The following is a 72,089-nucleotide window of genomic DNA, read 5'->3' on the forward strand; positions in this document are numbered from 1 at the left end:
CTGCACCGCTTCTATCTTTTTCAGATCTACCTTGATACCCTTACTCGATAAAACATGCCCCAAAAATGCTACCGAATCAAGCCAGAATTCACATTTTGAAAATTTTGCATACAACTTCTTTTCTCTCAAGGTCTGGAGCATAATCCTCAAATACTGCTCATGATCCTCCCAGCTCCGGGAGTACACTAAGATTTCGTCAATAAACAAAGTGATGAATGAGTCAAAATAGGGCTTGAATACACCATTCATCAAGTTCATGATTGCTTCTAGGGTGTTGGTCAGTCCAAATGACATCATAAGGAACTCGTAATGACCATACTGAGTCCTGAAGGTAGTCTTCGGAATATTCAGATCCCGAATCTTCAATTAATGATAGACTGACCACAAATCAATCTTTGAAAATACTTTAGCCCCCTGTAGCTGATTAAATAGGTCATCAATGTGTGATAAAGGATACATGTTATTCACTGTAACCTTGTTCAACCATCGATAATCAACACATATGTGCATAGAGTCATCCGTCTTCTTTACAAACATGACCGGGGCACCCCAAGGTGATACACTAGGCCGAATGAAGCCCTAATCCAGCAACTCTTGCACCTACTCCTTTAACTCCTTCAGCTACACAAGGGCCATACGATATGGTGGAATAGAAATGGCATGAGTTCTCGGCAACAAATCAATACCAAAATCGATATCTCTATCGGGCGGTATATTTGGAAGATCCGCTGGAAATACATATGGATAGTCCCTCACTACGGAACTGACTCAATGGGTAGGAGTATCCGCACTGAATTCTCTCACAAAGGCTAGGTATGCCTCACACCCCTTCCCAACCATTTGCTATGCCTTAATGAAATACATTACCCTGCTTAGAACATAATCCAAAGTATCCCTCCACTCTAACCGCGACAAACCTGGCATAACCAATATCACCGTCTTGGCGTGACAATCAAGAATAGCATGATAGTGTGACAACCAGTCCATGCCCAAGATAACATTAAAATCTACCATACCGAGTAACAATAGATCAACTCTGGTCCCAAATCCACCAAGAACAAATCAGCACGACCAATACATACAGTCAACAACAATAGAGTCCCCCATTGGCATGGACCCATAGACAAGAGAACTCATGGAATCATAGAATATACCCAAATATAGAGCAAACTAAGATGATACATAGGAATAAGTGGAGACTGGATCAAATAAGACTGATGCATCTCTATGACAAATCGGAACAATACCTGTGATGATTGAGTCAGATGCAACCACCTTCGTCCCAGTCAAAAGAGCATAACATCTGGCCTGGCCTCCCCCCTAGGGAGACCTCTACCTGCCCGACCTCCACCTCTAGCTAGCTGTGCAGGTGGAGTGGCAATTGGTGAGGTAACTACAACCTGAGAAGTCTAGAGACCCTATGGAATACGTGGAGCCTGAGTGGTCTATGGAGGTGTACCCCTCTATAGTCTGGGGCAGTCCCTCACCATATGACGAGTGTTACCACACTCAAAATAAGCTCTAAGAGGACGTGGATACTGACACTGGCTTGGGCCTGGTCGGCTGGACTGACCGCTGAAAGCACCATATGCAGGAGGTGCACCCTAGACAGTGGTAGTGCATAATAGGCAACCTGAGGCCTGGGAGTAGCCAGAATACCGCTAGAAGCTGGGAGTGCTGAATGAATAGGACGACTCACATAGCCTCTACCATGATGGGATGCAACTAAGGCACAACAACCACTATATGTGCCAGAATCACGAGGCATCTTGGCCTCACTCTCCCCTCTATCCCAGCCTTACATACCCTTCAATATCCGAGTGATCTCCACCACCTGCTGGTATGGGGTATCAGTCTCCTACTCTCAAGCCATGCTGAATCTAATACCGTGGTTGACCCCCTCGATAAATCGACGAACTCGCTCTCTGACTGTGGAGACTAAAGTTGGTGCATGTCTAGACAACTCGCTAAACCTGACAAAATACTCTGATATAGTCATAGCACCCTGGCGCAACTGCTCAAACACTGCACTCCATGCATCCCGAAGGCTCTAGGGAACAAACTATCTCAGGAACATCTCTAAAAACTGAGCCCAGGTGAGTGAAGCTACCTCAGCCGGGCTACACAACTCGTACACTTGCCACCACTGATAAGCCGCTCCCTTAAACTGGAACACAGTGAAAGCAACCCCATTCGATTCAACAATACCCCTAGTACAGATGATATGGTGGCACTCCTCAAGAAAAACCTTTGCATCCTTTGAAGCTAAACTGCTGAAAGTAGGAGGGTGGTACTTAATGTACCTCTCGAGCTTGAGCTGCTCCCCCTCAGATGTTGCTTCCTTAACCTGGGGCTGATTTGTGACAACCAGCTTAACTAGTATGACCACTATGACTTGGTCAACCTGGACCTACTGCTCTGGGTACGGGCGACAGGAGTCTGTGCTCCTCCCCCGACCTGAGCTAGAGTGCAAAACATACTTAAAAACTAGGCGAGGGTCTTCTGAAGTGCAGGGGTAGTAACAGGCATCTTAGGTGCATGCCCTCAAACTGGAGATACTGGTGGCTCCTCTATAGCAGCTCGGGTAGGTGCTCTGGCTGCACCACCTTCCCGTCCTAGGCCTCTGCCCTGGCCTTGGCCTCTCGCGACTCTAGCAGGGGCGTAGGTGTTTGATCATCACATCTAGCTGTGCATGTCCTCACCATCCATGAGAGAATAGAAAGATAGATATTTAGAATTTCAATGTCAAAAAATTCGCATGATAAGGAAATCGAGAAGTGAAGATTTTCCTAACCGTTCCATAGCCCCCCAAAGATAAGTATAGACGTTTTCATATCGATCTGCGATACTTTACTAAAACTGCTTATGACTCATAACACCTATGAACCTAGAGCTCTGATACCAACTTGTCACGATCCCAATTTCCCTCCGTAGAATATCGTGATGGCACCTGGTCTATAAGACTAGGTAAGCCTAACATTCATGCAGAATATAACTGAAATAATGATTAAAGTCTCAATAACTCAACAACTAATATAAAGGAAACTCTACGACTCAACATAAACAACTCTCCAAAATCTGGTGAATACAAGTCACAAGCTCTATAAGATGGAACTGAACATCCCTATATATCAGTGTTCTATAAAAGGATAAGAAAAGAAAATAGCCTAGATAAAGGGTGACTCCAAGGCCTGCGAATGCCGACAGGTATACCTTGAAGTCTCCAAACTACGCTCATCTCACTGGTGCCTGGACTGGAAGGAGGTACCTAGATCTGTACAAAAGGATGTGCAGAAGTGTAGCATGAGTACACCATAATGGTACCCAGTAAGTTTCAAGCCTAACCTCGGTAGAGTAGTGACGAGGTCAGGTCAAGGCCCTACTGGAATAATAAGAAACTGAACAGGTATATAACAGTGAAATAATGATATCAATAGAAATGGGACAATAAAGAAATACACCAAGATTAGTTACACTGAACTAAGGCAAATAATGTATCACAGAAGGAAAACAAGGAATGCTATGACACAGAACAAAACAACAAAACACCAGTGAAGTAATAGGAATGTATCAACAAGAATCACTATCGAGGTACCGCCTCATAGTCTCAAATCACATAACAATTCATAATCTTTTGTTATACCACCAGGGGAGCCTTGCATTTAGTTTTGAAAATTATTTTTTCCGAAATAGCTTCCTGCATTTTAGCCCACCTTATCACATCGCGTGGCTTCAAGTAGTTCCCTTACTAGCATCACGTGTATCAATCCCACCTTATCTCACCGCATGCATTTTAACCCCCAAAACCTTATACCACCGCATGCGTATCAATATCCCAATGTATCACAAATCGCACCTCAAGTGTCCAATATCGTAACTTGCCAAGAAACCAACAACAATAGTATTTTCACAACAAATAGCCCATGGCTCAACCACAACATGCACAAGAATCTCTCACAATAACAACCGGAAGTGAATAACTCAACAAGAATAGTATTTCATAACTTTACAACTTTGCCTCAATGTAAACCACAACCTTTATAACTCAATACCAATTTCAACAACAAGATATTCCAAAAAATAACAACTTCAAGTAAAGAACTCAATGGTTAAATAATGAATAAGGAATAGAGGAAACAATACTTCAACTAAACATGTAAAGGCAATAAATAAGTAAGAGATAAGACAAGTAGAGCATGTGAAGATAGACTAGTAATGATGATTATAACATGTTAAGTTAACTCAATTAAAGCATAAAAGGAATCAACATAGCTAAAATTGAAAAATATTTCACATTTAGCCTGTGTACACACTTGTCACCTTGCATACACGGCTTTCACACATAACAATTTTCACAAACAACACCAATCCTAAGGGGTAGTTCCCCACACAAAGTTAGGCAAGACACTTATCTCAAAATACGCTAACTCAATCTACTAGTAAGCCTTTTCCTTAATTATTCAACTCTGAATGGCTCGAATCTAGCCAAAATAACTTCATGCCATAAATATGAACTATAAGAAACCATTTCAAAAAATAAAGTGACGATCTTTACAAAGAAACAAAAAGTCAACTCAAAAGGTCAACCCGGACCCGCATCTCGAAACCCCACCAAAATTATAAAATCCGAGCTCCCATTCGATAACGAGTCCAACCACACAAGAATTACTCAAATCCGACCTCAAATCGCCTTTCAAATCGCAAAAATTAAGAAGTTTCACAAAATGTTTCTCAAATTTCCAACTCAAAACACTAATTAAATGATGAAAACAATAATGGATTCGTGTAATATAACCAAAATCGAGTTAGAATCTCTTAATCCGATTAATTTTTTTATAATCTCTCAAAAAATTGCCACAAACCAAGCTCTCAAGGTCCAAAAAGGAATAATGAAATCAACCCTCGAACTTAGCCCTTTTTTGCCTAGCGATTTCGCTTTTGCGGGCAAAGGGTCGCATTTGTGATGCCGCACCTACAGAAAAACCATCGCAGGTGCGGTTCCAGCTTAAGTCAGGACTTTTCGCTTTTGCGCTTCCTCTTCTGCGGACAAAACGCATTTCTGCGCACACGCTTTTGCAGACGATGTCCGCTTCTGCGATCCCGGGTCTTTCTAGCCATATATGCTTTTGCGATGCATTCTATGCATCAGCTAGTCCGCTTCTGCAGAACATGGACGCTGCTGCAGTCCCAACTGATCATGACAATATTCGCTTCTGCGGCTCGAGGGCTGCTCCTGCGGCGCCGCACCTGCGACCCAAAATGCACAGGTGCGATTGCACCAGAAACAACAGTACTTTAGCAATACATAAGGTCAAAAATTGTTCCTGATTCAATTCGAATCACACTCGAGGCCCATGAGACCCCGTCTGAATGTTCCAACAAGTTTCAAAACACATAACAGATCTACTCGAGGCTAAAAATCACATCAAACAACATTGATTCTACAAATCGCAACTCAATTCAATCCTATTGAAAATATGAAATTCCGAATTCCAAAACTAATACCGATCCATACCAGAACAACTCCGATTGACTTCAGTTTTTGCACACAAGTCATAAATGACATGACGGACCTACTCAAACTTTTAGAATCAGAATCTGATCCCGATATCAATAAGGTCAACTACTGGAGCTATTGAAACCGTCAAAACTCCATTCCGGAGTCGTCTACGCAAAAGTCAAACTACGGTCAACTCTTTCAACTTAAAGCTCCAACTTAGGGACTATATGTCTCATTTCACTTCGAAACTCACCCGAAACCAAAATCAAACAGCTTCGGCAAGTCACGTAACCATAATACAGCATAGAGGAGACAATAAATAGGGGATTGAGGCTAAAATACTCAAAACAACGGGCCGGATCGTTACACAGTATCAAGCAATTAACTATTTCTCAACTCGGATTATCCATTTTTTGAGTTACTAATTGCTTACAAACCTAACTTTTATCACTTTCTTCCCATAAATGATATCTACAGAATTAAATCTTAATAGGCAATAATTTCCAATAAAAATGGAGGAATAACCCAAGTAATTGGTAATTTATATGTAAAAAAAAAAGCCTGCAAATCGATAATCATTCAGATTATTATATGTCAATGTACAACCTAAATAATTTAGGTTAATTTACCCTTGAATGTCGTTGTTACATCATCCCCCTCTTAAAATAAACGTTCGTCCTTGAACGAGTATAAAGACTTACCTGAAGTGGTGAAAAGATGAGGATAACGGCTACACATATCATGCTCGGTCTGCTAAGTCGCCTCCTCGACTGGTTGATCCCTCCACTGAACCTTCACTAAATTAATGTTCTTCGACCTCAACTTTTGTACCTGCCTATCCAAAATGGCCACCGGCTCCTCAACATAAGACAAATCCTTGTCCAACTAGATTGAGCTGAAATTTAACACATGAGACAGATCACCAAGATACTTCCGAAGCATAGAAATATGGAATACTAGATGACCTCCAGCTAGACTAGGTGGTAGTGCAAGCCTGTAAGCCACCTCTCCAATCCTCTCAAGAGTCTAAAAAGGTCTGATATACCTAGGGCTCGACTTTCCCTTCTTCCCTAACCTCATGACACCCTTCATGGGAGAAACCCGGAGCAAGACACGCTATTCAACCATGAATATAACATCGTGAACCTTCCGATTTGTATAACTCTTCTATCTAGATTGGGCTGTATGAAGTCAATCTTGAATCAATTTAGCATTTTCCAAAGCATCCTGAACCAAGTATGTACCCAATAGCCTAGCCTTACCCAGCTCGAACCATCCCACTGAAGACCGACACCGCCTTCCATACAAGGCCTCATACAGAGCCATCAGAATGCTCGACTAGTAGTTTTTGTTATAGAAAAACTCTGCAAGTGGCAAGAATTGATCCCAAAAACCCCCAAACTCCATCACACAGGCACGAAGCATATCCTCCAATATCTGAATAGAGCGCTCAGACTGTCCATCCATCTTAGGGTAGAATGTTGTACTCAACTCAACCCGTGTGCCTAACTCACATTGTACGGCCTTCCGGAATCGCGATGTAAATTGCGTACCCCGCTCAAAGATTATAGATACCGACACTCCATGAAGTCAGACAATCTCACAAATATAGACCCGATCCATCTGCTCTGAAGAATAAGTAGTCACCACTGGAATGAACTGATTCGACTTGGTCAACCTATCTACAATAACCTATACTGCATCAAACTTCTTCTGAGTCCGTGGGAGCCTAACAACAAAATCCATGTTAACTCGCTTCCATTTCCACTCAGGAATCTCTAGACTCTGAAGTAATCCACCTGGCCACTGCTGCTCATACTTCATCTGCTAGTAATTTAGGCACCAAGCAACATACTCCACTATGTCTTTCTTTATTCTACTTTACCAACAATGCTGCCTCAAGTGCCACGAAATATGGGCCTCCTATAAAATCAACTCATGCAAACCATATACATTGGGCACACATAGCCGGCCCTATATCTGTAACACACTGTCATCCCAATAGTAACCTCTTTGGCATCGCCGTTCTGAACTGTGTCCTTGAGGAAAAACAAATAGCATCATCATACAGACTCTCTCTAATACGATCATAAAAAGAATACTGAGAAAGGACACAAGCCTAAATTTGACTCGGCTTGGAAACATCCAATCTACCAAATTGGTTGGCCAAGGCCTGAATTCCAATGCTAATGGAATCTCTGCTGCCGGTAGATATGCTAAATTGCCCAAGCTCTCCGCCTTATGACTCAAGGCATCGACCACCACATTGGCCTTTCCGGGATGATATAGAATGGCGATATCATAGTCCTTAAGCAACTCTAACCATCTTCACTATTGCAATTTAAGATCCTTCTATTTGAACAGATGTTGTAGACTCTGGTGATCGGCATAGACTTTACAAAGGACACTGCACAAATAGTGCCATCAAATCTTCAAGGCATGAACAATAGCTGCTAACTCAAGGTCGTGGACATGATAAGTTTTCTCATGAACCTTCAGCTGTCTAGATTCATAGGCGATCACCGTACCGTCTTGCATCAACAATGCCCCGAGGACAATACGTGACGCATAGCAGTACACATTGTAAGACCCCGAAACCGTAGGCAATACCAACATTGGGGTTATAGTCAAAGAAGTCTTGAGCTTTTGAAATATCTCCTCACAATCCTCGGTCTACCTGAATTGAGCACCTTTCTGGGTCAATATGGTCATAGGTGCAGCAATAGATGAGAACCCCTCCACGAATTGACGGTAATACCTTGCCAAACCAAGAGAACTCCGGGTCTTACTAGCTGAAGACAATCCGGGCAACCTCTGCACCGCTTCTATCTTTTTGAGATCTACCTTGATCCCCTCACTCGACAGTACATGCCCCCAAAAATGCTACCGAATCAAGCCAGAATTCACATTTTGAAAAATTTGCATACAACTTCTTTTCTCTCAAGGTCTAGAGCACAATCCTCAAATGCTGCTCATGATCCTCCCGGCTCCGGAAGTACACTAAGATTTCGTCAATAAACAAAATGATGAATGAGTCAAAATAGGGCTTGAATACACCATTCATCATGTGCATGAATGCTTCTGGGGTGTTGGTCAGTCCAAATGACATCATAAGGAACTCGTAATGACCATACTGAGTCCTGAAGGTAGTCTTCGGAATACTCGGATCCCGAATCTTCAATTGATGATAGACTGACCATAAATCAATCTTTGAGAATACTCTAGCCCCATGTAGCTGATTAAATAGGTCATCAATGTGTGACAAAGGATACATGTTCTTCACTGTAACCTTGTTCAACCATCGATAATCAATACACATGTGCATAGAGTCATCTTTCTTCTTTACAAACAAGACCGGAGCACCCCAAGGTGACACACTAGGCCGAATGAAACCCTTATCAAGCAACTCTTGCAACTGCTCCTTTAACTCCTTCAGCTCTGCTGGGGCCATACAATATGGTGGAATAGAAATGGCATGAGTTCCCGGCAACAAATCAATACCAAAATCGATATCTCTATCGGGCGGTATGTTTGGAAGATCCGCTGGAAATACATATGGATAGTCCCTCACTACCGGAACTGACTCAATGGTAGGAGTATCAGCACTAAATTCTCTCACAAAGGCTAGATATGCCTCACACCCCTTCCCAACCATTCGCTATGCCTTAATGAAAGATATTACCCCTCTAAGAACATAATCCAAAGTATCCCTCCACTCGAACCGCGACAAACCTGGCATAACCAATATCACCGTCTTGGCATGACAATTAAGAATAGCATGATAGTGTGACAACCAGTCCATGCCCAAGATAACATCAAAATCTACCATACTGAGAAACAATAGATCAACTCTGGTCCCAAATCCACCAAGAACAAATCAACACGACCAATACACACAGTCAAAAACAATAGAATCCCCCACTGGCATGGACACATAGATAAGAGAACTCATGGAATCACAGAATATACCCAAATATGGAGCAAACTAAGATGATACATAGGAATAAGTGGAGAATGGATCAAATAAGACTGATGCATCGCTTTGACAAATCGAAACAATACCTGTGATGACTGAGTCGGATGCAACCACCTTCATCCCAGTCAAAAGAGCATAACATCTGGCCTGGCCTCCCCCTTAGGGAGACCTCTACCTGCCCGACCTCCACCTCTAGCTAGCTATGCAGGAGGAGTGGCAATTGGTGTGATAACTACGGCCTGAGAAGTTTAGAGACCCTGTGGAATACGTGGAGCCTGAGTGGTCTGTGGAGGTGGCCCCTCTTTAGTCTGGGGCAGTCCCTCACCATATGACGACTGTCACCACACTCAAAATAAGCTCTTAGATGACGTGGATACTGAGAGTGACTTGGGCCTGGTCAGCTGGACTGACCGCTGAAAGCACCCCATGCAGGAGGTGCACTAGATAGTGGCAGTGCATAATGGGCAACCTAAGGCCTAGGAGTAGCCGGAATACCGTTGGAAGCTGGGAGTGCTGAATGAACAAGATGACTCACATAGGATCTACCATGACGAGATGCAACTAGGGAACGACAACGACTATATGTGCCAGAATCACGAGGCCTCTTGGCCTCCCTTTCCTCTCTCTCTCCCAGCCCTACATACCCTTCAATCTCCGAGCGATCTCCACCACCTTCTGGTATGGGGTATCAGTATCCAACTCTCAAGCCATGCTGAATCTAATACCGTGCTTGAGCCCCTCGATAAATCAACGGACTCGCTCTCTAACTGTGGAGACTAAAGCTGTTGCATGTCTAGACAACTCGCTAAACCTGACAGAATACTCTGATAGGGTCATAGCACCCTGGTTCAACTACTCAAACCCTGCACTCCATGCTTCCCGAAGGCTCTAGGGAACAAACTCTCTCAATAACATCTCTGAAAACTGAGCCCAGGTGAGTGAAGCTACCTCAGCCGGGCTACACAACTCGTACACTTGCCACCACTGATAAGACGCTCCCTCAAACTGGAATACAGTGAAAACAACCCCATTCGACTCCACAATACCCATAGTACAGATGATATGGTGGCACTCCTCAAGAAAAACCTATGCATCCTTTGAAGCTAAGCCATTGAAAGTAGGAGTGTGGTACTTAATGTACCTATCGAGCTTGAGCTGCTCCCCCTCAGATGTTGCTTCCCTAACCTGGGGCTGATTTGTGACAACTGGCTTAACTGGTATGACCCCTAGGACTTGGTCAACCTGGACCTACTGCTCTGGGTACGGGCGGCGGGAGTCTGTGCTCCTCCCCAGACATGAGCTAGAGTGCAAAGCATGCTTAATAACTAGGCGAGGGTCTTCTGAAGTGCAGGGGTAGTAATAGGTGTCTTAGGTGCATGCCCTCAAACTAGAGCTACTTGTGGCTCCTCTGTAGCAGCTCGGGCAGGTGCTCTGGCTGCTCCACCTGCTCGACCTAGGCCTCTGCCCCGGCCTTGGCCTCTCGCGACTCTAGCAGGGGGAACGGGTGTTTGATCATCACATGTAGTTGTGCATGTCCTTACCATCCGTGATAGAATAGAAAGATAGAGATTTAGAATTTCAAAGTCAAAAAATTCGCATGATAAGGAAATCGAGAAGTGAAGATTTTCCTAACCGTTACATAGACGCCCAAAGATAAGTACAGACGTCTCCATACTGATCTGCGATACTCTACTAAAACTACTTATGACTCATAACACCTATGAACCTAGATCTCTGATACCAACTTGTCACGATCCCAATTTCCCTCCGTAGAATATCGTGATGGCACCTGGTCTATAAGACTAGGTAAGCCTAACATTCATGCAGAATCTAACTGAAATAATGATTAAAGTCTCAATAACTCAACAACTAATATAAAGGAAACTCCGCGACTCAACATAAACAACTCCCCAAAATCTGACGAATACAAGTCACAAGCTCTATAAGATGGAAATGAACATCCCTATATATCAGTGTTCTATAAAAGGATAAGAAAAGAAAATAGCCTAGATAGAGGGTGACTCCGAGGCCTGCGGACGCCGACAGGTATACCTTGAAGTCTCCAAACTGTGCTCATCTCACTGGTGCCTGGACTGGTAGGAGGTACCTAGATCTGTACAAAATGATGTGCAGAAGTGTAGCATGAGTACACCATAATGGTACCGAGTAAGTTTCAAGCCTAACCTCAGTAGAGTAGTGACGAGGTCAGGTCAAGGCCCTACTGGAATAATAAGAAGCTGGACAGGTATATAACAGTGAAATAATGATATCAATAGAAATGGGACAATAAAGAAATACACCAAGATTAGCTACACAGAACTAAGGCAAATAATGTATTACAGAAGGAAAACAAGGAATGCTATGACACAGAACAAAACAACAAAACACAGGTGAAGTAATATGAATGTATCAACAAGAATCACTACCGAGGTACCGCCTCATAGTCTCAAATCACACAACAATTCACAATCTTTTGTTATACCACTGGGGAGCCTTGCATTTAGTTTTGAAAATTATTTTTTCCGAAATAGCTTCCCGCATTTTAGCCCACCTTATCACACCGCGTGGCTTCAAGTAGTTCCCTTACTAACATTACGTGTATCAATCCCACCTTATCTCACCGCATGCATTTTAACCCCTAAAACCTTATACCACCGCATGCCATCAATATCACAATGTATCACAAATTGCACCTCAAGTGTACAATATCGTAACTTGCCAAGAAACCAACAACAATAGTATTTTCACAACAAGTAGCCCATGGATCAACCACAACATGCACACGAGTCTCTCACAGTAACAACCGGAAGTGAATAACTCAACAAGAATAGTATTTCATAACTTTACAACTTTGCCTCAATGTAAACCACAACCTTTATAACTCAATACCAATTTCAACAACAAGATATTCCAAAAAATAACAACTTCAAGTAAAGAACTCAATGGTTAAATAATGAATAAGGAATAGAGGAAATAATACTTCAACTAAACATGTAAAGGCAATTAATAAGTAAGAGATAAGACAAGTAGAGCATGTGAAGATAGACTAGTAATGATGATTATAACATGTTAAGTTAACTCAATTAGAGCATAAAAGGAATCTACATAGCTAAAATTAATAAATTTTCACATTTAGCCCATGTACACACTTGTCACCTTGTGTACACGGCTTTCACACATAACAATTTTCACAAACAACACCAATCCTAAGGGGTAGTTCCCCACACAAAGTTAGGCAAGACGCTTACCTCAAAATACGCTAACTCAATCTACTAGTAAGCCTTTTCCTTGATTATTCAACTCTGAATGGCTCGAATCTAGCCAAAATAACTTCATGCCATAAATATGAACTATAAGAAACCATTTCAAAAAATAAAGTGACGATCTTTACAAAGAAACAAAAAGTCAACTCAAAAGGTCAACCCGGACCCGCATTTCGAAACCCCACCAAAATTATAAAATCCGAGCTCCCATTCGATAACGAGTCCAACCATACAAGAATTACTCAAATCCGACCTCAAATCGCCTTTCAAATCGCAAAAATTAAGAAATTTCACAAAAAATTTCTCAAATTTCCAACTCAATACACTAATTAAATGATGAAAATAATAATGGATTCGTGTAATATAACCAAAATTGAGTTAGAATCTCTTACTCCGATGAATTTTTTGAAAATCTCTCGAAAAATTGCCACAAACCGAACTCTCAAGGTACAAAAATGAATAATGAAATCAACCCTCAAACTTAGCCCTTTTTTTCCTAGTGATTTCGCTTTTGCGGGCAAGGGGTCGCATTTGCGATGCCGCACCTGCGGAAAAACCATCGCAGGTGCGGTTCCAGCTTAAGTTAGGACTTTTCGCTTTTGCGCTTCCTCTTCTGCGGACAAAACGTGCTTCTGCGCACACGCTTTTGCAGACGATGTCCGCTTCTGCGATCCCGGGCCTTCCTAGCCATATATGCTTCTGCGATGCATTCTACGCATCGGCGAGTCCGCTTCTGCGGAACATGGACATTGCTGAGGTCCCAACTGATCATGACAATATTCGCTTTTGCGGCTCGAGGGCTGCTCCTGCGGCGCCGCACCTGCGACCCAAAATGCACAGGTGCGATTGCACCAGAAACAACAGTGCTTTAACAATGCATAAGGTCAAAAATTGTTCCTCATTCAATTCAAATCACACCCGAGGCCCACGAGACCCCGTCTGAATGTACCAACAAGTTTTAAAACACATAACAGATCTACTCAAGGCTAAAAATCACATGAAACAACATCGATTCTACGAATCGCAACCCAATTCAATCCTATTGAAAATATAAAATTCCGAATTCTAAAACTAATACCAATTCATACCAAAACAACTCCGGTTGACTTCAATTTTTGCACACAAGTCATAAATGACATGACGAACCTACTCGAACTTTTAGAATCGGAATCTGATCCTGATATCAATAAGGTCAACTGCCGGAGCTATTGAAACCGTCAAAACTCCATTCTGGAGTCGTCTACGCAAAAGTCAAACTATGGTCAACTCTTTCAACTTAAAGCTCCAACTTAGGGATTATATGTCTCATTTCACTCCAAAACTCACCCGAAACCAAAACCAAACAGCTCTGGCAAGTCACGTAACCATAATACAGCATAGAGGAGACAATAAATAGGGGCTTGAAGCTAAAATACTCAAAACGACCGGCCGGATCGTTACGCAGTATCAAGCAATTAACTATTTCTCAACTTGGATTATCCGTTTTTTGAGTTACTATTTGCTTACAAACCTAACATTTATCACTTTCTTCCCATAAACGATATCTGCGGAATTAAATCTTAATAGGCAATAATTTCTAATAAAAATGGAGGAATAATCCAAGTAATTGGATAATTTATATGTAAAAAAAAAAAAAAGGCCTGCAAATCGATAATCATTCAGATTGTTATATGTCAATGTACAAGCTAAATAATTTAGGTTAATTTACCCTTTTGACCGATCACTCTGTGATGTTTGGTAAAAACAGCTTCTACTGTAGAGAAACGATCGCAACACCATCCCATGAAAACTTTGAATAGATAACCGTCTTTTTGGTGGAGTACTAATTTTTAGTTTGTTTGAGTATGTTTTTCGAAAATCATTTTAAAGATCAAAACAAAATATTTAATCCCCCCTCCCCCCCCCCCCCCCCCCAAAAAAAAAAAAGAACCACAACCAGTGTTACTTTAAACCAATAATTTGAATGCAAGAATATGTTTAAATTGAATGTCATTGGACAAAATTCATAGGAAATTATAGATTTTATTACAAAGTGAAATATAATTTGGTAGTACTAAACTAGTAAACCATTCAAGTGATGAAATTATGTGCCTCACTTAAATACAATTGGGACTTTTGGAGTATTATCAATCAGCGGCCGCGCACGGGCTTCCGGAATAAAATAAGCCCAAGGCTAGTTTTGTATAAGCCCAGCTCGCCCAAAAGAGGGCATCTTGGTTTTTAGAAGAATTGGAAAGGCAAGAACAGGCGAGAAGCAAGACGGAAGATTCGGCAACGAGTTTTTATCTTTCTTCCTCTAATTTTTATCATTGATGATGAATTCTATTGTTGAGATTATGAAAAGAATTATGCATAGCTAAACTCCAAATTTAGGGTTTTGATGAAATCTATTGGAGGATGATTTTCTTGTTATGTTAATATAGATTTGCCATAGTATTTTCTCTATTTTTTCAACTATATTGTAATTGTTGTTGATTGAAAGACCCTCAATCGATTGTGCATATTTAATATGTATTATTCGGGAGAGAGTGCACATTTAGGTAGTTGTTGAACAACACCACTCCTAACGTATATAAGGGATTATTACGAAGGGTTTAAAGGTGGGATTAGGAATAACGAAAACTTAGGTGCGATCTAAGTGAGATGTACTTAAGGCTAGCTAGCGTAATTCGGGAGAATATGTCTAGTATATTGTTGTAATTACTCGGGAGAGCGTTACGACAGTCAGAATGCTCATGGTCGATAGAGAAGACTTAGACAAATTTATAGGAAACATAGCGGAAAGGATTCTGATAATAAGAGAAATCAGAACCTTAGATCATTCTAATTCTTGTCTACAACCCGTTCGTAGTTAGTTCTTAATTATTGCATATTCATTACATAATATTTAATTAGTAAACATCCAATCTATTACTTAAATATTTTCGAAGATTGAATACGTGAATTTGTGTGAGTCCAATAGCTGTGATTGATTGGTTAATTCCCTGTGGAATTCAACTCCGGACTTGTTAACTGGAATATATTTGGAGCGACCGCTTTGTCCTTTTTATAAGGAATAGTTGGACGTGATCAAATTCGGCTATAAAATGTCAGTTTTTCAAAAGTTATAAGCGCAACTCCGAAGATATCTCCAAATAGAGTATTACAAGTCACAAAGTCTTTGTTTTAATGAAAACATTATATTGCAAACTCTTTATCATCGTATTTCATTCTCCAACAACAAAAGAGGACATCCAATTTCAGTAGAAAGAGAGAAAGGATAGAGATCTCAAATCTAATGGTACATCTTTTACGTGGGTATTAACTACGGATACAGAGCGTATAATTTTTGTTGTGTACAAATCTGATGGTAATATAATTAATCATGCAATAACTCAACCATCAGTTATTAACAGTACTTGCCAACTTATTTTAATTCGTACCACCATGTGGAGCTAGTTGTATTAAGAAGAGCTACTAGCATATAATATCAACTAAATTAATCATGTTGTACAAAGGAGCGCTACTAGCATAATGTATCAACTAAAAATTGATTTCGACTATTAGAGGTGGATTCTAGTGAATTCCATAAAATTATATTGTTTTTGACTTAAAACTATATATACACGTTGTCGCTGCTGACAATATATTTTAGGTTATAGTTTCTTAAGAACGAGGAGGAAAGTTATAGGCCTAATTTCCTCCTTTGCCATCTCTTCATCTACCAATCTTCCATATTCTTCAAACAAGCTTTCTACAATTGCTTCTCCAAAATGGTGAGCTATCATAGATTCTTGGATTGCCCTAACTGTCATAGCCACCATTCTGCCATAGCTCATACCATTCCCAACAATATTCTTCTCTACCTCAAATATTTCAAGTCTGTCCACTTGAAAACACCCATCTCTCTTTACTATTTCTCCTATTTCTTCCTTACATGGTGCATAAAAATGTACTTCGTATGAGTCAAGCTTTTCCTTCTCCACTTCTCCCTATAAAGCAACGAAAAACATTAGGTTAAGAAAAGGAATAAAAATCATGTCGTCACTAATAATATGGCTTGAATTATTTTTTTTGTACCGTAATTATTGCAGAATAAAGTGAGTGGCGCATGAGTAGCTACTCTCGGGTTTACAATAAGTGACCAATTTGCTTTTGGCACACCCATTAAGAAAATACTAAATTCTAGACGAAAATAGTTAGTGTGACTAAACTACCCTTTATTAAATGTTGCAGCATAGTTAATGTGAGAAGTAAAAGACTTTTTAGGGATACGTACATGAGAGTAATTTTGGAAAAACAAATTGAATTATTTCTTGATTATATAAATAGACACTTATTTTTGGACCAAAATGAAAAAGTAAATTGATCACTTATTATGGACGGTTTAAAAAGTCAGTGCATTTTTCTAATGGAACATCCAATATGTGTCATCATTTCTCACTAAGTGGAACATTATATACTTTAGCGATACATATTAATTAATGATTAATTACCTTAGTAAATAAATTTGTTAATGACCTAGAGAGGATTTTCCAGAAAAAAGCATTTCCTCTATCAGCATGATGAAGACCTTCTCTTCCCAATAAAATCAGCACCATTTTTCCACCACTAACCAGCTCCTCCGATCTTGAACGGAGGAACAATGAGAAATCCTCCTGGAATTGTTCGAAATACGCTTCTGATACCTGAGGTGGACTGTTCTCTGATATGTATATGTTGGCTTTGTTCATGGACCTCCCATCTTCATCATAAATTCCTGAAGGAATCTAAAAGAAAAAAACAATAATTTATACAATTTTTAGAATTTAACTTCTATATTCACTAATAATGTAAAAAATTTGACACTGTCATTTAAAATTTAATTATAAGTAATTGACACATACCAAAAGTAATTTTAGAACTTGTAGTCTTAAACGTGACTTGACATGATATATTTCTGTGATTATGAGAGCATAAAATGAGAAGATTAAGTCTTTTTGAAACATATACTAAAAAGGAAAAATATCATATAAAATGGTTAAATTCTAACTTTAATCAACAAAAAATGAGAAGAGCACACATAGATTAGTTGAAGAAAATCAATTACAGAAACTAACGGTACCCTTGAAAGCCAGTGCAAGCTATAAGAGGAATAGATGAAATGCAAGCAATGATCTGGGAAAAGTCTTCCATAAAATGAGCCAGGATAAGCAGCTATGTATATATTTGAAGGACCATGTCCAATATGATTTCTTCCTAATTCCTTTAACTGATGACGAAATTCAGGTAAGGCCTGAAAAATGGCGTTGAAGTCATTGGTGGGAAGGTCATTTAGGAAAACTCGAAACTCTGTTGGTGCCGCCGGTTGCAAGAGCTTGTTGTTCCGGCTTGTCTCAATGATTTCTTTAATGTTTGATAAAGTGTTTGGTCCGGAGGAACAACCTAAGTCAGCTATGCCTATGCTCTTAGGCTTTGTTGTGAGACAAACTTCTTCTACAGTCTCTAGGATTACTTGCTTCACCATATCAGATGCCTTCTTCTGCAAATTAATAAATATACACGAAATGTTTTTAGTAATATAATAGTTAAAATATTCGTTAATGAAATACTACTATGCATATATGAGAGAGACCTGAAGTGAAGAATTTCTGGAATAGCTAGTTTCTCCAACTCCTCCTGTCATGTGGAAGACTTTCTCAACATCCATGCTGCGGTGCTACTTTTGTTTGGCTTTGAACTCTGTTTGTTTGACGTCCCCTTTTAAAGACAATTGCCAGGAGGAACAGTTTGTTCCTCTTCTTTTTTCACAGTGGTACATCCAATCGCATCTCAATTATTTTATCGAGTATTTGCTAGCTATGTATACCTCCAACCATCGTAGATTTAGATAATTTTACCTAGCAAAGTTTAGGTAGATGACCGGTAATAAATTAATCATCAAGCATTTTTAATATTCATTGTATATACATTTATAGTAGTAAGTGATGGCACCGGAAATTAATAAGACATTAATTTAATATTCATACTGTACATTCTAATTACATCATTCATTGTTAAGCTTTTGAAGATGAAATGAGGGAGGACGTTAATGTAATAATCTGAGGCAAAACGAAACACTAATTTTAGATATCGTTTATTTAATTGGGATACCAATGATTTTTTAGTAAAGTTGGGAGACTAGCACCATCAAGGCCATGATGGTACTTTCGCATGAAGTGACCAACAAAAGATCAGAACCAAACTGTCTACCACTTTCTCATACTTTATTTCTATCCTTCTCAGCTCTCCCCCTCCACGATTTTTGGGCTCGAATCAGATGTACTTGCTTGCCAGTTCATGGAATCGGTACTTTTGCCTTTTAGTTCACGGCTAAATAGCAGTACTCCCTCTGCTACAATTGGATTGATTATTTTTTTATAAGTTGTTTAAGAAAGATTGACTTATTTTTATATTATTTTAATGTAAAATTTTTGTAGTCTCACAAATATTACGACAACCATAAACTAGTTTCAAATGTCTTTCTCTCTTCGTCAAGTTAGACTAAAATACACCAATCGAAAGGAAAGTGTACTCTAAAATGTAAAAAGTAATTGATATTATTCAAAAGCACTTTATTTTATCCACAAGCTTTGTCAAGCATCATAACTCTCTGCTATAAGCAATTTTGTTCGAGAAAAGAAAAAAATATTTTCCGTTTCTCAAAAGTTTGGCCAAGGCGATTATTAATCACCTTCTACAAATGCCCGATGTTCGGATAGAGAAATAAATATTACACTATTATGTATGTGAGACTTGAATTTGAAACTTCATGGTTCTCTAGCTCATTTTATTTATCATTAGGTCATATCCTAGGATGTTATGCTATGTATTTTTTCAATTGGATGTAAACATAGAAGTGAGTAAAAGCTAGGTTATTCGGCTAAGCTTAATTATAAGTTGGTTAAACTAATTTATAAATACCTTTTAGCTTATCTACGTGTTTGTTACACTTTCAAAATGCTTATAAGCAATAATTAGTAAATACTTATAAGTTAAGTGCTTATAAGCCAAAATTAACAATACGCCATAAGTTAGTTATTCCCAACTTATGTCTTTTTAGCTTATAAGAACTTTCAGTTTGAGCAATACTATTACTATTTTATCCTTAATAATATTTTTTAATTCACAAATACCTTTCCCAAAACAAAATCAATATTATATCTTCATTCCATATTTTCCGTTTCTCATTTGTATACGAAGATATTTTTTATTTTTTATAAACATTTAATGGTATTTGATCATGCCCAACTCTAGTCTTAAATAGGATAAGCAGTCACACCAAATATAATCCGGTCTAAGAATTCGGAATCGAATCCTACATAGAATTAACGTTTAGCTACAACTGGTCACTATCACCAAGAAGACAAGCTCGAACAATTCCTAAGTTATAAATATAAAGATTCTTATGTCTAACTAATTCACTAACAAATTACAAGAATGAATTTAAAACTAAAGATACTAAGGTTTGGAGACAAGATTAAGGAGGCCTAGAGTTATGATTTTTTCAATTGTCGGAATCCTTCCCGCTTTGTCTCCTATAATACTACATAAGTATTCTCTACTGATCGTGAGCACTTCAGGTATCGTAATTCTCTTTCGAGCAACTACCACAATTTACTAGACATATTCTCTTGAACTACGCTAGCTGGCACTAGTTCACTGCTCACTAATATCACACAAAAGTTTCGTTATTTCTAATCCCACCTTTAAGCCCTCCATATTGATTTCTCACAAAAATTAGGAGTGACGTTGTTCAACAACTACCTAAATATGTATTATTTTTCAAGCAATACATAATAAATATGCACATGCAATTGAGAGCTATTCAATCAACACCGACAAACACGTAGTTAAACTAGTAGAGAAATTCCACGACTCAATTATATAAAAAAATATAACAAGAATTTATGCTATAAAATATTCTATCAAAACCATAGATAACAAATTTAGCTACTCGTAGTCATGCTAACAATTACGTTAATCATTGAAGGCATTAAACTACATATTAAGAAAGAACGGAAGAAAACTCTTGTGAGTCCTTACTTCCAAGTGTTCTCGTACCCTTCTTGTCTCTCCAATAATGCCTTTACTCTAAAAAAAAAATAGGTCCAGAACTCTTTTAATACATGTTGGGAGCATATAGGGTTGAAACTACCAAGTCATGGACGAAATAGGAAAAGTTTTCCGCTTCAGCATTTTTGAATCGCGCCTAGCGCAAAGCTGGGCCGCCAACTCTATGTAACATTGTATTTTGTGTTTTGAACTACGCATGGCTCAAACCTGTAGGCCAAAAACCACACTCCTCTGAATTCTTCCATTTTAGCCTCAAATTATGCATGATTTTTCATATTACCTACGATAGATTCCAACAAAAAATAATTACCAAAATTAAGCTCGAGTCACAAAAATTCACACTAAAATTAACAAGATCAAGGCATAATGCAAGGCAATTTACATGTAAAAATATGGATTTTTAGCCTAGCATCACTACCCCACATTTAAGCTCTTGCCCGTCCTCGAGTAACCTAGCACTTTGCTAACCCATCACCACCACTCAAGACATCATACAATGGAGGAACATTTAGCAAATTTAACATAATACACCTATTACCATGGTTGATGCCAATAATTAAGTCATTGCATACTCGTTCATGCATTTCCTTACTTACACCTGCTGAAATATAAGTGAAAAATTCAATCTGCCAACAACCACCCAACCTCAATGCCCGGCTCGTTGTCAAGACTTTCACACTCACTCCAACAATTATTTTTAATGAAGTTACTTTATAGAACCACGTGCCCTTACTGAATAACAAGAGAGTATATAGTCCACACATTCAAATCAAAAGTTTTAAATATAAGTCAAGGACATTACGAACAAAAATCAATCGCTCACTTTCACAAAAAATTCACGTGCATCCCAAGGCCATACCATATGCTGGCCCATTGTGTATGTCTCTACTAATCTAAACTTGCGAGGTCTATATTAATTAGGTATTTACAAGTTGTAATGTTGGCTAAGGGACATGTAGGATATATTTTGGATATAGTGACCAACCCCTCCTAAGTAATTTAATACACTATATTTAGCTTTTAAATGCATACTCTTCATGACCAATTCAAGCAATGTCACTAGACCATATACAATTTGGCCTTTCTACTTTAAGCACAACTATGCATTCACTAGCATGGATTGAGATGAATAGGAGGTGTATTTTCTCTTTTTGGTCTTTTTGTATTTTCTTTGCTTTTAGTTTTCTTCTCTCTTTTTTTCTTCAACACTCTCCATAAATGTAGGTTGTCTGACTATTGATCTTCCAAAACATACATGCACCCTTTGGCATTTCAATTGCTCCACTCAAAAGCTATACAAACTCTCGCCTTACTATTCTAGCAACTTAGGTGCTTTCGGAGGTAAAGGTGCAAAAAAATTCAATCAAGAAGAAAATGGGACTCGACTTGTAATGTGGGTGCCAAAGAAAATGTGTATAGGCTCAAATTGGCTATCTAAGGATCATTTTATTTATAGTAGCATAACACCTCAATGGACAATCAAAGAAATGCCTATGTCATCTCCTAGACTCATAAAACTCACTTATTTAGCTTCGACTAACACACATGACAAGTTTTAGACTAATACAAGATAACACAGAATATAACAAAATCTCACATCACACAATACACATGACCTCAGTCGGGATGGTTCCATTCCAACTCTCAAGTTTAGGCAAGTAATAAAAAAGTCAAGAAGTATTAAGCAATAAATCACTACATGAATAATGAGTCAAGTAACTGAGAGAAAGCGTCACAGACAGGCTATTATCTTTTACGGCATAAATTTTCATCAAAATATATTAGGAAGGTAATTTGCATGCTAAGATCTAACTATGCTAGCATCAAACAGGTCAAAAGGCACATAGGAGCACTCAAGTCTTCTTCATTCAATCCTATTCTAAAATATAAAAATATCTGGTTCAAGTTACATCCCTTGAAAAAAAACCGATGCCCAAAGAAAAATTAAAGGAGATTTTTCTACCTAAGACTAACTAAAAATAAAAGGGAGATTAATATCTACCTACGACTAACTAAAAATAAAGAAAATATTATTTTTTTTAGATTTTTCCATTGGACCTTAACCCCTCAAGAAAGCTGTTCTCGAGATCCATCGTCAGGAAAAGTCCATTTTTTATGCTTTTAGATATTTTTCCAGTTAAACTAACACAACTAAAATATCATAGAGAATCACCTAGACAATCTCCTCACCCCCAACCATAAAATTGTGTATTATCCCGAATGCACACCATAAATAACAAGAGGGTGAAAGAAACTCCTTGGTAGGACAAAGGCCAAAGCATTAGCAGCTCATGGGATACTCAGATTTCTCCCAAGTCTGGTCTTTTGTGCGGGCACCCCACACTTAGTTCCAACTATCTGGTTTGCTTTTACTTCCTTCCAGTGGCTTTGTTTCTCATGCTAATATACAAATAAAATAAAAAATAAAACATAACGACATAAACATAATACATTTAAAAAGGTAAAAATAAAAATAAAATAAAGAAAGCAGTAAAGTTGGGTTAGCTCCCAACAAGCGCCTGACTTAACGTCGCGGCACAATGTGAATCACTTTCTACCTTTACTTCGAACTTATGAATTGGATCTTAAGTTTTGATTCTGCTCTATGATCATGCTCTTGGGGTGGCGCAAATTCTTGCAAGCCAAAATTAAATAATTCCTTATGCACTTTTTGGCTTTAAGCTAAGGAGTATCACCTTGCCTAGATGGCCTCAAATTTTTTAAAATATATGGCTCGTCTACCTCTTCCCTTATCTCCTTTATACGCTCGTAAGGATTAATTCTCATTTCACCGTCCGAATACAGTGTAGAGAAGTATTTGGAATGAGGTCCAACACGCTCAAATATATGAACTTCGAGATGTTCAACAACCTCTACACCAATGACACTTGAGTCAACTAAATATTTATCCTCAATATCCTCGGTTGACTCTGGTATCACACCTTCAACATTGGCGTCCTCAAATTCTACTTGGATAGGTTGTTAGTGTTCTACTCTGAATTCCTCCATCAGAGTGTCAACTACTGACTCTAATTCACATTATTTTTGGCTACTATCCACCATATTAACTTGTCGAATATTCAAAGCTTCCACCACTTGACCCACTTGAGCATTCAAGTTGTGAATAATTGCCTCTTGCTTTTGTGTCTTATTAGTTTATTCCACAGGGCACATTAATATATTCTTGATCTCCTTTAGGTCAATATCCCCGGGTTCTTTGTTCCTAGTAAATGCACGAGTAAAAGTAGAACCATCATAATAAGAGGTGGGAGAGGATAATAAATATAAGTACAATCATAAAAGTGATCATCTTGACCACCTCACATATCACATACATTCCACACATGAGATTGAGTTGGTGCACATAACTTGCTCTCGCGAATAAATTGATAATTTTGGCACGAGTAATTTCCTCCAAATATGCATAAGGAAGATCAAAAGTAGAATAACCAACACCAAAATTCTCATAATTCCGATATGCCATGTCTCTCAAATAAAATAAAAAAAATTCAAACTTAACACCAAGTAATATTTACAGCTATAATGTGATGACCCAAAAGGTCATCTTTTATTTTAGGATCCGTTTTCGTGTTCTGAGGCCTTGAAAACCTCATTTTTTCTCTCCTTAAGTTGCGCATGCAATCCGGGCGTGTATCTAGAGAGCTCTTATGTGAGGTGGTCGAGGCCAACCCTGCACTACTATTGAGTAGCAAGAGAGGTCGAAGCAGCTTTTACCCGATTTAGAGTCGGGATCGATTTCCACAGGGAAATAGAAGTTGGAGTCGGGTGTCTATCTAAAGAGGAGTTGTGTATGTGTTCCAAATTGCACTTCTAAACATTTTGGGTTTTGATTTACTTCTAATTTTATAAATCTACAATGCTCAATTAAACTAAAATAAGCTAAGGTTAAACTATTGCGAGTTGTTCAAATGTGTAAAAGGCACTAGGGTAATGACTTTCGCCTAGGTGGTCAATTGACGGGGTACTTGAGTCTAAGACATGATTGTCACATTTGGGGATTATGATATAACCATTGCACAATTTTACTCACTCTACACCTCTCGGTAGTTCGAGTGATTTTGTCCGGATTGACTTTCTCAAGACCAATTAGGTATGCAAATTTGCACAAGCAATCAGGGTTCAAGTCGAGTATTACTATCTCTAGATTTAACCCTTTAATTAGGGCTATCAATCTCTTGAGTATGCCCCAATTCCTTGTTGGACCAATTTCAGATACTTAGACTCTCTTTCTCAAGAAGAGCCAAAGTCAACTAAACACAAACTAGTGTTTGCAACCACTAATTCAGCAATTAAACATGAAATTAGTCCAAATATCAAACACCCACAGACAATCAAGCATCAAAACACAAGACACATCAATTACGTACTCACACTAGGGTTGAGCAACAAGCCTAGGTTATGGGTCTAGCTACTCATAATTATAGAAGAAAACAAAGAAATAGATGAATAAAAACTCATATTAATTAGTTGCTAAGATAAACTAGAAGATTCAATGTTGAAATGAATCTAAAATTGCCCAAAATAGCTAAAAGAACGGAAGTCACGAGCGCAGCTCAGTACAAAAACTTTCTGACGACCTAAAAATGGGAAAGAAGCTATTTATACTAAGCTGAAAAATCTGGACAAAAATACCCCTACGGGGCTAGTGCGGACCACACAAAATCACGTGCGGCCATACTAAGGCTCTTGACTTAAAAAAATCCAGCTCTCTAAACTCGAGCAATGCGGATCGTATAGAATCGAGTGCGGCCGCAGTGGCTTCTAGTGCGGTCCGCATGAAATGGAGCGCGGACCGCATTGTGCTTCAAACTTGAAACTGCCATTTCTCTGAACTCTGGTTTTGCAGACCGTACTAAATCGAGTGAGGCCGCAATGAACTCAATGCAGACCGCACAAAACCCCATGCGGCCGCAATGCCTGTTGGCCTGGAAATGCACACTCTCTGAACATCACTTGTGCAGACATCACGAAATGGTGTGCGGCTGCACTGGCCTTGTTTTGCACGAGCTTTGTCTTGTGTTGGTACTTGTGCAAGTTTCACTCCTTTTTGAGATGATCTTTGGCATCTTGTCACCTTGTTGATCAAACCTACAATCAAGCACAACTTTTGAGCCTTTGGGACTATTTTGTACACATTTCTAATCAAAACTTAAGCAAGAAGGAGTATAAAATGTATCAAAATCCCTAGTTATCAACTCCCCCAAACTTAAGCTTTTTCTTGTCCTCAAGCAAACAAAATAAGACTCATCCCATAAGAGAACTTCCAAGAAAATTCAGTTGTCCTAAAGTGACCTCATCTAGCATCAACTGGGACTAACAATTGCCCTCAATTCAAATAAATCATTAACAACATTTACTCTTTTAAACACCATGGATTAAGTGCGACACAAGAGCATCAAGAGTTGGCTCAACACATCAAAGAACTCTTTCTATTACTTTGGTTATTATGGAACCCAAACTCACACATCCTCAGCTCTCACTAAGCGAACCTCACCTTTTGAATAGTGGCACTTAGAACGAGGTTAATGGAAAATCACTCATCTCTCTCAAGGAAAAGTCACAAGTCGGGCTCTAAGTACCATATGCTTGCCCCTTATGTGACTCACCACTAATGTAAGTTTCATTCAACTAGAGATCATATAGGGCTTTTGTAGAGAAATAATGAAGGCTTTTGGTTCCGGGTAGGCAATGTTTGGTCTAAGTAGGTTTCATCTTCCCTTAAACACTTCTTTTGTTTGATTTTGGCACACATTCACTTGACTTTTTGAGTCTTTTCACTTCTTTCTAAGGGGTTAGAGACACACACTGTCACTCTTTCTTATACATTTCAAATCTTTCCTCCTTTCTCAACTTTCCACACCTTTCATTCTTTGCTTTTCTTGAATCCATTTTTATTCTCTTACACATTGAACATTCTTTTTGTCTTTTTCCTTTTCTTTCTTTTTTATTGCCTTTCCTTTTCTTAATGTTTGTACCTTTTTTACCACTTTGTTGCAATCCTCGTCTCTCCCCCCAAAATTATACTTTTGCCATGTGCTAAAAGAAAGATCGGGTGCCAAGAGAGGGTATATCTTAGAATGGGTAAAGGCTTGTATCATGGTTCTTGAAGGAAAAAGGTCTAAGGCTCAAAATGGTTAACTAGGGATCTTATCATTGGTAGGTTATGGAAGTTTTCAAGCTATTATTTGGATCAAGGAAAGCCTATAATCATGTCTCAAGTCAAAGTTCACTTAGGATTTTGCCTCGACAAATATTCAGGGAAAGTTCTAGACCAATGGCTCAGGACTTGGACTTGCAATGAAATTACTCACCACACAAGCTATGGCATTGCTAAAGACACAGAGTCAGGGTCCCACAACGACCTTAGATAAGATTTGAGCACACAATAGTCCCAAAAAAATACTTGATGATTATCGGTCAACACAAGAGTCTCAAGGTCACGACTTTCACCATCCTAAAGACAACAATTTATTTTTGACCATGAGATCAAAGGCAAATGTGCTAGGCCCGAGTGAAGCTTTGCTTGAGGCACCCTTACAACTAACTACTAAAAAGCAAAAAGAAAAAAATGGACTCCAACCCTTAAGAAGGTTGTCACGCCATCCATCATTGGGAAGAGCCACCCGATTCACACAAACTCCACCTTTGGAAAGAACTATGGCATTAAAAAAACCAAAGGATTATTGCGAATGTTCAAAACAAGAAGCTATGAACATAAATAAGAAGCTACGGAAAAGAAAAATACGGAAAGTAAAATGAATATTTACAAGAGGGGATTTAGTCAAATATACAATAAAGGGGATGAATATATACAATGTAACATAAACTTTATATACATGCCCAAAGTAAAAAGTACGAAAAATGTAAAGAAGTGCTAAAATTATATATATACCAAAGATGAAAAACAAAGAAAGCATAAAAACTGTCAAATATATACAATCATCCAACAAATCAATGTAGGGTCTACCCCCTTAAATGAAAGCTGGCATTGTCCTCAATGCCAACTAAACCAAATAAGCACAAAAAATAAAAGGGAAAAGGATATAGAGACTCCCTATGGCCTGTCTGTCTGCATGGGATCCTAAGTGGTCCCAGGGTCCTCAATATGCTCGGGAACCTCAGATTGGTTCCCTATAGCCTACTGCTTTGCTGCTAGGACCTGGGCCTAGACCTGGACCTGGATAGGCTCTTGGGCTGCATCCTATGGTTGACTGGAAGAGGTCTCCGGTGGGTCTGCCAACTGGATGACTGCATCATCTGCTCGGGGAATCATCCTCTTCCTCTTGGGAGGCTTCTAGGACTGCTCTGGCTGGGGGTGAGCTGCTGGCACAGGGTCTTGTAACAATAAATCCAAAGGCAGATGATCTGCCTTCAACCTATCAACCTCAACCCTCAACTCCTTGACGGACTCCTTGGAAGACCGCATCTTTCTCATATTCTTGGCCTCCTTAGCAAGCTCCTTGAGAGCTATTCCATGAGATTCCACAGCGTCCGTAAGAACTTTTTAAGTGTCAAGGATTTTCTTCTGGTTGTCCAGAATATCCTTGAGAGCGTTCTCAATAGACTATGGGATCTATGGAGATGGAGGTGCCGATTGAGCTGCTACTGTAGTAGTGAGGACAGACAACTTAGAGAAAGTTGTCTGCATCCAGTTATTTATGCTGAGAAGGGCCTGGCTTAGGCGAGGTGCAGTCACTTGGTGGGCCGGGGTAGAGGGTATCTCTAGAGATACTGAAGTGGATGGACCAGGGGGCATGTCCACTGATATGGACGAAGGCTGAGTAGGAGCTACTACCACTACTAGCTCTTCAGACTGGCCAGTTGCAACAGTGGCTGTTCCCTTGTAGTTCTTGCTTTTAGGGTTGTCATCACCCTACATGTTGTACCATGAGAACGGGGCCTTTGCTTTCACTTTGATATCAAATGACCGCTTTTTTACCTTTAAGTCCATGAAGTACATGGTTAAAAAGCTAGGGAAGGGGTAGTTTCTATCACCTTCATTGCCTACCCGTGTAATCACCCGAGACATCACCTTCCCGACGTTAATCAGGTACCTTGCCATGATTGATGCTACCAATACTGCCTGGTGAAGAGGGAGTGAGTTGTCATGAGTACTGGGGTCCAATCTGCAGCACACGAATGTTTCCCATCCCTTGGCCTCGAAATTCAAACTTCTCCTCAAAATTTTCACTCCCACATTCAACCAATTGGGGGTGGTACCTGGGACTGCTAGATACTGTGCCAACCAAGGACGGACCTCCTCACCTAATTCCATCTTCGCCGAATACAGCGACTCATCCTCCTCATCAAATCCCAAGTAGTCATTTATGGTTTTCCCATCGAACAACACTTTCAAATTGCGCACCTTGGTCACTTTGGTGCTCTTCTTGATGTGGGAAACATTGGTGTAGAATTACTTGACCAGGTGCTCGTTTGCATCCTCACAATTGTTTAAGAAATACTCCCAACCCACTCTCTTTCTAAACTGCCTTCTCACATTGGGGTTGTGAGGCAAGAGGTCTCTATCAACAAAACTCCTCTCTAGGATCAATTTCCTCACAGACCACCATTCTCTAAATTTATGGTAGGCTAACTCACTCACAAATCGGTCTTGCCACACCTCCAGTTTTCTAGATCTAGAAATTCCTCCCACCTGAGGTTCACCCCCTTCTCCTACTACCTCTTCTTCTCCTACTGCACCCTCTCCGGATAATGAAGTTGTGGGATAGGTGGAGTATTCATCCCCACTGCCTTCAGCTGAGCCCTTAGACGACCCAGAAGATACATTTACTAATGCTTGGACAACGAGGGAAGGTGGATGGGTGTCTCTTAGTCTGTTTCTCACCGTCCAGTCAGGAAGTACTCTGGGATTGAGTCTGAGGATATATCCCGGGAGGGCTCATATTCACTCCCGGACTGGTCAATGGCTCTATTAGCAGATTTAATGATCTTTCTCATGTTTTTAATATTTTGCTGGGCTTGAGGAGTCAGTCTTATCATTTTCTATTTCCCTCCCCGGGAGGATTCTCCTCTGCCTGGTTTTTTAGAGCCCTTGCCTCTTTGTTTCACCATTGTCTGCAAACAACATCCATTAAATTTGTTAGTATTAGTAGAAGTAATTAAGATCAGAGTTGCAGAAAAGAAAAGGTTGCAGATAGTTGCAGATATTTACACAGTGCGGACTGCACAAAATGTAGTGCGACCGCATAGAGGTTAGTGCTGACAACACAAAATGCCAATGCGGTCTGCACAGAGGTGGGTTCAGACTACCTACTCTCTGAACATTTGCTCCGCGGACCGCACAAAATGGTAAAGTAGTCCGCATTGAGGCACCGCGGACCACACAAAATGCAATGCGGCCGCGGTCCTCAAATATCAAGTTTTAGGACTTTCAGCAATGCGGCCCGCACAAAATGTCATTGCGGACCACACAAAGGCACCGCAGACCTCACAAAATCCACCGCGGTCCGCATTGAGTACCCAGAAGCAACACTAACTTAGGGTTCAATGTATTTTGATTTTAAGTCTAATTTTATACCTAAGAAAGATCCCTAAGTGTTTGCCCAGTGTTTTTAACTACCTAATTATAACTTTAACAAGGAATTAACTACTCTAAACTACCGAATTGAAAGAAATACGGGAATAACAGAAGAAAAACAAAAATTATAAGAAAATAACAAAATTAAAACAATTAAAAAGAAGTTAAGTCACCCGATGTGAGAGCTACTGATGATTAATGATTCGTAACAGTTAGTTACGAGCAATAGGGACGATGAACAGTGTTTTTAGGGGTTCTAAGAGCAAAAGGATCAAAAAGTGTAAAAGGAGGGCCTCAGGCCCTATTTATAGAAAAGGACCTCGGGCCCAGCTTACCAACCCAATGCGGACCGCACTAAATGGCAATGCGGTCCGCACTGCTCAAAGTCATGTGGTTCAGGCAAGGCAGCCACTGCGGTCCGCACTAAATGTACTGCGACCGTAGTGGACCACCGCGGACTGCACAAAATGCAATGCGGCCGCGGTGGTTAACTTCAGAGAGCTGTTCATTTGATCCATCATCAGTGCGGTTGCACTAATTTTTGTGCCCCCACACTGAGTTCTTTGCGGCCGCACACAATGTAGTGCGGTCCGTATTGAAAACTTCAGATACTTGACAATTATTTCACTCTGTCCTGCACTGCATCAACACAAACCTGTAACATCTCAAAACTAGTCAGTCCAAAAATAAATCATATCCTACAATGAAAAATAAAGAAAAACAAGAATAAAAACACATAGGTTGCCTCCCAAGAAGCGCCTGATTTAACATCGCGGCACGACGCAGGTTACCATCACATCATTTGAGGTGAAGAAGTGCCACCACGTGGTTGTCATCAATTTTTCGCAAGTAGTGCTTGACCCTATGCCCATTCACTCTGAAAACTTCCCCATTTTGTTCTTTAAATCAAGTGTACCAAATGGGGTCACACACACCACTTCAAAAGATCCACTCCATTTTGACTTAAGCTTTCCCAGAAACAGACGTAACCGAGAGTTGAACAAAAGAACCAAATCGCCCACTTTGAATTCCTTGCTGCGAGCATATTTATCATGTAGGTACTTCATCTTCTCCTTGTACAAGGACGAACTGAAGTAGGCATGGAATCAGAATTCATCAAGTTCATTAAGCTGCTCCACATGAAGATTTCTTGCAATATCCCATTCAAGATTTAGCTTCCTCAAAGCCCACATGGCCTTGTGCTCTAACTCGACCGGTAGATGGCAAGCTTTCCCAAACACTAACCGGTACGGATACATACCAATCGAAGTCTTATAAACAGTCCTATAAGCCCATAGAGCGTCATTCAACTTCTTTGACCAATCGGTCCTATTAGCATTGACCGTCTTTGATATTATGCTCTTGATTTCCCTGTTGGATACTTCCACTTGACCACTTGCTTGAGGATGATAGGGGTAGAGACTTTGTGATTGACGCCATATTTTGCAATTAAGGAATCAAAAGCTCTATTACAAAAATGGGACCCCCATAACTTATAATCGCATGAGGAGTGCCAAACCTTGTGAAAATGCTCTTCTTGAGAAATGCAACAACACTCTCGGCTTCATTGTTAGGCAAAGCCATAGCTTCAACCCACTTTGAGACATAGTAAACCGCCACAAGAATGTAAGTGTTCCTACAAGAGCTAACAAATGGGCCCATGAAATCAATGCCCCATACATTAAAGATATCCACTTCAAGAATGGTATTGAGAGGCATCTCATCTCTTTTCGAAATTCCACCCGATCTTTGGCATTCGTTACATCTCTTCACAAAATCACCCGCATCTTTGAACAATGTTAGCCAACAAAACCCACAACTAAGAACTTTCAAGGCGGTCCTCACCCCACCGTGATGACCACCAAAGGTAAGGAGTGGCAAGCCTCTAAGATATTCAATTGTTCCTCCTTCGGGACACACCTTCGGATCACACCATCCGTGCAAATCTTGAACAAGTACGGTTCATCCCAACAGAAATCCAAACTATCCCGCTTGAGCTTCTTCCTTTGGTTAGAAGAGAGCTCACACGGGATTATACTAGTCACAAAGAAATTAGCAATATCGGTAAACCATGGCATATCATTCATCGACACCAAAATGAGTTGTTCATTGGGAAATGAATCATTGATCTCTAGGCCATCACGAGGCCTCCCCTCCTCCTCCAAGCGAGACAAGTGGTCTGCCACTTGGTTCTCACTACCCTTCCCGTCCACAATCTCCAAATCAAACCCTTGAAGTAACAAAGACCCATCACATCAGTCTAGCTTTGGAATCCTTCTTCGTCATCAAGTACCAGAGTGTAGTATGGTTGGTATGAATAATAACCTTAGCACCCAAAAGATATAGCCAGAATTTTTTCATTGCGAACACAATAGCCAAAAGTTCTTTCTCGGTCAATGTGTAGTTCACTTGAGCATAATTCATTGTCTTGCTCGTATAGTACACCAGATGAAATATTTTGTTCAATCTTTGACCCAAAACCGCCCCAACCACAACATCACTACACATGAGCTCAAAGGGAAAGCTCCAATTGGGTAGGGTAATGATAGGAGTGGTGGTCAACTTATGCTTGAGAAGTTCAAAGGCTTGCACAGTTTTTCATCAAACACGAACTTAGCATCTTTTTCCAACAACTTGCACAAGGGATTCACTACCTTCGAAAATTCTTTGATAAATCTCCGATAGAACCCCGCATGCCCTAGAAAATTTCGAACCCTCTTGACAGATGTAGGAGAGGGAGCCTTGAAATCACATCAATTTTTGCTTTGTCTACCTCAATACCATGCTTTGAAATTGTATGCCCAAGAACTATGCCCTCTTCCACCATAAAGTGACATTTCTCCCAATTGAGAACATGATGGGTTTCTTCACAGCGGGCCAAAACTCTATCAAGATTCTTCAAGCATTCATCAAATGAGTCTCCCACAACACCAAAGTCGTCCATGAACACCTCCAAAATGTCTTCCACCATATCAGTGAAAATGGCCATCATACACCGCTGAAATATAGCCGGTGCATTACACAATCCAAAAGGCATCCTAGAGAAAGCAAAGGTGCCATATGGACAAGTGAATGTGGTCGTCTCCTGATCTTCCGGATCAATAAAGATTTGGTTGTACCCATAATACCCATCCAAGAAATAGTAGAAGGCACGCCCAACAAGTTGGTCTAACATCTGATCAAGAAAAGGCAAAGGAAAGTGATCCTTTCGGGTCACTTTATTCAACTTGCGGTAGTTCATGCATACCCTCTAACCGGTGATGGTTCTGGTAGGAATCAACTCATTTTGTGAATTTGCAACCACGTTCATGCCACCCTTCTTTGGTACACATTGCACCGGTGAAGTCCAAGAGCTATCAGAGATGGGGTACACAGCCCTAGCATCCAACCACTTGATCACCTCCTTTATCACAACTTCTTGCATTGGCTCGTTCAACCTTCTTTAATGTTCCAAGGAGGGCTTTGCATCATCTTCCAGAATAATCTTGTGCATACAAAATGTGGGGCTTATCCCCCGAATATCAGCTAAAGTCCATTCAATTGTCTTTTCCGCTTTTGAAGCACCGCCAATGTGGCATCAACCTGCATGTTAGTAAGACAAGAGGAAAGAATAACTGGCAAAGTAGAATTTGAGCCTAAGAACTCATACTTGAGGTGTGGAGGTAGCGGTTTCAACTCTAACACCGGAGGCTTCTTAATTGAAGGTTTTGTTGATGAAGTCTTCCTATTTTTAAGGTCCAAAGATAATTTCCTAGGCTCATAAAAGTAAGAGCCCATTCCATGTAAAGCGTTCACACACTCCACTCGGCCCTCATCATCATTGACATCAAGATTCAGAAATATGGCCTCCAATGGATCCTCAACATTAATCATTGCACTGATGTTATCAACTATCACTGCTGTGATGAGGTCCACAAAAGAGCACACCTCGGTACTATTAGCCTGCTTCATTGATTTGCAAACATGAAAGACCACTTCTTCATCACCCACCCGGAAGGTGAGTTCCCCTGCTCCCACATCAACTAAGGCCTTCCCCGTAGTAAGGAAAGGTCTTCCCAATATGATAAGAACTTCATAATCCACCTTGTAATCCAAGATCACAAAGTCAGCTGGCAAGATAAATTTGTCCACCCGGACAAGCACACCATCAATAATACCCAATGGTCTCTTCATCATTCTATTTGCCATTTGTAATCTCATGGAACTTGGCCTCGGCTGCCCAGTACCCAAAGTTTTGAAAACCGAGTAGGGCATCAAATTGATACTAGCCCTCAAGTCACAAAATCCGCACTCCCAATGGTGCAAGGAATGGTGAAAGCACTAGGATCTTCAAGCTTCGAGTCCATTGAATGCACTATTGTACTAACTTGGTGAGTCATCTTTATAGTTTCACAATCCATAGACCGCTTCTTTGTCACCAAATCCTTCATGAATTTAGCATAGCCCGACATTTGTTCAAGAGCCTCCACCAAAGGCACATTGATGGATAAGCTCTTCATCATGTCAATGAACTTTTTAAATTGATTCTCATTTTTCTACTTCACGAGCCTTTGAGGATAAGGCGGAGGTGGCCTTGGCAAAGGTACCTTGGCTTTAGGCACCACCGGCTCCGGCATGTCTATTATGTGTTCCCTAGACGGGTTCACATCATTTTGAGTTTCCACCTCAGCATCTTGAATATCAATCCTTACTTCTTCATTCACGTTCTCATCAATCACATTTTTAACCACCAAAGGAATTTCATCTTCTTGCAACTTATTATCATCACTCAAAACTTGTTTTTGTTTGGAGGCATTCACATCACCGCCTCGTCAACTCCTTGTAGTTACCTCCATAACATGATTGTTCCCACCCTTCGGGTTCACTACCGTATCACTTGGTAGATCACCCTTAGGGTTTGTATTCAAGGACTGAGAGATTTGGCCTAACTGAACCTCCAAATTTCTGATTGAGGTATTGTGGGAAGCCAATTGCGCATCAGAATCCGCATTCTTCTTCATCATTTGTTCGAACATAATTTTAATTCTACCCATATCATTGCTAGAAGAACTAGGACCTTAAGATGGAAATGAGGGTGAATTGTTCGGTTGTTGGTACATTGGGGGCCTTTGAAAGCCTTGCCCCCGGTTTCATTGGTTTCTATTGTTCCATCCACCTTGATTGTTGTTACCACCCCAATTGTTGTTGTTACCATTCCAAATTTCCTGATTGTTTTTCTGATTTCCCCAGTTGGAGTTTTGGTTGTTGCTCTAATTTCCCAGTTGGAGTTTTGGTTGTTGTTCCCCCAATTACCATTGCTTTGTTGTTGTTGATTTCCCCAATTTCCTTGGGGTCTCCATTGTTGTTGGTTGGAAGAATTGCCCTTTTGGCCCTGATAATTATTCACATATTGCACCTCTTCATTTTGTTCATCATAACCATCATTTTGGAATCCATTACAATAAAGTTCTTTCCCTCTAAGTGAAAATGGGAAGAGTCTCAACCGGAGAGCATCCTCAGACACATTAGTTTGCTTACTCCCCCAACATGTATCCACGAACCCCTTGAGATATTTGTAAGCATTTTGATTTGCAGCACCCGTGAAATACCCACGCTGCTCTAGCAAAGTCAGCATCACATTGGCTATTTGAAAATTGCCCGCCCGGATTCGGGGTGGGACAATAGCACTAGCATAGCCTTGGTTCGGAAGCACTTTAGGAGCCACTCTTGGAGGTGGCGGAAGAGGGTCTGAAATATTGTCTTTTGCATTAGCATTGGCCTGGCGGCCTCTACGTTGTCCTTGAGGTACAAGAGGAACCTCATCATCTCCGATGTCATCTAGCTCCTCCCCCGCAATCACATTTCCAAGAGGGTCATTGGCGTTGTTTGTTGTCATTTGGTACCTGAAGTTGTGACACATACAAATTAGTAACAAAGAAGGAAATAAGAACAATACACAAAACTATTTAGATAGACAGCCAAAACCGTTAGCTCCCTGGCAACGGTGCCAAAAAGGTGGTAGAGGCCAACCCTGCACTGCTATTGAGTAGCGAGAGAGGTCAAAGCAGTTTTTACCCAATTTAGGGTCGGGATCGATTTCCACAGGGAGCTAGAAATTGGAGTCGGGTGTCTATCTAAAGCGGAGTTGTGTATGTGTTCCAAATTGCACTTCTAGACATTTTGGGTTTTGATTTACTTCTAATTTTATAAATCAACAATGCTCAATTAAACTAAAATAAGCTAAGGTTACACTATTGTGAGTTGTTCAAATGGGTAAAAGGCACCAGGGTATTGACTTTCGCCTAGGTGGTCAATTGATAGGTACTTGTGCCTAAGACATGATTGTCACATTTGGGGATTATGATATAACCATTGCACGGTTCTACTCACTCTACACCTCTCGGTAGTTCGAGTGATTTGGCCTGGATTGACTTTCTCAAGACCAATTGGGTATGCAAATGTGCACAAGCAATCAAGGTTCAAGCCGGGTATTACTATCTCTAGATTTAACCCTTTAATTGGCGCTATCAATCTCTTGAGTACGCCCCAATTCCTTGTTGGACCAATTTCAGAGACTTAGACTCTCTTTTTAAAGAAGTGCCAAAGTCAAATAAACACAAACTAGTGTTTGCAACCACTAATTCAGCAATTAAACAAGAAATTAGTCTAAATATCAAACATCCATAGACAATCAAGCATCAAAACACAAGACCCATCAATTACCCACACTAGGGTTGCGCCACAACCCTAGCTTATGGGTCTAACTACTCATAATTAGAGAAGAAAACAAAGAAATAGATGAAGAAAAACTCATATTAATTAATTGCTAAGATAAACTAGAAGATTCAATGTTGAAATGAAGCTAAAATTTCCCAAAATAGCTAAAAGAACGGAAGTCACGAGTGCAGCTCAGTACAAAAACTATCTGATGACCTAAAATGGGAAAAGAAGCTATTTATAGTAAGCTGAAAAATCTGGACAAAAATACCCCAGTGGGGCTAGTGCGGACCGCACAAAATCATGTGCGACCGCACTAAGGCTCTTGACTTAAAAATCCAGCTCTCTAAACTCGGGCAATGCGGATCACACAGAATCGAGTGTGGTCGCGGTAGCTTCTAGTGCGGTCTACATGAAATGGAGCGCGGACCGCATTGTGCTTCAAACATGGAACTGGCACTTCTCTGAACTCTGGCTTTGAGGACCGAACTAAATCGAGTGTGGCCGCGATGAACTCAATGCAGACCGTACAAAACCTTATGCGGCCGCAATGCCTATTGGCCTGGAAATACACACTCTCTAAACATCACTTGTGCGGGCCGCACAAAATTGTGTGCGGCCGCACTGGCCTTGTTTTGCCTGAGCTTTGTCTTATCTTGGTACTTCACTCCTTTTTGAGCTGATCTTTGACATCTTGTCACCTTGTTGATCGAACCTGTAATCAAGCACAACTTGTGAGCCTTTGGGACTATTTTGTACACATTTCTAATCAAAACTTAAGCAAGAAGGAGTATAAAATGTATTAAAATCCCTAGTTATCAACTCCTCCAAACTTAAGATTTTGCTTGTCCCCAAGCAAACAAAATAAGACCCACCCCTTAAGAGAACATCCAAGAAAATTCAGCTGTCCTAAAGTGACCTCATCTAGTATCAATTGGGACTAACAATTGCCCTCAATACAAATAAATCATCAACAACATTTACTCTTTTAAACACCATGGATTAAGTACGACACAAGAGCATCAAGAGTTGGCTCAACACATCAAAGAACTCTTTCTATTACTTTGGTTATTGTTGAACCCAAACTCACACATCCTCAGCTCTCCCTAAGTGAACCTCACATTTAGAACAGTGGCACTCAGAACGAGGTTAATGGAAAATCACTCTTCTCTCTCAAGGAAAAGTCACAAGTCCGGATCTAAGTACCATATGCTTTCCCTTTATGTGAGTCACCACTAATGTAAGTTTCATTCAACTAGAGATCATATAGGGCTTTTGTGGAGAAATAGTGAAGGCTTTTGGTTCCGGGTAGGAAATGTTTGGTCTAAGTATGTTCAATCTTCCCTTAAGCACTTCTTTTGTTTTATTTTGGCACACATTCACTTGACTTTTTGAGTCTTTTCATTTCTTTCTAAGCACAACTTATGAGCCTTTGGGACTATTTTGTACACATTTCTAATCAAAACTTAATCAAGAAGGAGTATAAAATGTATCAAAATCCCTAGTTACATGAAGAATTTAAGAAAAAGATGATTTTTGTCTTAAAAGATGATTTTAGTTGACTTCGGTCAATATTTTGGGTAAATGGACCTGAACCTGTGTTTCAATGATCCCGGAGGATCCGTAATAAAATATAAAACTTGGGTGTATGCCCGAAATCGAATTCCGAGGTCCCTAGCCCAAGAAATGAATTTTGAGGAAAATTGTTAACTGAAAAATATAATGGTTTTTAGAAATTGAATAATGCTTGAACTTGTAGGTATCGGGTCCGTAATTTGGTTTCGGAGCCCGGTACATGTCCGTTATAATATCTTAACCTTATCTGTGAAATTTGGTGAAAAACGAAAGTGAGAAAATAGAAAGTATGAACTATCTTGAAAATTTCATGAGTTTTGATGTTGAATTCATAGTTCTAGATGTTATTTTCGCAGTTTGCTCGCGCGAGCAAGTTTGTATGATATTTTGAGACTTGTGTGCATATTTGGTTAGGATCTCCGAGGGCTCGGGTGAGTTTTGGATAGGCTTCGGAGTGTTTTGGACTTAGGAAAAAAATGTTGCAAGTTCAGTTCTGGTGTTGGCCTCTGATCTCGCAATTGCGAGACCAGAGTTCGCAATTACGAAGCCTAACATTGTTGCAATTGCGAGCCACTCATTGCAAATGTGAAGAGTAGTTGGGCCAACAGTTTTCGCAATCGCGGAGAACTCTTCACATTTGCGAAGTAAACCTGGGAAGGGTATTTGTCGCAAATGCGATCATTTAGCCACTTTTGTGGAGGATATTGTTCGCATTTGTGAAGGTAACAAAAATATGAGGGGTTCGCATTTGCGATAATTTTCTCGCATTTGTGAACTTCGCAAATACAAAGCTCAGATACGACATCTATAGCTGAGTAAAAGAGCCTTGGATGGGATTTTTCATTCATTCTTCAAATTTTCAAAACCTAAACTCCAAGAGGCGGTTTTCCAAGAGCAAGTTCTTCCTCAAATCACAGGCAAATGATTCTAAACTCAATTCCTTCAATCTATTTCATCACAAAATCTAGGGATTTTCATGGGAAATAGGGTATTTTTGGGTAAAATTTAGTAATTTCAAAATTTGAGGATTTAGACCTCAAATTGAGGTCGGATTCCAAAACTAATTGCATATCAGGGCTCGGGAGTGAATGGGTATTCAGGTTTTGGTTTGAACTTCGAGTTTTGACCAAGCGGGCCTGGGGTCAATTTTTGACTTTTGAGGAAAATGTTGGGAAACCTAAAATTAAGCATTGGAATTTATTTCTCTAGAATTTATTGATGTTATTAAGTGATAATGATTAGCTACAAGCGGATTAGAGGTGGAATCGTGAAGTAAAGCAGGAATTGAGGTTTGATTGTGGCCGTGGAATCGAGGTAAGTGTTGTGGCTAACCTTAGCTGTAGGGATTAGGTATTGTTTGCCCTATTTGCAACTTGTTAGTTGTTGAGTATGATGTATAGGTGTGGTGACGAGTATCTATACGTTGTTGTCGGGTCATAGCATGCGAGTGAGTTCTATTTTGGATATTGGGTGAGTATTGGCTTGAGTTGAGATTTCTATTGTAAAATTAAATGATGAAACAAAGTCGTTTGATTGTGATGCCCTTGCCGGGTTGTTGTTATTTCTGTTGTTGTTATGGTGAGGAAGAGTGTTAAAGCATGAAGGGTGATGCTGTGCACATTTATATTATTCATATGGTGAGGAAGAGTGTTAAAGCACGAAGGGTGATGCCGTGCACATTTCTATTATTCATATGGTGAGGAAGAGTGATAAAGCATGAAGGGTGATGCCGTGCACGTTTCTATTATTGATTGCATGGTGAGGATTGAGAGTAAAAGCACGAAGGGTGATGTCGTGTACTTTCTATTTGTTGTGTTTATTTGTTATTATCGGTTCAAGTGTTCTAGCTGTTTAAATTCCTTTACTGCTGTTATTCTTGATGTTTTAAACCCCCATAACATGTTGCCCCTTCCCGTTCATTTCTGCTTGGTTTTATGACTTTTTATCCTGTTAGTATATTAATTAACTGCACAGGTTTATGTTGTTTGTCGTGTCCTAGCCTTGTCACTACTTCATCGAGGTTAGGCTCGGCACTTACCAGTACATGGGGTCGGTTGTACTGATACTACACTCTGCACTTTCTGTGCAGATCCCAGTACCGGACCATACTGATCAGAGTTCGAGGTTGCTACCTTCAGTCCATAGGAGACCCGAGTTAGATATGCCGGTGTTCACAAACCTTGAATTCCCCTTCCTTCTATCTTAGATTTCCTATCTCTTTTCATTTCGAGAACAACCGTATTTCTTTTAAACTAGTGTTTGTAGAAATTCTTAGATGTTCGTGATATTGTGACACCAGATCATTGGGGTAGCATTGTTTTAGAATTTTGAGCTGTTATGAAACTTTCGCACTTTATATTTGCTTAGCTTTAGTTATTATTTATTACTGTTTGAGTTAATAATTAATATGTTAGAAATGTATCTGTTGGCTTGCCTAGCTTTCAAGAGTTGGCGCCATCACAATCCTGACGGTGAGAAATCCGGGTCGTGACATGTTGGTATTAGAGAACTAGGTTTCCTAGGTCTTACAATTCACGAACAAGCTAGGTAGATTATGAGGGATCGGTACAGACACGTTTGTTCTTTTCCTCTAGAGGCTTTACAGTTTAGGAATAAATTCACATCTATTCTTCTCTTTCGTGTGATTTGATTTCTCAATACTAATTGAACTCCTAATCTGTTCTTTCGTAGATGGCAAGAACACGTACCTCTTCATCAGCTGATCAACAGCCTGAGCCCCCAACGGCAGGTCCTATTAGAGGCAGAGGCCGAGGCCGAGGCTGAGGCCGTGCTAGAGGCTGTGAAAGGGGCCAGGCTCATTCCAGAGCAGCAGCACCATCAGTGGAGCCTCATGTAGAGTTTGATGATGAGGTTCCGACCCAGACCGTTCCATCATAGCCAGCTTAGGGTTTGGAGGAGTTCATCGCTACTCCGATACTTCAGGATGCTTTGGTACGTCTAGTAGGCCTTATGAAGAGTGTTACTCAGGCCGGTATACTTCCTATAACACCAGCCGTCTGTCGGGTTAGGGGTAGGAGAACAGACTCCCGCTACTTGCACTTCAGAGCAGATGGCTCCCTAGTTTCAGACTAAAGCAGCTCAGCCAATTGGGGTAGTTCCACTAAGTGTTGTAGCTCAAACCGGTGATGGATCAGCTATGTCTTCAGATGCTTTGTGGAGATTGGACAGGTTCACCAAGATTTCAATACTACCTATTGCGGTACATCTTCAGAGGATCCCCAAGACTATTTGGACCGCTGTCATAAGGTTCTACGGAACATGGGGATAGTAGAGACCAATGGGGTCGACTGTGCTACTTTTCGTCTGTCAGGTTCTGCCAAAAAATAGTGGAGGAATTATTGTTTGTCCAGACCAGCTAGGTCGCCTGCTTTGACTTGGGACCAGTTCTCTCAGCTATTCCTCGAGAAGTTCCTTCCCGTCACTCAGAGATAGAAGCACCGTAGACGGTTCGAGCGCTTCAGTAGGGTTCTATGACTATCACCCAGTACAAGACGAGGTTTACTGATTTGGCCCAGCATGCTCTTCTTATACTCCCACAGAGAGAGAGAGAGGGGGGGTGGGGAGGTTTATTGAGGGACTCGCTCAACCTATTAGACTGTAGATGGCTAAGGAGACATGGAACGAGATTTCTTTTCAGGATGCGGCCAATGTGGCTAGGCGAGTTGAGATGGTTCTAGCTTAGGGGAACAGTCAGGGGTCCAGCAAGAGACCTCGTCATTCTGGAAGATTCAGTGGTGCCTCGTCTGGAGGCAAGGATTCTTTTGGTAGGGGCCATCCTCCCGGGCTGTTTCATTTACCACTTCAGGCTTCTCACGGTGCTCCAGGTGACCATGGTTCTCATATGTAGTATTCTGATCAACTACCCTATAGTGCACCACCAGCTCCTATCAGTGAACCTCCGCTCTAGAGTTTTTTTTTTGGGGGGGGGGGGGTTACTCCGACGGCCAGGGTCAGTTTCAGGGTAAGTAGTCTTAGCAGCCGAAGTCTTACTATACTTGTGGCAATCCGAGGCACATTGCTAGATTTTACCCTCGAGCCTCGAGCATTTCTCAACATTAGGGTTTTTGTGCCATGGTTCCGGCACCGGGTGTTCCACCGCCCCTCAGCTAGCTAGAGGTAGGGGTCAGGCAGCTAGAGGTGGAGGTTGAGATGTTAGAGGTGGAGGTTAAGCCGCTAGAAGTAAAGGCCAGCTAGCAGGAGGCCGTCTCAGGGATGTAGTTTAGAGTGGTGGGGCCCAGCCCCAATATTATGCTTTCCCAGCCAGGCCTGAGGCTGAGTCCTCCGATGTAGTTATCATAGGTACTATTCTAGTTTGTAGTAGAGATGCTTCAGTTCTGTTTGATCCAAGGTCTACATACTCCTATATGTCTTCTTATTTTGCTTCATATTTGGTTATGTCTCGTGATTCTTTGAGTGCTCCTGTATATGTGTCCATGCCGGTAGGTGATTCTATTGTTATAGATCATGTCTATCATTCGTGTCTGGTTGTTATTGGGCGTTTTGAGACTAGTGTAGACCTCCTACTTCTCGATATAGTGGATTTCGATGTCATTTTGGGGATGGATTGGTTGTCACCCTATCATGCCATATTGGATTGTCACGCCAAGACTATGACCTTAGCCTTGTCGGGGTTGCCTCGATTGGAGTGGAGAGGGACTCCTGGTCATTCTACCAGTAGGGTTATCTCGTATATGAAGGCTTAGAATATGGTCGAGAAGGGGTGTTTGGCTTATTTGGCTTATGTTCGTGATTCTAGTGTTGAGGTTCCTTCTATAGATTCTGTGCTAGTTGTTCGTGAGTTTCGAGAGGTATTTCCTGTAGATTTGCCAAGGATGATGCCCAATAGGGATGCTGACATTTGCATTGATTTGACGGTGGGCACTCAGCCTATTTCTATCCCTCCGTATCGTATGGCCCCGCCAGAGTTGAAGGAATTGAAGAGCTGTTGCAAGACTTGCTCGATAAAGGCTTTATTAGACCTAGTTTCTCACCCTAAGGTCCACCAGTGTTGTTTGTTAAGAAGAAGGATGGGTCGATGAGGATGTGCGTAGATTATCGGTAGTTGAACAAGGTCACCATCAAGAACAAGTATCCATTGTTGAGGATTGATGATTTATTTGATCAGCTTCAGGGTGCCAAGGTGTTTTTGAAGATCGATTTGAGATTTGGCTACCATCAGTTGAGGATTAGGGCATCCGATGTCCCTAAGATAGCTTTTCGCACTCGGTACGGGCATTATGAGTTTTTGGTAATGTCATTTGGGTTGACAAATGCCCAGCATCATTTATGGATTTGATGAACCAGGTGTTCAAGCCCTATCTGGATTCCTTTGTGATTGTTTTCATTGATGATATCTTGATCTACTCTCGCAACCGAGAGGAGCACGGGCATCATCTTCGGTTCGTTCTTCAAACTCTGAGAGACAGCCAGTTATATGCTAAGTTTTCGAAATGTGAGTTTTGGTTGAGTTCAGTGGTGTTCTTGGATCATGTTGTATCAGGAGAGGGTATTCAGGTGGACCCTAAGAATATTAAGGCAGTCAAGGACTGGCCTAGACCCATATCAGCTACATAGATCTTGAGTTTCTTGGGTTTGGCAGGTTATTCCGTCGGTTTTTAGAGGGGTTCTCATCTATAGCAGCCCCGATGACCAAGTTGACCTAGAAGGGTGCCCCATTCAGGTGGTCGGACGAGTGTTAGGCAAGCTTTCAGAAGCTCAAGACAGTTTTGCCTACGGTGCTAGTGTTGGTATTGCCCACAGGTTTAGGGCCATATACAGTATATTGTGACGCATCTCGTATTGGACTTGGTGCGTTGTTGATGCAGAATGGAAAGGTTATTGCATATGCTTCGCGGCAGTTGAAGATCCACGAGAAGAATTGTCCAGTTCATGATTTGGAGCTAGCAACCATTATTTACGCACTGAAGATTTGGAGGCATTATTTATATGGCATGTCGTGTGAGGTGTTCACGGATCACAAGAGTCTATAGTATTTGTTCAAGTAGAAGGAGCTAAATTTGAGGTAGAGGAGGTGGTTGGAGCTATTGAAAGACTATGATATCACCATTTTATATCATCCTGGGAATGCCAATGTAGTGACTGATGCTTTGAGTAGGAAGTTAGCCAGTATGGGCAGCCTTGCATATATTCCAGTCGGTGAGAGACTTCTTGCTCTGGATGTTTAGGCTTTAGCCAATTAGTTCGTGAGGTTGGACGTTTCTGAGCCCAACCGTGTTCTAGCTTGCACAGTCACTCGTTCTTCATTATTTGAGCGTATCAGAAATCGGCAGTATTATGATCCTAATTTGCTTGTCCTTAGGGACATAGTACGACATGGAGGTACCAAGAAGGTTACAGTTGGAGATGACGGAGTTTTGAGGATGCAGGGTCGAGTTTGTGTGCTTAATGTGGATGGACTTCGTAACTTGATTCTAGAGGAGGCCCATAGTTCCCGACATTCTATCCATCCAGGCGCCGCTAAGATGTATCAGGACTTACGACAGTGTTATTGGTCGAGGAGGATGAAGAAGGATATTTTTGCGTATGTAGCTCTGTGTTTGAATTTTCAGCAGGTAAAGTACGAGAATTAGAGACCTAGTGGTTTGCTTCATAAAATTGAGATTCCTGAGTGGAAGTGGGAGCGTATCACTATGGACTTCTTTGTTGGACTCCCACGGGCTTAGAGGAAGTTTGACGTAGTATGGGTTATTATGGATAGGCTGACTAAGTTAGCGCATTTCATTCCTGTGGCAGTTGTATATTCTTTGGAGCAATTGGCAGAGATCTATATCCGTGAGATCATTCGCCTTTATGGTGTGTCTGTGTCTATCATTCTGACCGAGGTACGCAGTTTACCTTGCATTTCTGGAGGGCGGTGCAGCGTGAGTTGGGTATGTGGGTCGAGTTGAGTAAAACATTTCATCCTTAGAAAGACAGACAATTTGAGCGTGCTATTCAGATTTTGTAGGATATGCTCCGCGTATATGTTATTGACTTTGGAGTTTCTTGGGATCAATTTTTGCCGTTAACGGAGTTTTCCTACAATAACAGTTATTAGTCGAGCATCCAGATGGCTCCCTATGAGTCAAATATGGTAGACGGTGCCGGGCACTGGTTGGATGGTTTGAGTCAGGAGAGGCTCGGTTATTGGGTACAAATTTGGTACAAGATGCCTTGGATAAGGTTAAAATCATTCAGGATAGACTTCGTACAACTCAGTCTAGGCAAAGGAGTTATGCTGACTGTAAGGTTCGTGATATGAAATTCATGGTCGGAAAGCAAGTGTTGCTTCGGGTGTCACACATGAACGGCTTGATAAGATTTGGGAAGAAGGGAAAGCTAAGCCCTAGGTTCATTAGGCCTTTTGAGATCCTTGATCGAGTGGGAGACGTGGCTTACAGACTTGCGTTGCCGCCAGGTTTATCAGCTGCGCGTCTAGTGTTTCATGTGTCCATGCTTCGGAAGTACCATGACGATCCATCCGATGTGTTAGACTTCAGCACTGTCCAGTTGGACAAGGACTTGATCTTTGAGGAGGAGCTGGTAGCTATTCTAGACCGGCACGTTCGTCAGTTGAGATCAAAGAATTTCCCTTCAATTCGTGTGTAGTGGAGAGGTCAACCTGTTAAGGCAACTACTTGGGAGTCTGAGTCCGATATGCGGAGAAGATATCCCCATCTTTTCACTAACTCTGGTACTTTCCTATGTTCGTTCGAGGATGAACGATTATTTTAGAGGTGGAGAATGTGATGACCCAAACGGTCATCTTTTGTTTTAGGATCAGTTTCCGTGTTCTGAGGCCTTGAAAACCTTATTTTATCTCTCCTCGAGTTGCATGCGCAGTCCATACGTGTATCCGGAAAGCTCTTATGTGAAGAATTTAAGAAAAATATGATTTTTGGCTTAAAAGATAATTTTAGTTGACTTCGGTCAATATTTTGGGTAAACGGATGCGGACCCGTGTTCTGACGGTCCCGGAGGATCCGTAGTAAAATATGAGACTTGGGATTATTCCCGAAATTGAATTCCAAGGTCCCTAGCCCAAGAAATGAATATGTGAAGAAAATTGTTACCTGAAAAATATAATGGTTTTTAGAAATTGAATAATGCTTGAACTTGTTGGTATCAGGCCCATATTTTGGTTCCGGAGCCTGGTACAGGTCCGTTATAATATCTTAACCTTATCTGTGAAATTTTATGAAAAGCAGAAGTAATTTGACGCGATTGAGACCTTTGGTTGAAAAAATAGAAAGTTTGAACTATCTTGAAAATTTCATGAGTTTTAGTGTTGAATTCATAGTTCTAGATGTTATTTTAGCGATTTGAACACGCGAACAAGTTCGTATGATGTTTTAAGACTTGTGTGCATGTTTGGTTTGTAGCCCCGAGGACTCGGGTGAGTTTTGGATAGGCTTTGGAGTCTTTGGGACTTAGGAAAAAAATGTTGCAGGTTTAGTTCTGGTATTGGCCTCTGATCTTGCAATTGCGAGACCAGAGTTCGCAATTTGCGAAGCCTGGCAGTGTTGCAATTGCGAGCCACACATCACAAATGCGAAGAGTAGCTGGGCCAATAGTCTTCGCAATTGCGAAGAACTCTTCGCATTTGCGAAGTAAAGCTGGGAAGGGTATTGGTCGCAAATGCAATCATTTAATTACATTTGCGGAGGATGATGTTCGCATTTGCGAACTTTCCTTCGCATTTGTGAAGGCATTACAAATGTGAGGGGTTCGCATTTGCGATACTTTCCTTGCATTTCAGGACGCAAATGCGACATTTGCAGCAGAATAAAAGGGTCTTGGACGGGAATTTTCATTCATTCTTCAAATATTAAAAACCTAAACTCTAAGAGGCTATTTTTCTAAATCAAGTTCTTCCCCAAATAATAGGTAGATGATTCTTAACTCAATTCCTTCAATCTATTTCATCTTTTTACAAGATTCATCACAAAATCTAGGGATTTTCTTGGGAAATTGGGTGTTTTTGGGTAGAATTTAGGAATTTCGAAATTTGGGGATTTAGACCTCAAATTGAGGTCGGATTCCAACCCAATTGCATATCCGGGTTTGGAGGTGAATGGGTAAACGGGTTTTGGTCCGAACTTCGAGTTTTGACCAAGCGGGCCTGGAGTCTATTTTTGACTTTTGGGGAAAATGTTGGGAAACCTAAAATTAAGCGTTAGAGTTGATTTCTCTAGCATTTATTGATATTATTAAGTGGATCATGATTAAATATAAGCGTATTGGAGGTGGGATTGTGATATAAAGTAGCCATTGTTCACGCGCTGAAGATTTGGAGGCATTATTTATATGGCGTGTCATGTGAGATGTTCACGGATCACAAGAGTCTGCAATATTTGTTCAAGTAGAAGGAGCTAAATTTGAGGCAGAGAAGGTGGTTGGAGCTATTGAAAGAGTATGATATCACCATTTTGTATCATCTTGGGAAGGCCAATGTAGTGGCTGATGCTTTGAGTAAAAAGTCAGCCAGTATGGGCAGCCTTGCATATATTCCAGTCGGTGAGAGACTGCTTGCTCTGGATGTTCAGGCTTTAGCTAATCAGTTCGTGAGAATGGATGTTTCTGAGCCCAGCCGTGTTCTAGCTTGCACAGTCGCTTGTTCTTCATTATTTGAGCGTATCAGAGATCGACAGTATTATGATCCTAATTATTTTGTCCTTAGGGACATAGTATGACACGGAGGTGCCAAGAAGGTTACAGTTGGAGATGACGGAGTTTTGAGGATGCAAGGTCGAGTTTGTGTGCCTAATGTGGATGGACTTCGTAACTTGATTCTAGAGTAGGCCCATAGTTCCCGGCATTTTATCCATCCAGGCTCCGATCTAATGTATCAGGACTTGCGGCAATATTATTGGTGGATGAGGATGAAGAAGGATATTGTTGCGTATGTAGCTCTATGTTTGAATTGTCAGCAGGTAAAGTACAAACATTAGAGACCCGGTGGTTTGCTTCAGAAGATTGAGATTCCTGAGTGGAAGTGGGAGCGTATCACTATAGACTTCTTTGTTGGACTCCCACGGACTCAGAAGAAGTTTGACGTAGTATAGGTTATTGTAGATAGGCAGACTAAGTTAGCGTATTTCATTCTTGTGGTAGTTTCATATTCTTCGGAGCGATTGGAAGAGATCTATATCCGTGAGATCATTCGCCTTTATGGTGTGCCTGTATTTATCATTTCCGACCAAGGTACGCAGTTTACCTCACATTTCTGGAGGGCGGTGCAGTGTAAGTTGGGTACGCGGGTCGAGTTGAGCACAACATTTCATCCTCAAATAAACGGACAGATCGAGCGTACTATTCAGATTTTGGAGGATATGCTCCGCGCATGTGTTATTGACTTTGGAGGTTCTAGGGATCAATTTTTGCCGTTATCAAAGTTTGCCTACAATAACAGTTATTATTCGAGCATGCAGATGGCTCCCTGTGAGTCAATATATGGTAGACAGTGTCGGTTTCCGGTTGGATGGTTTGAGCCGAGAGAGGCTCGGTTATTCGTTATGGATTTGGTACAAGATGCCTTGGATAAGGTTAAAATCATTCAGGATAGACTTCGTACAACTTAGTCCAGGCAAAAGAGTTATGCTGACCGTAAAGTTCGTGATGTGGCATTCATGGTCGGAAAAGGAGTGCTTCTTCAGGTGTCACCCATGAAGGGGTTGATCAGATTTGGGAAGAAGGGCAAGCTAAGGCCTAGGTTCATCGGGTCTTTTGAGATCCTTGATCGAGTGGGAGAGGTTTATTAGCTGTGTGTCTAGTGTTTCATGTGTCCATGCTTCGGAAGTATCATGGCGATCCATCCCATGTGTTAGACTTTAGCACTGTCCAGTTGGAGAAGGACTTGATCAATGAGGAGGAGCTGGTAGCTATTCTAGACCGGCACGTTCTTCAGTTGAGATCGAAGAATTTTCCTTCAGTTCGTGTGTAGTGGAGAGGTCAACCTATTGAGTCAACTACTTGGGAGTCCGAGTCCGATATGCGGAGCAGATATCCCCATTTTTTCACTGACTCAGGTACTTTCCTATGTCCGTTTGAGGACGAACGGTTGTTTTAGAGGTGGAGAATGTGATGACCCAAAAGGTCATCTTTTGTTTTAGGATCAGTTTCCGTGTTCTGAGGCCTTGAAAACCTTATTTTATCTCTCCTCGAGTTGCGTGCGCAATGCGGACATGTATCCGGAAAGCTCTAATGTGAAGAATTTAAGAAAAAGATGATTTTTGGCTTAAAAGATAATTTTAGTTGACTTCGGTCAATATTTTGGGTAAACGGATGCAGACCCGTGTTCTGACGGTCCCGGAGGGTCCGTAGTAAAATATGGGACTTGGGCGTATTCTCGGAATTGAATTCTGAGGTCCCTAGCCCAAGAAATGAATATGTGAAGAAAATTGTTAACTAAAAAATACAATGGTTTTTAGAAATTGAATAATGCTTGAACTTGTTGGTATCAGGCCCGTATTTTGGTTCTGGAGCCTGGTATAGGTCCATTATAATATCTTAACCTTATCTGTGAAGTTTGGTGAAAAGCGGAAGTAATTTGACATGATTCGGACCTTTGGTTGAGAAAATAGAAAGTTTGAACTATCTTGAAAAGTTCATGAGTTTTGGTGTTGAATTCATAGTGCTAGATGTTATTTTGGTGATTTGATCACGCGAGCAAGTTCGTATGATATTTTAAGACTTGTGTGCATATTTGGTTTGTAGCCCCGAGGACTCAGGTGAGTTTTGGATAGGCTTTGGAGTCTTTTGGACTTAGGAAAAAAAATGTTGCAGGTTCAGTTCTGGCGTTGGCCTCTGATCTTGCAATTGCGAGACCAGAGTTCGCAATTGCGAAGCCTGACAGTGTTGCAATTGCGAGCCACTCATTGCAAATGCAAAGAGTAGCTGGGCCAACAGTCTTAGCAATTGCGAAGAACTCTTTGCATTTGCGAAGTAAAGCTAGGAAGGGTATTGGTCGCAAATGTGATCATTTAGCTACATTTGCGGAGGATGATGTTTGCATTTGCGAACTTTCCTTCGCATTTGTGAAGGCAGCAGAAATGTGAGGGGTTCGCATTTGTGATACTTTCCTCGCATTTATGAGCTTCACAAATGCGAAGCTCAGGTCGCAAATGCGACATCTGCAGCAGAGTAAAAGGGTCTTGGACGGGATTTTTCATTCATTTTTAAAATATTCAACACCTAAACTCCAAGAGGCGATTTTTCTAAAGCAAGTTCTTCCCCAAATCATAGGTTAATGATTTTTAACTCAATTCCTTCAATCTATTTCATCCTTTTACAAAATTTCATCACAAAATCTAGGGATTTTCATGGGAAATTGGGTGTTTTTGGGTAAATTTTCAGAATTTGGGGATTTAGACCTCAAATTGAGGTCGGATTCCAAACCAATTGCATATCCAAACTCGGGGGTGAATGGGTAATCGGATTTTGGTCCGAACTTCGAGTTTTGACCAAGCGGGCCCGGAGTCGGTTTTTGACTTTTTGGGAAAAATGTTGGGAAACCTAAAATTAAGCATTAGAATTGATTTCTCTAGAATTTATTAATGTTATTAAGTGGATTATGATTAGATACAAGAGGATTGGAGGTGGAATTGTGAGGTAAAGTAGTAATTGAGGTTTGATTGTGGTCGTGGAATCGAGGTAAGTGTTGTGGCTAACCTTAGCTCTAGGGATTAGTTATTGTTTGCCCTATTGCTACTTGTTAGTTGTTGAGTACGACGTATAGGTATGGTGACGAGTATCTATACGTTGTTGTCGGGTCATAGCATGCGAGTGAGTTCTGTACTTTTGACAGTTGTGTTTCTTTATACATATTATCCCTACTTAAACTAGTTATTGTTCATGTTAACAAATTTTACTATGTTGTTCCTATTTTGGATATTGGGTGAGTATTGGCTCGAGTTGAGATTTCTATTGTGAAATTAAATTATGAAACAAAGTCGTTTGATTGTGATGCCCTTGCCAGGTTGTTGTTATGGTGAGGAAGAGTGTTAAAGCACGAAGGGTGATACCGTTCAGATTTATATTATTCATACGGCGAGGAAGAGTGTTAAAGCATGAAGGGTGATGTCGTGCATGTTTTTATTATTCATATGGTGAGGAAGAGTGATAAAGCACAAAAGGTGATATCGTGCACATTTCTATTATTGATTGCATGGTGAGGATTGAGAGTAAAAGCACGGAGGATGATGCCGTGCACTTTCTGTTTGATGTGTTTATTTGTTGTTGTCTGTTCAAGTGTTCTAGCTGTTTAAATTACTTTACTGCTGTTATTCTTGATGTTGAAACCCCCATAGCATGTTACCCCTTCTCGTTCATTTCTGCTTGGTTTTATGACTTTTATCCTGTTAGTATATTGATTAACTACGCAGGTTTATGTTGTTTGTTGTGTCCTAGCCTCGTCACTATTTCGCCGAAGTTAGGCTCAACACTTACTAGTATATAGGGTCGAGTTACTAATACTGCACTCTGCACTTTCTGTGCAGATCCCGATACTGGACCATACTAATCAGAGTTCGAGGTTGCTGCCTTCAGTCCATAGGAGACCCGAGGTAGATCTGCCGGCATTCGCAGACCCTGGAGTCCCCTTCTTTCTATCTTAGATTTCCCGTCTTTTTTCATTTCGATAACAAGTGTATTTCTTTTAAACTAGTGTTTGTAAAAATTCATAGATGTTCGTGAAATTGTGACACCAGATCATTGGGGTAGCCTTGTTTTAGAATTTTGAACTGTTATAAAACTACTGCACTTTATATCTGCTTAGCTTTGGTTATTATTTATTATTGTTTGGGTTAATAATTAATGCGTTAGAAATGTATCTGTTGGCTTGCCTAGCTTTTAAGAGTAGGCATCATCACGATCCCGACGATGGAAAATCCGAGTTGTGACATATAACTACACTATTAGTTCCCAAGCAATGGAGCAAAATTTTGATCATGCCCAACTCTAGTCTTAAATAGGATAAGCGGTCAGTGCAAATATAATCCAGTCTAAGAGTGCGGAGTCGAATCCCACAGAGTACTAAGGTTTAGCTACAACTATTCACTATTATCAAGAAGATAAGCTCGAACAATTCCTAAGTTAAAAATATAAAGACTCTTATGTCTAACTAATTAACTAACAAATTAAAGGAATGAATTAAAAACTAAAGATACTAAGAGTTGGAGACAAGATTAAGGAGGCCTAGAGTTATGATTTTTTCAATTGTAGGAATCCTTCCCGCTACGTCTCCTATAATACCGCATAAGTATTCTCTGCTGATCATGATCACTTCAGGTATCGTAATTCTCTTTCGAGCAACTACCACAAATATATTGGATATATTCTCTCAAACTATGCTAGCTAGCACTAGTTTACAACTCACTAAGATCACACCAAGGTTTCGTTATTTCTAATCCCACCTTTAAACCCTCCATATTTATTTCTCACAAAGTAAGGAGTGACGTTGTTCAAAAACTACCTAAATATGTATCATTTTTCAAGCAATACATAATGAATATGGACAGTTAATTGAGAGCTCTTCAATCAACAACAACAAACACGTAATTGAACAAGTAAAGAAATTCCACAGCTCAATTATATGTAAAAGATATAACAAGAATTTATCCTACGAAAGATTCCATCAAAATCCTACTTGACAAATTTCGCTACTCATAGTCATTATAACAATCGCGTTAATTATTGAAAGCACTAAACTACAGATTAAAAAAGAACGAAACTCTTATGATTCCTTGCTTCCAAGTGTTCTTGTAGCCTTCTTGTCTCTTCAATAATGTTTACGCTCTAAAAAAAGGTTTAGAACATATTTTATATATGTCGTGGGCGCGTAGGGTTGAAACTACCAAGTCTTGGGCGAAATAGGAAAAGTTTCCTGTTTCGGCATTTTGAATCGCGCTTGGAGCGAAGCTGTGTCGTGCTGTCTTATGCGTTTTGAACTTTGTCTGGCTCAAACCCGGAGGCCAAAAATTATACTCCTCTTAATTCTCCCATTTTAGCCTCAAATTATGCACAATCCTTCCATACCAGCTCTCATAGATTCCTACATAAATAAATATTAAAATTAAGCTCGAGTGTCAAATATTTACACTAAAGTTAACAAGATCAAGGCATATGCAAGGCAATTTATATGCAAAAATATAAATTGTTAGCCTAACGTAAGTATTTTAGTCATTTAAAATACAATTTAAAAAACACTTCTTTTTTTCAAACACATTAACTACTTATCATCAATTCAACAAATTTATTATGTTTATTTATAAGATAAGTTTATACACTTAATGTAACAACATTTGCGGTGTTTTGGTCGCAAATGCGATCATTACATTTGCGAGATGGAACTCGCATTTGCGAGCCTGGGCTGTTGTGGTAAAAGTTCGCATTTGCAAACTAAGGGTCGCTTTTGCGAGGTTGTCACCTTCGCGTTTGCGAAGAATCTTATTGCAAATGTGACCTGGCCTGGGATGGCTTAGCGTCACATTTGCGATGTAATTGTCGCAAATGCGACAATTGCATTTGCGAGCCAGATGTCACAAATGTGACACCCAGTGCTTTTTTCCCCGAGACTTAGCCCATTTCCCACATGGTCTTAGGCAATTTTGGGAGATTTTGGAAGAGGGTTTCCACCTAACACTTTGAGGTAAGTAATTTCTACACAACGTGAGTTTAAATACATAGATTATGGGTATATTAACATGTAAAAATTTGGAAAAATCAAGGGTTTAGGTAACAACCTAGGGTTTTGACAAAAAAATGATATTTAACCACGAAATTTGTTATGGAATTTAGTAGAAATCATATATCGATCCTTAGGTTATGTGCAACAACTTTCTTCAAAAAAATTCTGAATCCGGGCACGTGGGCCTAGGGATGAATTTTAGGAACCTTGCATTTAGAGTTAGAAAATTGGTTTAATAATTAGAATATGAATTTTTGAGCATGTATTGAATACTTGTTACCCCATTTGAATAGTTTTGGATCATTTGACTCCGATTTGGAGGCTTAAGTGCATTCTTGAATTGGGATATAGGCTTCGGAGCGAGGTAAGTCTCCTTTCTAACCTTGTAAGAGGGAATTGTCCCCATAGGTAAATTAATTGGATATGTGCTTCTGTTTGTGGGGACTACGTACGCACGAGGTGACGAGAGTCCGTGCATAGCTACTATTATGCTTAAGTCCGGACGGTCGTTGCATTACATGGGTTCCTAGAGATAGCTCATGCACTTGTGACACTGGGTTCGTGACAACATGGTATCAGAGCACTAGGTTGCCTTTAGGTCTTACGATTCATGAGCAAGTCTAGTAGAGTCTTACAGATCGGTACAGAGATGTCTGTACTTATCTTCGAGAGGCTACAGGGCTGTAGGAACACTTCCCTTCTTGATTCCTTATCGTACGGTTTGATTCCTTTTAGGCTTATGCCTTCATTTTTTTTCCATTAAATCTTACACGACGTGAAGCGGTTATTATAAATCGGGAATTGAGGAATTGTAATGGTACTGCAGATGTGGTGCGTGATGTTTTTCCCTGCGTAGTTGTTGGGCTATTGTCGTCACCTTGCAGAAGGTCGTTCTATCGTTTCAGCTTAGTATCAGTATTACCCAAGGTTTTTGAGATTTGGCATCTATGTTATGATGATTCGTGCGTAGTTATCACCCAGTATTGATGTGATGGTAGGGTACTTACCAATGTGTCGGGGAAGTGAATGACTTGAAAGGAGGCCTACTCAGTACATGACTCAGAGATTCGGTATTTCACTCCTGGTGGAGGAAAGGCAATCAGACTTTAATTGTTTAGGACTGAGTCGATGTTTCTAATGTTAATGGCTTGAGAAAAGATGATCTTCAGAAAAGTATAAAGTTAGTAGCAGTCTATTGGTTTGAGAGCTACCATGATATATTTTGATCTAAGGCAACAACTAAGCAGCAAAGGATGAGGAAGGACATGTGGGAAGTGTCATGCAGTGGTTAAATTTCTAGAAGGCCAGGTGTAAGAAGCAGGAGTCAAGTAGTTGCTTAAAGAAGAGGGGTTTGGCCAAAGTGGGAGAGTGCAGAGTAGCATATGGGATCAGTAGCAGGATAACTACATACCCGGTGAAAAAGTCTAGAGTGATTTGGGATTTAGGGTGGACAGTGACTAGGTCTACGGATATAATTTGAAATATCGGCTATTATACGACGGGAGATTTGATTCAACAGAAAGAAGTTACCCGATATGAAGATGGATACAATAGGACCTTGGAATTGGAGGTACCGTTGCACATTTAGTGGATGTCCATAAGAAGTGAACATACTAGTACAACTAGTAGATGAGAATGGGCCCATGATGGGTTATGGATGACGTAGTGATTGTACCTTGTGCATCGACGTTGAAAGATGTCGGCGTGTAATCTCCATAGGTGGGTTATCTCCTGTGAGCAGATCAGCGGTCGCGTGGTTGGAGAAGCTTATGCAAAGAATCCTATTGGCTATCCAGTAAGAAGTCGAATATGTTAATGTTGCTAGAGATTCAGAGTATTCATGAAATGCTAACGGAAGGATTTCGAGGGATTTAGAAGAATCTGGTGGTTTAATTGCGCAAGGTCATGTCAATAAGAGATAGAGAACCTTGGTGTGTTCCAGAGTTGTGTAATAGTGGCCTCAAGCTAAGTGGGAGAGTACCACAGCCTACGGTTGGATTGCATGGTCGTGTATTTGTGACATTTATGGTTGTTAGCACATTGATGGGCTATTTTGGCTAAGGGAAAGGAATATAAGTGGTAATTTGAGCAGAAGATTTGATAAAGGTGTGTTATGGTTGGCCCTATTGGCTCATGTTCATTCTTTGGTAAGACTCAAAATTTATGCTTAGTATAGACGTTGGTTACAAGGAAAGTGTTTCGGTCAGGTGCTTCGTTGCGAGGGTGTTCATGTGCTAGAAGATTCATGGAGTTGATTATATTTGGGACCAAGTCAGAGTGGGTGGCTCTCAATAACAGTCGTAGTGGACTCGAAAGTTAAAGTGTGGTGCCTAAGGATTTCGAGCCCATAAGTATGGTTAAGAATCGAGCTTTTGTAGCAGATTATGAAAGGAGGCTTGGAATGTTCTATGATATCTTCGGATTGTAGTATAGCTTTTAGAGGAATGAAAGATAATGACTTCGAATTCGTAAAGGGATTCTTATAACGGGTATATCAGATGAAGATGCAAATATGCACATAAGGAGGGTATGTAACAGTTTGTGGGATTTAAGACAGCATGGTCTTGCGATACAAGGCCCCTCAGGAGGAGTGCAGATTGAGTTCATTATGTGTCGAATGGAGTTATTATTATTATTTCTGGGGCGATTAATGATAAATTAGAAGAATGTGGGATTGGTTAGCCATTGTTGAATTGGCATATTGGCGACAGTGATCAGTTCCTCCTACGTGATTGAGTTATGCATGTGATTTGTAACGACACGTGTGAGGCTTGACGACCACATTAATTGATTTTAAATGGGAGTATTTAAGTGCTATGACTTGTTATGTGTGGGCAGATCCCGGAAGGGTTATGGTGGCTTAGACCACTACTTGAAGATTTGCATATTCTACGGTTATGAGAATTCACTTGTATGTTGCTATGGTTCTCTTGAAGTGAGTTAATTGAAAAGTTTCTATGTAATGAAGTATTAGTCTATTAGTGGTTCCGGAGTTATGATAAAGATCTTATACTATCGCATATTGGCTGTTAGGTGCGGTGAGTGGTATGGAATTTGAAAGTGAGGATCAAGGTCGCGGTTTGGTGATGACAAGGATGTCACGAACTCAGATGAGCAAGAAAGAGATTTGAATGTTTAGAGTAAGCTGACATTGTCTTCAACGTCACCTGAGATTGGTGTTTTGTGAAAAAAGGCTTTGCATCCTGGTTAAGGATTCTTGATCGCTTTTCAGCGTTAGTGCGGCCGGTGGTATGGATGTACAGACCTGTTATCTATTACTGAAGGTCGTGGGAGCGTTCCCCATGGGAAGGTTGTATAACAGTGTCATGTAGTCACTTGATTGATTGAAGAATTAAACCAAGTATAAAGATTGCGGTGATATTGTTAATTTGAGACTTGATGCCTGGAGGGCACTCAAATCATTGGGTTGTGGACTGTGGATGATTACTCCGATTATGATGGTTGTTCTTGTGTGTTATGGGAAAAAGGGGGTTATTATGGACCCAAGAAAGATTACAGATCTAGTTGGGCACGATCAGAATCGGCTTGAGGTCTACGAATGGATTTAAGTATGAATATAGGCTCTATATCAGGCCGGATGTGTTCATTTCAGCATAGCACTCTTTATGGAGGAGTATTCGGACGTTGGATATTATTTCGTCATCGGCTATTTCATGTAATGCTATATTGTGATGTATGAGTTGTGAATGACTTGATAATTTTCTTATGTGTTGAGGTTTCACGTAGCGATGGTGTTATGTGAGCAGGATGGCTCTTTAGTTTCAGAACATATATCGCACCTCAGTTGTGCTTGAGTTTCAGCTTATGGCGCTATATGTCTCCCCAAGGATGATATTATGCACCTTGCGTGCTTGTGACCAATATTAGGTATTTTGTTGAAATAAGCAATTTAGCTCGGTGTGTATCTCCTTATGTGAATTTTATGGGTGGATCGGGTGGCACACCACCATGGGTATGTTGTTTGAATCGGGTTGCATACCGCAACAGTGTGATATTGAGTACTATTCCCTATACCTGTTTTTGTGTGTTTTGTTTCCCATTTTCTAAGGAAAGTTCATATTAGTCACGTGAGTTGAGTAGTCCCTTCCTGAGTTCGTTTTCCTTATGTGTCACGTTCGAGCTTGCATCCTATTGGCACATTACGACATCATATGGCACTTTTGATCATGACCGGGGTGGCTTATTGCCTGAGCAGTTCGTACTGGGTGAGACGAGATTATTGGATCTAGGATCAGTGCAGTCGGATGATATGAAGTATATTAAAGAGCAAAGATCATTATTTGGTTCGGAATGAGGTAATGGTTCTTGTCAGAAGTATAGACTCAATTATTTGTTGACTTGGCAGTTGGTTATAAATTTCTACAGACCTCTTCTGTCGTGGCGATATTACGAGATCTAGAACAAGACTTATACGTATTATGAGGTGCGTTGTGAGCATCAGATTCGGGGAATGTTGGTTATTATGATCAGAGAATGTTATTATAGTCTTGTGAATACTGCCGTGCATGGTGAGAATTTAGCAAAGGTATGCAATCATGTATTGGTGCATCGTGTGGTGATTGATATGGTGTCCGTATGTTGGAAGAAGGCCTGACAGAGAATTTTGGATGTTGGAATTGGGCTCTAAGCTTATCTGCTTGAATAGAAGGGAATATCTTCAGATTTGATCAAGCTAATGTACGCAACTGAGTTGTGGTAGCACGAGTAGGTGCACAAGGTGTTAAGCACTGATTTCAGACTAATTCAGTGCACTTCTTAGCACGTTCGAGGACTAACGTATGTTTAATTGGGAGAGAATGTAACGACCCGATCAGTCATTTTTAGTTGTAGTGCGTCGTTCGATAGTTTGAGGCCATAAGCAACTTCACTTCAGGTATTATGACTTGTATGCGTGGTCGGAATTGCATTTCGGGAAGTTTGGAATTGATTTGGAAAGAAAATTTCCATTTCGGAAGCTTTAAGTTGGAAGAATTGACTAGGATTGGATTTTTGAGTAAACGACATCAGAATCGTTAAAGGTTCCAGCAGGTTTGTATAATGATTTCGGACTTGCGAGTATTCCCGGATCGGGTTTTGGGTGACCCGGGAGAATTTTTGCGCTTATAGTGGAAGTTAGCATTTTTGGAAGAATTTCATAAATGTGAGGCCCCGTGAAAATTTCCACTCTAAACCCGAAAGCTCGTAGTGGCAATTAGGATCATTCCACCTGCTTAAGGAGGGTATGAGTTTTAATTGTCTTTCGTCCCGGAGTATTATGTCAACCATTGGAACTCCTCTAACCAATACATGATTTCACTGCTATGGTCGGATGTTCTAGCTATGTAGCTTCACTCGTGAAAGGTTGAGATTAGATGCCTTTAGAGTTTTGCACATATCATGAGCATATTGATTTGGACGATAAGTTGTTGTATCTTTAGTTATCTCATATAGGATCAACTATCAGGAAGGGTTAAGCTGTTTGAAATATGATAATCTCATAAGTGTTCAACTTCTTTTCGTCCTCATGGGCTTGTGGCATAGATTCCGTGTGTCAGTTAATGTTAAGAGTGTAATTCAACATCATGTATTTTGAATCCCGTATCGCATTCAAGGTGCCAGAGTGTAAATTGATTTTCTCTACGCTCTAGGAGACGACTGGGTCATGTACTTGAATATTCCTCCTTAATGATTTCTATTGTCAATGTACTACTTACCCCTATGCCTCATTTGTGTAATAATTTATGTCGTCACATTAATTGACCATGTCAGCATTGTTAGTTGTAACTTTCATGTCCCTTAGCATATAACCTCATGAAATGCTCTACTCAGCACATTAATGGATTCCTGAATAATTCCAGCCCAATCTTGAATTACATTGCTCCTTACTGTATTAGATATATTTGATATTGAAGGTTCAAACGTGTCAAAGTCACCCTGTGATTACATATATTCAGTAGGTAATTTTATGGTCAATTTGTTATAGCACCTCTTAGAGTAATCGTGAGGGTCACCACGAGTTTTAGTTTGGATGTTCGCATAGAGATTTAGAATTTAGGAGGGTGAACCAGTTATTCTCAAAATATTCCCACGTAGATGTTATGTGAATTGATAATGAATGGTACGAAAACGTATTTCCCATTAGGTCGCATTAGGAGTATAATGTTTCCCCATAGTTGCTCCTCATGAATTTGTATTTCCATGTGTCTATGTTGAAATAGGTAGTAAGAGATCCGTCCACTATGGCGCCAGTTGAAACTATTGAGGTTAATGAAGAACTGTCGTATAAAGAAGTCCCAGTTGCTATTCTTGATAGGCAAGTTCGGAAATTGAGAAATAAGGAAATTGCCTCCGTGAAAGTGTTGTGGCAAAACCAGCAATTTGAGGAAGTCTCTTGGGAAGCCGAGGATGAAATGAAAAAGAAGTACCCACATCTGTTTGAATAGTCATGTAATAGATTTTATGCATTTAGCTCCTATGAACTCTTATCTTGTGACTTGATTTATGTAACACTGCCCCCTTTTTGGTAATATGTTGCCTATACAACCATGTTTGATGTTGTACAAGCTATATTATGCCTATGAAATATGGTTACATTGTTAATATATGTTCTGGGGCTCTGTGACAGGTGGATAAGGCCAAGATACAAAGGAAACTCTAGCGAAATTTTCGGAAATTCAGGGACTTATCCAAAATTGGAGACTAATAGTATTTTTAGGTTGTAAAGGGCAGAAGGTTGCATAGAGATTGCTAATAAGCGAACCTTGATCCCCATTCGAGGATGAATGATCTTAAGTGGGGGAGGATGTGAGGTCCCATGAAAATTTCCACTCTAAACCCGAAAGCTCGTAGTGGCAATTAGGATCATGTGTTAAAGATCTCTTGCCGCGGTTTGAACCTTTTTGAACTAATCTATGCTCTAAAAAGTCAAAAAATAATGTTTTCCAGAAAAGTGTGATTTTGTGGTCGAGAATGCGGTCGCATATCAGGTATACGGACCGCATAATTGCCGTAAAGTGAGTCAGTGTGTTGGTCAAATTGAGGTCAACTATGTGGTCAAGAATGCGATTGCATAACCGAAATGCAGACCGCATAGTCGTCGCATAATTCCCTTGAGATTTTGTGAGGGGCAGTTCTGCGGTGCATTATGCGATCGCAGAACGGGTATGCGGACCGCATTTCTACCGCATACCTAAGTAGTGTGTTCAGGTCTTGGGAGCATTTTTGCGGTCCATTATGCAGACCGCATGTCAGGTTTGCGATCACAAATACGATCGCAGATCCGACTCGGGGCTCCAATTTTCCAAATTTTAAACCCGATCCCCTATCATTATATACGATGTTATAGCTCATTTGAGCCATTTTTTCTGATGCTTTTAGATAGATAGAGAGAGAGAGAGGGTCTTAGAGAGGGGAAGTGACTTTCATCAATATTTATCCAAAAATCCTTGTTGAATCATTGAAGATAACCAAGTGAGGGACCTAAACCTTCATCCCAAGAGGTAAGGCTTCATCACCTCAGCTTTCATTTTTATATATAGCTACAAAGGGTCATTAGTGAGGTAATTCATGGGGATAAGGGGGTTTGCATTGCATGCATGTGTTCTTGAAGAGTATGAGGAATTATATAAGAAGAGGCATGGGTAATGGCTAGTGTAATCTTGCATAAAAAGAACCATAAGGCCTTTATGAACATTAATTGCTCGGTAAAATGCTTAAGAGAGCTTAGATTATGATCTTTTCTTGATTATGAGTTAAATTGTGATATATTGCTTAAATAGATTGAGGTGCGAACATTCCAGAACGTTATAGGATTAAGGAAAGCTCGGTTGAGGTATGTATGGCTAAAACCCCGTCTTTTAGAAATTGAGCTTCATCGGTGATTGTGTGGACATGGTGAGATTAAAGTTGAATTGTTGCATTGCTTGTTGTTTTACATGAGTTGGTGTTGTAACCTTATGTGTGTGAAAAATGTGTCCCAACATGATCAACGTGCTATCTAGACAACTTGAAAGGGGCAAAGATATGAATTATGTATTGGAAATATTTAGATCTTAAATAGAGATTACAGCTGAATATATTGTGTTATCTACGTGAAATCTTATCTATGTTTACAATTTAAATTGCTCTTGTGTGCACCTACTGTCCTAAATGGCAAAGCTAATATTGAAAATTGGGAACGATGTAAAATGCGGCCTAGTGCCAAGAATGATATGATAAGTCGTGGCCCCAAGTTCCTATGAAATGATATATGTGAAATAAATTGATTTATGAGAAGGGAACAATGCCTTGGTGAGGCGACCTAGCCGATCAGGTCGAGATTGGACTCCACTCAAGATAGCAGTGGTATTGGAAAGGTATTGTGAATGAATTTCGGAAAAGAAGGAAAATGAGTTTGTGATTGAAGTACATGTCTCAATTGAGGCGACCTAGCCGATCAGGTTGAGATCGAACTCCGCTCAAGATAGCGGTGATATTGTGAACAAATAATGAATAGTGTGAAATGCCCCAAACTAAAATCTATGGAAAAATGATGTGAAAGTTGTATGATTCTTTTATTTGATAATGTGGTGATCGTTTAAAGTTCTGAGTTATACTTGTGATTTCTTATTCTTGTATGAAAGTTCTTTCTAACTAGATGGTGTTTAGTTATACATAGTAGTGCTATTCGATGGCACTAACGTCCCTTTTTCCGGGGGTGCTACGTCTTAAATGGATGTATGTGTTTCTATAGCAGGCGATGTTGGTCGCAGTTGGTGTCGCATCATCCTTTCAGCGGACTTGGTGAGCCCCACTTCGTTTCGGGGTCCTGTTTCATCTATTCATCATGTACTTTGTATTTGAGGTATAACCAGAGCCTTGTTACCGGCATTTCCATATTACATTACTCTTCAGTTGTATTTAGAGACTTCGTAGACAGGTTGTGGGTATTGTCAGGTATTGGAATCAAAGTAGGACTATTGATGTTTGGCAAAGATTTATAAAACTTGTAATGTTTTGATAATTATGATATAAGCTTCTAGTAGAAATAAAATGGAAGTTGCTAATGAAATACTTACTAAGTATGATTAATGGAGTCCATCTCCTATTTATTCATGAATTAGTTTGGGTAGAATGAAACTTAACAGGCTTGCTCAGTCGGGTTTACTCGGTTGAGCGTCGGTCGCGCTCCTCGGATTTTGGGACGTGACAATAAATTTAGGTTGAACTACATTCCAGTGTTATTGATGTCCATTTGGTATTCCGAGTTTGGGAATAACTCCGTATGGTGATTCTGGTGTTGGGAGCGCGAACAAAAGTGAATTCAGAGGTCCGTGGGTCATTTTGGAGTCATTTGGCTAATGTTGGAATTGGAAGGTTTTTGAGAAGTTTGACTAGAAGTGGACTTTTTGATATCGTGGTTGGAGTCCAATTTCGAAAGTTGGAGTAGGTTCGTAATATCTAATATTACTTGTGTGCAAAATTTGAGGTCAATCGGACGTGATTTGATATGTTTAAACATCGAAAGTAGAAGTTGGAATTTCTCAAGTTCATCAAGTTTGAATTGGGATGTAATTCGTGATTTTAGCGTTGTTTTATGTGATTTGAGGCCTCAAGCAAGTCCGTGTTATTTTTTTAAACTTGTGCGGGTGTTTGGTTTGGAGCCCCGGGGGCTCGGGTGAGATTCGGTATAGCTTCGGAGTGATTTGCTAAGAAGTGGGATTGCTGATACTGGTATGACCACATTTGCGGTGTTTTGGTCGCAAATGCGATCATCGCATTTGCGAGATGGAGATCGCATTTGCGAGCCTGGGCTGTTGTGGGAAAAGTTTGCATTTGCAAACTAAGGGTCGCTTTTGCGAGGCTGTCACCTTTGCGAAGAATCTGGTCGCAAATGCGACATGGGCAGGGATGGCTTGGCTTCGGATTTGCGATGCATTTGTCGCAAATGCGACCATCGCATTTGCGAGCCGGATGTCGCATCGACTGGAACGTAGGGCTTTTTATCCCGAGACTTAGACCATTTCCTTTATTTCCCACTTGGTCTTAGGCGATTTTTGGAGCTTTTGGAAGAGGGTTTCCGCCTAGCACTTTGAGGTAAGTAATTTCTACACAACGTTAGTTTAAATACATAGATTATAGGTAGATTAACATGTAAAAATTAGGAAAAATCAAGGGTTTAGGTAAGAACCTAGGGTTTTGAGAAAAAAATGGGATTTAACCACGAAATTTATTATGGAATTTAGTAGAAATCATATATTTGTGATCCTTAAGTTATGGGTAACAACTTTCTTCAAAACCTTTCTGAATCCGGTACGTGGGCCCGGGGATAAATTTTAGGAACCTTGCATTTAGAGTTAGGAAATATGTTTAATAATTAGAATATGGATTTTTGAGCATGTATTGACTAGTTGTTACCCCATTTGAATAGTTTTGGATTGTTTGGCTTCGATTTGGAGGCTTAAACACATTTTTGAATTGTGATATAGGCTTTAGAGAGAGGTGAGTCTACTTTCTAACCTTGTAAGAGGGAATTATCCCCATAGGTAAATTAATTGGATATGTACTTCTATTTGTGGAGGCTACGTACGCACGAGGTGACGAGAGTCCGTGCGTAGCTACTATTATGCTTAAGTCCGGGTAGTTTAGGACCCAAAAGCATGCTTTACATGTAATATTTGCAATCTTGTTGACATTTGAAAAATGCTTAAAACATATCGAACATGTAAATGATTTCTAAAAGACTAGTCATCGTTCCTTGATTTTTAAAAGAGAAATTGCCTTTTCTTGGATAATTGCTCCTTGATGAGTTCTTGATTGACTGTTTGAATGTGTTTATGTATTGTGGAATGGGCCGAACGCCTCGGTAGATTAAATAGATGCATCTATGGTTCGCACCATTCGACCCTCTAGCAGTGCACAATTTAAATAATTATTGGATCGGGCCGTACGACCTCGACATGATTTGTGCATGCTTGTATTGTTTGGTTTACAAATTTATAAATAATGATATTGCCTCCCTGACTTGATACATATATAAATGATGAAAAAATGAACTTGGAAATTTCCTATTAATAAAAGAATTGATTACTTGCTTCGTGTTATTGAATTACAACCATATTTATGGAAATTCTTGATTTACTATATTATTGGTATATTATTATTGGACCACTAGTAAGTGTCGGTTGACCTCTCATCTCTACTTCTTCGAGATTAGACGGGATACTTACTGAGTACACGTTGTTTTTGTACTCATGCTATACTTGTTGTGCATTTTTGTTGCACATGCACATGTATCTCTAGTGGCCCATTGGGCGTAGCAGCATGGTTGATACAGAGACTTAGCTGAGCTACACTTCTCAAGGCGACCCGCAACCAGTAGAGTTCCTTTCAGATTACTGTATTTACTTTCTGTCCAATTTGTATTCCGGATGGTCGTTGTATTACATGGTTTCCTAGAGATAGCTCATGCACTTATGACACCGGGTTCTGGGATGATTATAAGATTATTCAAAATTAAGTTTGTTAAAGACTTCATGTTTATTTCTGTGATTTTCATTATTTATTTTTTAATGTATAAAGAAAATGATTTCAACAAATACTAAAATGGAAATTTAATTAACTTCTTGGTGTTGGCTTGCCTGACAGTGTTTCCGGTGCCATCATGACCCTTAATGGATTTTGGATCGTGACACTTACAAATACTTTTAAGCACTTCAACCTGATCATCTATTTTCAATTAACTAATTCACACGGGCTCTAATATTTTTTATTCATTTCTAACGTTGGCACTCCACTATTCAACCCCAAAAGCGTATACATGTATTTTTTAATGCATCTGAATAAGGTATAAGCCATTTCACCCCAAAAGCGTGTACTAAAATTTTTGCAAAAATTAGCAAGGTGTGATCCCCAAAGAGGATGGTCTTGGTGGAATATTCTCATTTTTTATGATTTTAGCAAAATCTCCCCTTTTTTACTCGAATATCATACCTTTTTAATTTTTAAAGCTTAAAATTCTTGTTTGATGGTGGAAGATAAAAGATAATAATCAATTATTGTCAAACACATATTTTAGTAATTCTGTAAAATTTTCAAAACTTCATTATTGGACCTTAGTATGTGTTGAAGCAGACAAAGTGGATCTCTTTGATTTGGCGTTATTCAACTAAATTGCTGACTAGAGATTGTTTGTAATTGTATTTAGAAGCTTTATTTAAAATTTGAGATTACTTCGAGCAGATTTTGGGGTTGTTTGATCGAAACTGAAGATGCAAATTCGAAGAATACTTTGTTAAAATAACTCAGAAAAAGTATTTTAATACAATTTGGTAGAAAATTGTAGAAAAAATATGGTAGACTTTAATAGCATTAACTCTACCGACCCAGTAAGAAAATCTCTAAAGAGTAGAAGTATAACAATTTGGTAAACTTTAATAAGCAACTTAAAAGATAGGTAGAGCATATAGTATCAACTCTACCGGATTGATAGAAAAATCTTGAAGAACAATAGTATGACAATCCAATAGAGTTCGATGAATTTGTGCACATCCACCATCATTTTTTAAAACCACCAATTTTGAGACATTCCGCTGCAACTACCCAAAAAGTCCCTTTTATGTCATCATCCAAATTTTTGAATGTCAAATGACGCTAAGTAACAATTAACAGGCAGAGACGTGGCCAGAGTTAAAGTAATTAGGCATCCAACAATTAAATTACTTTTAAGTTGCAATCAAATACTGATTTTGACTTAAAATAATTGAAGCAAATCTTAGTTGGGGAATGGTGGTGCCCCCACCCCAAACCAACAACGAACAATATCATTGTTAAAATTTCGTTCTTCCTGGCAATGATTTTAAAACATATTCATATATACTATCATTATTTAAGTACTGTCACTTGTTAACCTTGAAAATCATGTAAGTAGTAGAGTGGCAGCAAGATATATTAGAAAAACACCTTGTGTTAATATTAGAGCGTGTTTGGATTGGCTTAAAAAAATAGCTTTTCAGCAGAAATAACTTTTAAGCCAAAAAACAATAAGTTGGGGTTGTCCAACTTATTGTTTTTGGCTTGTTTTAAGCAGTTTTAATTTATTTTAAGCATTTTTTTGACATTCCCAAATACTGAAAAAAACTAAAAAGAGCTTAAAAACTGATTTGAACAGCTTAAAAGCCAATCCAAACACCCTCTTATTCACCGAAAAATGGGTTAAATAATTAACTTTTTAAAAATAGATCAAATATAGATAAGATTCATATCATCTACTTAAAAAATTAATGGACAACCAATTGGGGGTTCCTCAAGTTTTGAAAATTAGGAATTCTCTACAAAAAAAAATAATCATATTCAAAAAGTCATGGATAATAAAGATATCCATATTATCCGCTTGTTCACCCATTTTCAATATATATTAAATTTGAATCGGATCGAATATTTTATCCGTTTTTACATTATTGATTTTTGACCTGCCTATATCCGACCCGACCTGTTCGTTTGCCACTCATAGATGTAACTATGCTCTCAGACATCTAAATTAAAAAAAAAAGGATAGGCCAAGAGTCGGGCACTTGGTATCCGTTTGTTTTGCTTACATTAGATGGTTCACTAGTGTAAAATCCTTATGATCCGACCCTTCTTTGGATAAATCCTTATGCCGCAATAAAGTTGGTTTCCTCATCGTTGAGAGTGGAAGGTTGCAAATGTCAATCTTGGTTTGAAAAATCTTCTCTTTAAAATATTATTTATATTTATTTATTATTTAGTAAATTATTTTTCATTTAATTATCAAACTAGCCGTTGGAGAAACGCCTATATAAATATGGTCTTTGGGGAACTAAAGACACACTTTCTAAAATAACTTTATGAAATCCTTCTATTTGTTGTGTGTCTTTCTTGAATTTTCTGCTAGTTCTGTTCTCAGTTTAATAACCGGAAGAGCTTATTGAATTGCGAGTGATATACCTAATTTTATTCATTATTGTGTGGACGAAATATTCTTAAGGATAATGTCCTTGACACGTCTGAAATTACTTAGATAAATCTTATTCTCGGGAATCAAATATTTTTTCAACAGTAACTAGCTAGTGTTTTCTGCGTAAACACCAGCGAATAGATAAGACATTCAAAGCAGAAAACAAGATAAGTCTCCTCTCTCTATTTGCTTTTGAGTCTGTCAAATCAAAGCCAGGAAACTTGCTGGTAGATAAATTGTGGCCCGGTTCTGAATTCAGCGTAGGAATAGGATTTGGACGCGTGTGAATTAAGCTAATCCAAAATAGGAAACATATATAATGCAACTCTGAGCTGTGCATGAAGCCATAAAAGAGAAGTTTTGGTGTAGAAAAGGAGATAAGCTAGCTAGCATATGGGGACCTGATTTTGGTTCCCTGGCTTTTCCTTTGAGAGATAAGTATCAACTGTGGAGTAAATTTCTTGATTTCTCAAGTTGGTTAATGAGATGGAGACTGAAAAGCTACTTTTTGTGGCTTAGTGCATGAGCAGAGCAATTGACATTAATTATTCTAGTGTAGACTTATTGCATGCCTCATATCATCTGAAGGCTCTTTCTCTAAGGTCATGAATAAATTCTTTGTGCTAGTACGTAATGCAGTACTCCATTATTACAACCTTACGGGCTACGGCCACCTACGATCCATGATTACAGGGGCGCATTTATAGACAATATTATGGGTACGTAACCTATGGTCTCTCAATAAAATTATATGGTTTATTTACATTTTTTTTAAATTGACATAATATTAACTTTAGATACCTATGCTCCAAGAAAGTTGAATGATGAACTTGGTTGAATGTTAAATAATTTACCAAGAGGAATAAAGATCAATTCTCACTTAATATTTTTTTTTCTCTCTTCTTTAGTAGTACCCTCATGTACTGTCACGACCCGGATTTCCCACCGTTGGAGCCGTGATGACGCCTAGCTCTTGAATGCTAGGCAAGCCAACAGTTACGGTTCTAACACATTAATCATTAACTGAAAAAAGTAATAAATAATAATTAAAGCTAAACAAATATAAGTGTGGAAATTTTTATAACAGTTCAAAACTCTAAAACACGACTACCCCAATGATCTCGTGTCACAATCCACGGACGTCTAAGAATTTCTACAAATACTGATTTAAAGGATAATACATCTGTTTTTCGGAATGAAAGAAACAGAAACTAATATAGAGGGAATGAGACTCTAGGGTCTACGAACGCCGGTAGATCTACCTTGGGTCTCCTTTGGACTGAAGGCAGCAACCAAACTCTAATTACGAGGTCCGACACCGAAATCTGCATAGAAAGTGCAGAGTATAATATCAGTACAACCGACCCCATGTACTAGTAAGTGCCGAGCCTAACCTCGGTGAAATAGTGACGAGGCTAGGACACAACAATTATATAAATTTGTACAGCTAAATCATATACGAGAAAGTAATAGTAACAGAAATTTAACAAAACATAACAGGAAGGGGAAACATGCTGGGGGAAATATCAAATTCTGACAGTAATACAGTAAAGAAGCAAAATAAATATCATGCTTTGAACCAACAGAAATAATAACATAGTAACATGTGCACGACATCACCCTTCGTGCTTTTACTCTCGTCCTCACCATAAGAAGCAACAGAAACGGCACGACATCACCCTTCGTGCATTAACTCTCTCATAATCATGGCACGACATCACCCTTCGTGCATTAACACTCACAGAATATGGTATGGCATCACCCTTCGTGCATTAACAATCACTCACGATATCGTGCACGACATCACCCTTCGTGCTTTACACTCTTCCTCACCCAAACAATAGAAACAACAACTTCCCGGCAAGAGAATCAACAATAACCAATCTCGTTTCAACAGTTAACTTCACAATATATGTCTCAACTTGAGTCAATACTGAACAATCATCCAATACCAGGAAAACATAATAAGACTTGTTCAATCATGAAGGATAACCAGTTTAGGCATGAATAGTACGTAATAAGAGACACAACGATCACCCGTATAGGACTCACTTGCATGCTATGACCCAAAAATTACATATAGATGCTCGTCACCTCACCTATACGTCGTACTCAATCAACTAAACACGTAGAAAATAGGGCAACAACACTTAATCCCTGAAGCTAAGGTTAGCCACAACACTTACCTCGATTCCACAGCCAAAATCAAGCCTCAATTACCACTTTACTTCTCGGTTCCACCTCTAATCCGCTTGTATCTAGTCATAATTAACTTAATAACATCAATAAATGCTAAAGAACTCAATTCCAATGCTTAATTATAGGGTTTTCAATATTTTTCCCAAAAGTCTAAAATCGCCCCTGGGCCCGCTTGGTCGGAACTCGAAGTTCGGACCAAAATCCAATTACCCATTTACCCCCGAGCCCGGATATGCAATTCGTTTTGGAATCCGACCTCAATTTCACCTAAAACACCCAATTTCCCATGAAAATCCCTAGATTTTATGATGAAATCTTGTAAAAAGATGAAATAGATTGAATGAAATGAGTTAGAAATTGTTTACCTATGATTTGGGGAAGAGCTACTCCTTAGAAAATTGTCTCTTGAAGCTTAGTGTTTGAAAATTTGAGAAATGAATTGAAAATCCCGTCTAAGTCTCTTTTTGCACAGTTGCAGATGTTGTTTTTGCGACAGGACCTTCGCAATTGCGAAGATCGTAAATGCGAGACAGGCATCGCAAATGCGAACCTGCCGCATCTATGCTACTGTCGCAAATGCGAACCCTTGGTCGCATTTGCGATGATCCCCCTCCCCCTGGCTACTTCGCATTCGCAAACGGTTGTTCGCAATTGTGAACATGAACTGGCCCAACTTCCTTTGCATTTGCGATGGAAGCCTCACAAATGCGACCTTGACAATGATCGCAAATGCGAACCCTGACCTGCAACAATGATCGCAAATGCGAGGTCTGAGGCCTGCAACACAACTGAAGCATACCAGCTATTTCTCCAAGTTCCAAATCACTCTGTAGCCTATCCAAAACTCACCCGAGCCATCGTGGCTCCAAATCGACCATGCACACAAGTCTTAAAACATCATACGAACTTGCTCGCATGATTAAATCGCCAAAATAACACCTAGAACTACAAATTCAACACCAAAACACATGAAATTTTCAAGATAGTCCAAACTTCCTATTTTCTCAACCAAAGGTCCGAATTACATCAAATCACTTTCATTTTTCACCAAATTTCACAGATAAGGTCTAAGTATCATAACAGACTTGTACCAGGCTCCCAAACTAAAATATGGGCCCGATACCAGCAAGATCAACTCCTATTAAATTTCCAAAAACCATTATATTTTTAGTTTAACATTTTTCTTCAAAAAATTCATTTCTCGGGCTAGGGACCTCGGAATTTGATTCCGGGCATATGCTGAAGTCCCATATTTTACTACGGACCCTCTAGGACCGTCGGAACACGAGTTTGGATACGTTTACCCAAAACATTGACCAAAGTCAACACAATCATCTTTTTAAGCTAAAAATCATCATTTCTTAAATTTTTCATATAAGGGCTATGCACCCGGACTGTGCACACAAATCGAGGAGAGATAAAATGAGGTTTTCAAGGCCTCAAAACATGGAAAAGGATTCTAAAACAAAAGATAACCTTTTGGGTCATCACATTCTCCACCTCTAAAACAACTGTTCGTCCTCGAACGGACATAGAAAACTACCTGAGTCGGTGAAAAGATGGGGATATCGGCTTCGTATATCAGACT

The 72,089-nt window shown here is 39.9% G+C and overlaps 1 protein-coding gene across 1 annotated transcript; it reads right to left on the reverse strand.

Annotated features, from left to right (window-relative positions):
• Positions 1-16,148: 16,148 nt before the first annotated feature.
• LOC104246006 (probable methyltransferase TCM_000336) lies at positions 16,149-18,634 on the reverse strand. Its single transcript, XM_009801733.2, has 4 exons — positions 18,333-18,634; positions 17,823-18,239; positions 17,215-17,487; positions 16,149-16,710 (listed from the first exon to the last, which is right to left on the reverse strand). The coding sequence occupies exons 1-4, from the start codon at positions 18,405-18,407 to the stop codon at positions 16,375-16,377; spliced, it is 1,101 nt and encodes a 366-aa protein (XP_009800035.1). The 5' UTR covers positions 18,408-18,634; the 3' UTR covers positions 16,149-16,374.
• Between the last annotated feature and the right edge of the window lie 53,455 nt (positions 18,635-72,089).

The sequence above is a fragment of the Nicotiana sylvestris genome, chromosome 2, assembly GCF_000393655.2.
Source record: "Nicotiana sylvestris chromosome 2, ASM39365v2, whole genome shotgun sequence".
In the NCBI taxonomy this organism is placed as follows: Eukaryota; Viridiplantae; Streptophyta; class Magnoliopsida; order Solanales; family Solanaceae; genus Nicotiana; species Nicotiana sylvestris.

Bases quoted from the DNA above. Each gene is read 5' to 3' on its own strand.
- LOC104246006 (XM_009801733.2), bottom strand. From the start codon at position 18,407: ATGGATGTTGAGAAAGTCTTCCACATGACAGGAGGAGTTGGAGAAACT. The intron at 17,488-17,822 runs GTACCGTTAGTT...TTTTTCTTTTAG, and splicing joins GCTTGCACTGGCTTTCAAGG to ATTCCTTCAGGAATTTATGA. The intron at 16,711-17,214 runs GTAATTAATCAT...GTTGCTTTATAG, and splicing joins TAACAAATTTATTTACTAAG to GGAGAAGTGGAGAAGGAAAA.